Below are 72,089 nucleotides of genomic sequence, written 5' to 3'. Positions count from 1 at the left end.
CTTTCGGTCTCGCGTGTCTCAAGACATTTCCATTCACACATTGTTGAAACTCATCCAACAATGAAATTAAATTAAATAGAGCAACAATTAAATTAAATAGAGCACACTTGTGGAGAGAGAAAAAGAACTCATTCCGAACCCTTCGAATGAAAAATCTTGTTGCGTTGAGGCTCGTTTTTTCAGTATTTTTTACTAAGTTTCAAAAACAAAAGGGATTCATTCTGTGAACCTCGTTACGAGAGAATAACTAGAGTGCGGCGCTGGTAAGTTGAACTATGAAGACATTGGACAGAGTTTAGTTTACCTATTTTTCGGGAAAAGGGAAGGGTAACTGACGCTGAGTGCAGCTGTGGAACTTTCGTAGTAGTTTTGCAAATTCCAACTCAAATCCGGGCCAATAACACGCCTCCTTTTCAATGAACTCACCAAAAAGAGGTACGCATTTAAAGATCATGGCTCAACTAAACAGAGCTACACTACACTATTTATTGTTCAGCTTATTTTTCCCGTTTGCGTACAAGAGGGGTTGTCAACCTTTCAGGCTCTGTGCCCCCCTTTGAGCACTGACATAAGAAAGCGGTGTCCAGTTCCCCTAAGATCATTAGGGCGCACCCCCCTAAAATGTCGCGAAGACACCTCCAAGAGCAAGAGCACCCCCCCCCCCCAATTAGAAAACTGCACCTCAAACCCCACTCTTAAAAATTTCAATGGCGCAGTCTACGTCATGACCCCCCCCCCCCTTCGATGGGCACAACTGCATGAGGACACGCCCCCTCCTATACGTGGTTAATACAAGCAGTAAACTGGAACTGATTATGATAGCTAAAACTAGTTAATGAGTAAAAATCTAGATAATTTCAGACACACAATTTAACAAAATCACACAAAACTTTATTTTGAACATTATTATTACTAGAATATATGAAAGCTAAGACGCAAAGAAATAAATACGATTTTCTGAGGTAATTTATGTCTAAGGAGGGTTAATGAGAGGGCTGACACTTATTTAATATTAACATGTGACCACAAAACGAAATAAATCATAGTTTGTTTTATTTTTTATTTCGTCCTTTTCCTCTCATGCTTCCCCCTTGACATTCTGCCCCCCCCCCCCCCCAGTGGGCGCTCCTCACCAGTTGGGAACCGCTGACGCACAAGATTCTGCAGCCTATTTTAAGCTTAAAATCAAAGCCTTGAAAATTATTTTCATCCTGATAAATGCATTACACCGCCAAATGTTGGGGTTTTCATTGCAAAAATTAATTAAATGTCGAAACAGCTATTCGAGTTTATCCCTCTTCCCTAATAAGAGAAATGCGACCAATACTAAATCACCCGTCAGCAACCTTGAAGCATGCAAAGACCATGCAACTCAAAAAACAGCAAAGAAAAATGATAATGCACCAAAAAATAATCAGCAAAGAAATTGCATCGGCACACCAATGAGTGATCTCATACGAAGCGAAGTTGATTAAAAGCTAGATCTCGCCTACCGTTAAAATATAGATCAAGAAAACGCTATTACTGACTCATGATTTTGACGTGAATCATTGAAATGAAATGGCATTCAATAAAAATTAATAGAATTCTCAAAAAGCATTACAGTACATTTGCAGCATGCTGTTCAGACTTTCTTCACATTCAAATTAAAAAAGACTGCAAAAGACTATTTTCCGATATGAAATAGTCTAAAATTGCGTTTTAAGAGATTCTATATCAAAAACTTTTTAAGGACCGCCTGCGAATCCTGAACTTTTTCCTAATGCCTCTAAAGATAGCCTAAAATTGTGTTCATAAAACTTGTCTTTCGAAAGAATGATTTTAGGAAGGAACCTCTCACCCCGGACCCGAAATTCATCACAGATAGTTTAAGATTTCGAGTTCTGAAATTTTCCCCAAAAAGGTAACTTCATCATTCCGTGATCATTCGCAAACCCAAACACAGCTTAAATGTAAGAGCATATCACAACGTTAAATCGCACAAATTTGCAGATAATTGCATATACGTGTTTTGGGTTCGAAATTTCAAGGAACCCATTTATCAAAAAAAAAAAAAAATCCCTCCATGGAATATGTTTTCAATATCGGAAAATTTCCGGAAGGCATCCACGACTCATACACAACAGGAGCCCAATAAAAATTGATATTAACGTTTATATTTCAGGGAGGGGGGGGGGAGAAATTTGAAATCCTCCCTTCCTGCATGTTACCAAAAACTGTTGAATTTTTGACGTCAATTGTGAACATTTGACAACGGAGGACCCCGAACTCCCCCCTCGACCCTCTTCTCTTAACATCAAAGAAGATAACTAATATTTTATTAAAATTTTATCTAAAGATTTTGTAGGGATTCAATTTTAAAATTTTCTCGGGAATTTTTTCCCGATTCCGCCGTCTCCACCCTTCCTTTGACGTCATCCAAAGAAATCTAAAAATGGATGTTTAAAACTGTGAAAGACAGACCAATTTTCATTGGTGAAAAAAAAAAAAAAGGAAATCCATTATGCTTGCAGCACTTGTGAAGTAAATTGCGCAATATTTTCTCATCTTTTCAAGCCTAGAATATTCTTTTTCAAGTCACTTACCATTAATTTACAGAATGTGGATTAATAACTTTTCAAATCAATTGAGCTTAATTTTTAACTTTATACTGTGCATTGAAACAAATACTTAAAAATTTAAAAACTAATATTCTCTTTTTGTACTACTACTCCAACATAATTTACACTTAATTAGGGTTTAAAGCCAAAGGAGTCTCTCATAACTCAAGAATAACGAAGTTTCAATATTGAAACTTCGAACAACGGCACCCTATGATAGGAGCACTATTGCTTAGGCAACCCTATACAATCGGCTTTGTACTATTTTTACCAACTTTTTTTTATATAACTTAAGTGGAAACTCGATAAGAGTAAATTACTAATTTTGGGGCACCTTTTAGCCCCTGGCAACCCTAGGACCGGAAAAAGTTAGGCAACCTTACTTTGACGTTTTCTGTACAGCTTTTACTTTTCCCTTATCACAGCAATTTTTAGAAACTCTATTGTAAATTACTCATTTCGGGGCATCTTTTAGCCACTGGCAACATTGATTAGTTCACACGCAACAGGCAAGTAACCTTACTTTAATGTTTCCCTTACAGCTTATACTCTTCATTTATGGCAACAATTTCCAGAAGCGCAATGAGGGGTGAATTATCTCCCTCACTGAAAACCTTTTATCCCCTGACAACCCTGATTAAGGAGCCGAAAAAGGTAGGCAACCTTATGTGGAAAGATAGGCAACCTTATGTTTAGGACTATCTTTTACTCTTCATTTATGATAACGATTTTCGGAAAATCGATGAGGGTAAATTACTCATTTTTAACCACCTTTCAAACCCTGACTAATTCACGTGAAAGAGGTAGAAATTCTTACTTTCACATTTTAGTCCCAACTTTTACTCTTCATATATGCTAACAATTTTAGGAAACTCAGTTAGGGTAGGTCAAGCCTAGTGGGATCTTAAGACTATTAGGAGGGTATGCTAAATAAAGCCATGTAGATCAATAAAGTCCCCGCCCCTATTTTTTGCTTTGACATAATAAATGTTCGCTATATCGTGTCATCATCATCATAAAGCCTGACTGATGATTAAACCTTTTCAACAAGCAGTTTTTGATTACCAGGCAACAATGTAGCAAAAGTTATTACAGAAGACAGATGTCAAAACTATCTTACCTCATTTTACAGTAGGTTTCGTTCCTAAATGTTTAACTGTAATTTACTAGCATTAAAAAAAAATGTTTTAATTGTTCTTGAAGCCTAATTTATGTAGTTGACGAATATGAAGAGGAAAATGCCTTTGTGTACCGTCATTTTTTCCTATGATTTTATATCCTAGAAAAGTAGATTGTTGTCCAATAAAGCCATCTGATGAATATGCCGAACCTGGTGCCGATTCGATCATAAATGAGAGTGATTTTTGGTTATGAACATCAGGATGGCTTTGTTAAGCACAGTTACCTTATACAACAGAGATGGACTAGGGTGTCACGAGAAAATTCTATCTCGTCAAAAGGTGCATGAGTCGAAAAAGCTCGAGAACCCCTGTCATATGCCATTGACAGCCGCACCTTAATCGTGGCACATTAAAACGCTAGATGCCCTATCTGATATTGCACTAGGCTTGCAAAAGGCTGTATGGTTTAAGTAGCCCTTTTGAAAAGAAAAAAAAAACAGTATTTATTCTCATAAACTTATTACACAAGTATCCAAGCTCTCTTAATCTGTACAGCTGAGAGCCGGTCACTTCCCCTTGGCCTGCTCAACCAAATATAAGTTATATCCAGATAGTAGAATCTAGAGATGTGTCGTTCCTGAACAAACGAGTAAAAAAGAACGAATCCTTAAAAATGAACAGATCCGTTCGTTCACTTAAAAAATCAACGACCGTTCTTTTGAATGGAGTGCAGCTTCCAACCCTCTAGTGATGGGTTTGAAACTGCAAAAAATCACATGTTTTAAAAAAATTACATTCATCTTCAAATTTTTAAATCTCAATCAATCTCAAATTTCCTTTTTCTCAGTTCAGTACAATATATTCATTTCGAACCTTTTTACTTTCTGCTTTTTCATCTTTTTTCTTTAATCGCTAGTTCATTTGCAATTTTCCAATGTATCCATTAGTAATGTTTTGTGTAACTTGTTTGGGCTGCTAACAAAATGTTTGGGCTTTCAACAAAATACCCACTCTATGTTCCACGCAACTGCTAAGATCCTTCTCACACTTTCTGTCGCCAAAATTATTTCTAAAAAAATGCATTTTATCACTTTTCTGGCCATTTTTTTGTTTTCTTTAACATCCCATCAACTACCATCTATATTGATTTGGCTTTATTTTTAACTTGACAACTTCCAAGTGTCTTATTTTACATTCAATTATCCAGATTTTGAAAAGCATTATAGCTGTCTACTTTTTTTTCCAATTTAAAAAAAGTGTTAATTTTTTTTCTCATCGGTACTGTAGAATAATTTTGAAGTTCCCTAATAGATGAATCTTTTTTTTTATTATCTGGGACTGCAGCTGAGTTGCTGATGTATTTGTTGTTACTTTTTTCGCTTTACATCTGGGGTTCTCAAACTAATCTGACTCGCCGTACCCTTTGAAGAATTATAATTTTCTCAAGTTCCCCTATAATCCACCTTTTTTTTTTGAGATAAGAGTGTAAGTGTGATGAATAAGGTTTCCCCCTAAGGTTTAAAACCTAATATGTTGTTCCTTTATTATTGTATTGATCCAACTTTTCCATATTTATCAGTTTACTCCTAAAAACAAAAGGAAAAAAATTAAACCAAGTGCAAATTTAAGTTTCAATTATGTTTTTGAGCAGTTTCAGGAAAGAAAAGAGATCTGCACTTATATGGAATGTATGCAACAATAAGAAAACTCTGGGCAAAGATTACTTCACGCAGAATTGAAGACAAAATTGCCAAAAAGTACTATCAAACTAAAACAAATCAAAAGAGATTTTAATATCAGTATATATTAAGCCACATTTGATAAGCTCAAAAACATTATCAAAAATTCCATGTTTGCTTCCATAGAAAGGAGAAACGTCGATGGTCATATTCGAAGCAACTGATAAAATTTGTCATTTTTTGTTACTCCTGTGTGCATTTCGTGCATATGTGTGCAGCATATACATCATATGATCATCCCGTTACTCTGGTGTCATATTATAAAGACACCGGAGTGCTAAGAAGGCAAATTTAAGTCACTTCCAGGAGCTTCATCAGCAAGTTTAGCTTCTATCCAGGCCTTGCTGTTCAAAAGACTACTAAACTGATTAAATGGTTGTAGCTGTGTTTGTTCTCTTTTCGTTAAATTAAAAACCACCTTTTGATCTCAAAATAAAAATATTTATAACTGTTACATAACAGTTTAGCCATCCATCTAGCATTATGAATGACACCTGGTGCTCTCCAGTGATTTTTTTCAGGTTGGTTATGCAAAATGGCCAATGTCAACTCAACTACTTCTTTACTAGTTTCTCTAATAATTAGAGATTCATTTATAGATGAAAGAAAGGCTAAAGTTGAAACTTTAAATCTGTTAGTATTTTCTTGGAGCTCCATGCCCCAAAAGTTATATTGCTGAAATTATCGACAAACATTTTTGAACTTGTTAAAAAAGAGAATTTCTGGGGAACATGTTGGACCAAAGCGCGAAATAAACACATTTACCAAAATTAACTCCATCACATGGTGATGGCAGGCTAGCCACAACAGCTCATGTCCAATTGGTTTGTCCAACTGTATGCAGGCCCCTGAACACAACCTGTGTTCACACTTGTAGTATCAAAACTGTAGGTCTAAATTTTTGTTTCTACATTCCACCGTTTTAAAAGTGCTAAAACAGAATTTGCTATATTTTGAGCCATTCTCCCAGAACTCAGCTTTGCAACACCAAGAAGTTTTTAAAACCATCATATGAAACAGCACCCCATAACCTGAACACCGACTTCCACAGGTAGTCGATCCACTCTTTCTATATCCAAATCCTTCAGGCAGAAGTTTGCCATCCCAATAAATAACCAGAGGATAGTGTGGCTAGAATTCTGCTTTTGATTGTTTGAACATATTCTTTTTGAGGCTTTTTCCCTCAATATTTGAATTTTACTTCATGAAAGAGCAAGAAAGAGTAGAAGAATCATGTCCCACAGCTGCTACGACTGGAACTTTCAAGCGAAGTGCTTCTTAGACGTTTTGTAACGATTTAAGGAAGCAGTAACATGTGATATGAACAATTGTGTAGTTGACAATTATTTTCTTTTTTCGACATTACCACCAGGAATATTACTTTGATTTTCTGAGAAATATTCATCACCATCTGACTAAGAAGTAGAGTTTGTGGAATCACTGATTGAACAAGCAGCTGATGTTAAAGCAACTTCTCCTGTACATTTTATCTTTTCCTTTTTTTTTCCTTGCTGTTTTCTTTTAAAGATTCTCCTTTGCTTTTTAAATAGGTTTTTGTCTTCATTATCCATATACATCTTACGGTCTCTTCTTTGATCTATTAGAAAATTAATCTTCTTTGATTTTCATCAGATTTAAAGCATCAGAATGAACAATATTAAAAAGAGAACCTAATTCATTCTCAAACACAAACTCGTTTTTGTAGGGTTTCTGAGGAACGTCTTGCTTTTTTTTCCCCCAGTAAAAGTCATTTTCCATGAACTTTTTCAAGTTTTCTTACAAGATTAACAAGCATTGTAAAAATGAAAACTTTCTGCTATAGCTACATTACTTCTTGAATTGCTTTATGACTAGCATTTCTAACTGACCCGTTAAATGATGATGAAACTGATGGAGAACTTGCTTTACCGTTGGTAATTGTTTAATTAAAGATGCTTAAAGAGTTTTAACTCGTGGGTCCAATACTTAGTGTTGAAAAACCATAATAAATGAGAATAATTCTTTATGTGGGAGAAGTTTTCTCCTCAGTCTAAAACTTGAAAACAATGAAATGACAAAAAAAAAAAAAAAAACTGCAGAGAAGATGAAAAGTTGTTAAGCACTATCTTTTTGTAAGAGTAGAATGCTGAAATTTTAGGACAGTGATACGATGTCCAGACGTAAAAAAAGGAGGGATTGTTTTGGTCTTCATTCATTTTTTTTATTTTTTGAACCACCCTATCCAACAGATTAAAAACTGTTTCCTATTTCTTCAACTAATATTTATATGTTGAAAAATCAAACTGAAAAAAATCCATTTTGCAAGAAGATTTCTTTTCAATCTAAAATTCGAAAATTGTGAGAAATCCCGAAAAAGCTGAAAAATGAAGGGTGTTTGAGCACCATCTTTTCCATTAAGAGTAGAATGCTGAAATTTTAGGAGAGTGATCTTATACATCAATGCAAAAAATAAAAGGGGTGTCTTAGTCCATAGCATGAAAAAAAATTTTTTTTGAACCACCCTAAGCCAGATATGCTGTTGGGTATTAGATTTTAAAAATAACATTAAAGAGAAGTGATTGAATACGTTAACAGATTTATCCAAGATATTGCTCTAACAAAACCATCAGAAGAAATTGCTCCAGGGGTAGATTTCTTCATATAATGTCGTTAGGCCAGTGTTATAGATTATAAGAAATTTAATGAATCCCATTGCAGATATACTTTGTGTATTAATCTAAAAAGTTAGAAAGAAAAGCAGAAATGCAATCTAGTTGCAGCAGGGAGGAAAATAAAAAAGTAGTCAAGGACGGATACAAGGGAGGGGCGATCGCCCCCTCCTTGAGCCGAGAGACAGGAACTTTCTTCGCGTATATTTTCGATATTAAAGTTTCAAAAATGCAACTTTTACATAATATTCGATGGTGTTAGAAGAAAGGGAGCTCTTCTCCAGAATTCTTCCTGAATTGAAGTCTTGAAAGTACAATCGTAGCCCATCTCTTATTATTCTGGGGATAGGAACTGGAACTTTCTACAGGATTTTTTTCGAAATTGAAGTTCCAAAATCTCGATTTTTGACGATCTTAGATGATATTAGGGCTAGGTTCAAAGGCTCACCCTAGATATTTTTTGAAAGAAACACAACTGTAGGACACCTTTGATTATATAAGAATAAGCAGTGGGGTTCAGTATACTCCTTCGAATTTTTTTAGAAATTGAAGTTCCAAAGAGTAAAAAACAATCGCCCCCTCCTTGAACACTTTCTGGATCCGTCCTTGGGAGAGATAGGGCCTTGTGCCCGATACTATTAAAGCTAATGTCAATAGCTCACACAAGAAATTATTATTTTTTATTCAAAATAGCAGAAAATTGTATGAATTAAACAATTTCATAAAAATATACATTAGGAGGGGATACATACATACAGGAGCGTACATAGAAATTTATTTCAGGAGGGGCCCCTGAGTCAAACATTATAAGAAATTTCAGAACTTAAAAGATAGAAGATATTAAAATCCTTCTTCTAAATGAGTGGTTTCAAATTGATTTTTGGAGGAGCCCCTTCGACTCCCCCCCCCTCTTGTTGTGCATCAAAAGACATCAGTGATGTCTTTTGCAATAGTGTACTAACTACAAATAAATGCAAAAGTAATTGTTGATTTCAAAATATATTCATGTTATAAATTTAAAAAAAAAAAAAGGGTAGTAAGCTGTTAATCATTTGGTAAAGCTTACCTGCCAAAATGAAGAGGATGGAGCCTGAGGACTCTGTTGAGGAGTTAATTTTGAAGCCATAACAGATCATTGTTTGAGAAAATTAATCCCAAAGAGTGCAAAGTTTAATCACCACTAGGAAAAAGAATGAAAATCGTTAAAAAAAATTAATTAACTCAAAAATATGGGAAGTACAACATTTAAGTAATAATCATGCAAACTTTTTTGCATTTATATTCACAAGAACTGTACAGATGTATCACAAAAATAGTTCAATAGATGAGGGGTTCGAGTTATCCATTAACAAAAAGTAGGCGGCACACAGTAAGATTACAGGGAGATAGATTAATGATGACAGTTGCTATGCAAAACATTATTGTTTCTTTAATAAAAACCTCACATACGCATTAAATATGCCACTCCAATACTGCAATTTAAAGATGAGAGGGAAAATGCACTAACCTTTCTGAACAATATTGCAATGATTCGACTGCGGTTTAAAGAGCTGTAATCATTTACGCACTGACTTGAGAAATAAAAACACTTGAACGAACAATAAAAACAATCGTAATTCCACAACGAATAAGCACAATGCAATAAATTGATAGCTACCAAAGGACAACTAAAGAAAAAAAATCTACACTTCACTACATTACACTTGCAGAACACAGACAACACTCACTACGCTGTCACTGAAAAGCGACTGAGAACAAAAACTTGAAAATTTCTCATTGATACAGTTAACATCTATAGAGAAACATCGAGTAGCGATCGTAGCGCCAAAGAAAATGGGAACGAAAAGTAACTATAGGAGGCGCTAGAAATCGGATAAAAACAAAACCAGCTTATTCGCAACTCCAACGAACTGTAGGGGGCACTGAAGTCACTGTCTAATGGCGGAATTGAAAACTAAAACAAACGCACATGGTAACGAAGAAAATGCTAAAAGTGTTGTGATTTTTGTTCGTACGTATGATTTTTTCTCTTTATTCTTTTTAAATTAATTTTCAAAGTCTTGTGGATATTCTGGCCCACGTAGAAAGAAATGAGAATTCAAGAAGCATTACTAAACGTCAAAGATTAATGCAAACTACGTAGTTCGTAGTTCTAAGCAGCTATTTCCATGATGTTGAATTCGATATTTATCAATTCTTGATAAAACTAAATAATAATTGTGGCCTGACAAGAACAACAATTAATGCTAGAAAATTCAATATGACATTACAAATTATTATCGAAAGAAGATGATACTTCTTTGCCTTGCTTGGCTAGCGCTTATTTTTTTTCCATTTGTAGCTGAGTTATTTCTCTCGAATTTCCGAATCGGTTCATTTAAAAATTTTCTGTTTCGATTTTTCTAATTTCTGAGTTACGATTTAATTGTGTCATGTTATGCAAATCATCAACAAAATTCTCACGGATATATGGTGGTAGTTTTCTTTTCAGTTGATTGACCATTATTTCTTTTCACTTATCGAATTCTGTAATCTTACTACCATTTTATTCCACTCATGATAAAAATTAAAAATGGTTTAACTAAAAACGCGAAATCTCGCCAAGGCTACTTTGCTCGCACAATACCAAAATTATAACCCTAAACAAATTTGGCGAAACCTTTCAGCTGAGAATAAAAAGAATAAAGTAAATTCTTTCTGGGTTAAACATTTTTCATTTTGTTCTACGATAATAAATCCAAGAAAATATTTTGCATACTGTCCATCCAACTAAATGCTGCTGTAAAATATGATTAGTTAAATTAATTTAAGATTAAAAAAAACTCATATTCTTACAAATTCATACAATAAAAATTTTTACCTGGTATAACGTTATCCAATTTTGTTAATCCAGAGTTTTCTTGTTTACGCGTCCACCATTTAATACTTTTTTGAAAGAAATAAGGAAAACTAACATTATTTTGAGAAGCTCGAGAATACTCTTAGGGGATGAATTAATTTCTGTAGCTGAAAGCAAACTAAGACACATCGATTGCGTTAATAAATACTCAGAACAAACTGCCTGTGTTTACGTCAACAGACACACATGGAACTAAAACGTGGCAATGTTTTAGTTCCATCGGCAGTTTTGTAAATCACCGCAAGGTAGCGTATTCGAGCGCTGGAGTTCCGAATATGCTACAATGTTCTGCATGATAATTTCTTTTGATATCCAATCATATAGTCATAGAAATAAATTATCAAGTGTTAAATGTTACTCTTGACAGTCTGTCACGTATGTGCACTATGTGACAAAAATGTCAACAAATGCCGGAAATGTCACAAAAATGTCAGCAAATGCCGAAAATGTCACGAAACTGGACATAATATGTACTAATGTTTAGAAAAAACGGTACAAAATGAAAATGTTGTTCGAAGCAAACCAAAAATTTATGAATTCCGAATTCAATAACGTGAAAATGGCTGCTTCAGAACAACTTACTGTGTGTTCTGCATTAATTTTTTACTTTGGTAAAAATTTTTGAATTCGAATCTCTTTCTACATGGGTCAGAATAATCAAGAGACTTTGAAAAATCTTTTCAAATGAATAAAGAACAAAAAATCATACATGTGAACAAAAATTTCTGTCATTTCCTAAGTTTAGAAGCAATTTATACGTTACAGCGTGCGTTTGTTTGTTTTAGTTTTTTCATCCGCCATTAAACAGTGACTGCAGCGCCTCCTATAGTTTGTTGGAGTTGCGAATTATTGCCTACTATCTTCCCTTTGTCACTGTAGGTGTTTAGTTCTACACAGGAAGATTGCCTTCGCGCAACTCCAGAGCTCGAACCGCTATCTTGTGGTGATTAACAATACTACAGAAAAAGATAAAACATTCCATTCCACGTGTTTTCTTTGGGGTAAATTACAGGCTTCAGACAGTTTGTGATGTAATGTAATTTCAGTAGAATAGAAAAGAAAGCTTCCCACAAACACGATGAAAAAGTACTGTCATTCACTAAGCGTCAAAGCAAGTTATAAGTTACGGCATTTGTTTGTTTTACCTTTTTCAACCGCCATTAGACAGTGGCAGCAGCGACCCCTATACCCAGGTAGCACAAACCATCGGATTTACGTTGGAGAAAGGTTGAAAATGCATCGCAACGGTTGGAAATATGTTTTGGTTAGATATTGGTTTTTTTCATACGCTCATCCGATCGTTCGAAGCATCGGAGGATGGTTTAAAACCAACCTATATCCGACTAAACGCATTCCCAACTTATTTCTAACCTTCAAACCTGTTTCACATTTACGCCCATTTATTGCAAGTTCGTTGCTGATTTGCACGTTCAGCGAAGCGTGCGTAATGCGTTCCATAAGCCCCCCCCCCCTGCAGTTTGGTAAAGACCCCAGGACTTGAAAGGGGTGAGGGAGGGGTGCGCCGGAGCATAGTCATTTTCTTCTTCATTCCAGGGTCTCATACACATTCACACGTGTCGTACTTGCTAACGGCGAGTGTTGAATCCTCGCAAGTACTCGAGTCTTTCAAAGTAAATCAATTCATTTTTCCAACTATTTTTCTTTCTTCCAATAAATTTAAAACTAAGATAAAACATTGTGTTTTGTGTGTGTTTGTGTGTGTGTGTGTGTGATTATTAAATGTATTCTACATTTATTTGTTTTCCAAGCACGACAAATCATTGTGGGTGTGCAGGCCCAGATTTTTTCGTTTTAAACTACTTGAATTTTTTCTACAAATTCGTTTCGGCAGGGGTTTTTAGGGGGAGGTTGTTTCTAGGGGTATTTTCTCTTTTTCGGGGAGGGGGTCTCCGATGAATCAAAATTCTTAAAATTTTTGCGCATATTCAAACTGTTTTTTTTTTTTTTTTGATAGATGCTGTAACTAGTTTTCTGTAGAATTTTGTGAAAGCTTTGAATTCGTTTCAGAATTTCGTGTTATTCTTTGTTTATCTTCGGTAATTTTAAACGCATAATATTTAAAAATAGTTTCCTCATCATACAAATTACATGTGCAATTTACCATAGAAATAAAATTATGTCTTTGAATGAGCTTTTCTCGTTGATGGATAAAATACATTAAAATTCCTTCCCTAATAATTAAAAAAAAAAAAATCAGTGAACATGAACTTTTGAATGAAATGGGAGAGTATAATAGTTCGGCAAAACAATAAAATAAGTACTTTTCATAATATTCAAGTTTCACATACGTCATTTTAATTGCTATATGAAGATTTACTAACTAAATGTTTACGCGTATGCTTTTTTTTTTTTTTTAATTTTTATCCTTATTTCAGGTCAAAGCAAAATTGAACCTTCAAACAAGCTAGGTTATTTTGCATGGCAGAATTTTAAAGTCAAAAATTTTATTCTGTCTTAAGAATAACCTTGCTGGTAATTAATATTTCCTGAAAAAGAAAAAAAGAAACTAATGTATGCTTATGAAGATAATTTTGGAGTAATTATTCAGAAAAATAAAAGGTAAGAATGATCAATATCTTAATTTTTGTTCATATTTTATTGAAACGTTTGTAAATGATAGGGAAATGATAAATTGTATTAAATTCAGCCATTTTATCATTTTATGTTAATATGACTGAAAATTATTCTTTACACTCGTTCTTCTAAGAGCACCTCGTAATACTTATTTTATTAATGAAATGCTACAGTTAAAGTAGATAACATTCGAAGATAGTTGGTTTAGCGTTGAAATTCATAGTGGAATAACGTTAGAAAATGTAGGTTAAGCGTTGTTTTTTTTACATCGAAATTACGTTTGGAAAATGTTAATTTACTGTTGTGTTTTACATTGGAACAACATTAGAAAATGTTGGTTAAGTGTTGCTTTTTACATCGAAATTACGTTTTTAAATGGTTAGTTTACTGCTGTATTTTACATTGGAATAACATTGGTTGAACGTTGTATTTTACATCGAAATTACGTTTGTAAATGGTTAGTTTACAGTTGTACTTTACATTAGAATAACGTTGGAAACTAACCAATAACCAACCGTTGGATAACCGTTTTCCGACGTACCGTTTTAAGGTACGTTCCGACGTAAGATGCCGACGCTGGTCCAATGTAATATGATAACGTTGGACCAATGTTCGTGTGCTAGCTGGGTAGTTTATTGGAGTTGCGAATTATTAATTGCACTGATTGATCTATTTGTTTTCGTGCCGATAAATACGAAGTTTCCGTTATAAATGTAGCTAGAACTTACTTGTATTGTAGCAGATCGCTATTTTAGCAATATATACTACTCATCAGGGTCGATTTTCCGAGTGGTTTGCGTTGCAAAATATTTTTGTATCTCACATTGTCACACTTGGATGACTAGGATGAGTAATATGAGTGACGATAAGAAGACAAGTTTTCTTAAGAGACTTTTTTCAGATTTATCAGAAAGATTAACGATTAAACAGGAGTTTCTACAACCAGGGACGTAACTAGAGGGGAGCAGACAAGGCTTGCGCCCCGGGCGCCAGATTTTAGGGGCGCTAAACTGACAAAGTAAATGCTTAAATTAATTTTTGTAAAAAAAATATGTTAGAAGTCAAAAAAAAAAAAAAAAAAAAAACTCAGTGCGGGCGCATGCAGAAAGTTTGCATGGTAATGTGGATAAAGAGTGGTAAAGATAGACCGAAAGAGAGCGAGCAGGGCGCAGTAAACAACATGAAAGTATTTTCTTACAGTGACTAGTACTTGTTTTACCTTATTTAAAGAACCTGCCTTTCGGAGGAGGAATAAAAAAGAACAAAGCTATGAAAAGTACAAAACAGCGGAAATGCTCATTTTTCTGCAATTAAACGTCATAAAAGCTGCCAACATGATGTATTCCTCTCATTTACAATGACGAGAGCTTGTCAACCCTACTGGCCTAAGGGAAAATCGTTACACTGTTCCATTGGTCTAGTTAAGTTTACAATTTTTCTCATTCTTGGTGAAAAATCTCGCAATATAAAAATAGAGATTCAATTTAAAGTGCGAGAGGCTGCCCAATTCTTCTTTAGAAAATATGCTACGGTATTTAGAGATAAATTCAGCTAAAATGAGAAATTTTAGACTTAGTTTCGACACGTTTTTTCCACCCACACAATATTTTAAATATGCTTATATCATCTACTTCAAATAATGTGTTAGAAATCAACTATTTTTTACCCCTCTCAAATTTTGCTTTGGTACTTTTGATGCATATTTATATTTACAGTAGAAACTCATTTATCTGGCTCCCGTTTATCCAGACTTCCGGCTTATCCGAATCAAATTTGTAGAGTTATGAAATATATTCACTAAAAGGATAATTCTAAATTAATTGCAGTAAGAACGGAACTATAAATGTGCCAAATATTCGCTTAATTTGATTGAATACACAACTGCTATATATAAGTCGTGCAATAAATTATAATCATCTAATGAATTACGTGACGTATTTGGAGTGTCAGTCTGATACCTCTGCAGCTGAACTATTAATAACCAAGTATTTGCGAGTAACAATCCTATGAAATTTTGCTGCAAAAGATCATTTTTCGCTGCAAATAAAAGATAAGTCTTATTATTTGCGAATTAATTACTGCTTATTATTCGTACTATCCGGATTTCTGTTTATTCAAATTGCCTTCGGTTCCAGTCAGTCCAGATAAATAAGGTTGTAGAGGGGACCGGGGTAAGATGACGAATGCCTTTTTTTTCGTTTTCCACTATGTGTAAGTAAGCTACGTTATAGATACAGATAAGATTTCTCGTGTCTCTTCAGTATTTATGACTAACTTAGTTTAAATACTACCTATTACCATGAATAAATGTCAACTAATTGCCTTCCTTTATGCCAATGGAGACACATCCGTTCAAGCAGGCAATACGGGGCACGATGACGGGCCGAAACGCGGGTCATGATGACGAGCTCGTCATCTTGCCCCGTGTTTCGGAATTTATTAAACTATGTTGTCCGTTCTATTAAATCCAGTAAACGCTTATTTGTCTGTTTGCGTGTCTACGAGACCTTACGCTTCTATCTCCTCTGTGGCTATAGAGGGCGTTAAATCAAGGGAGGTGCGTTCAAATGCGGGTGACCAGAAGTAAAATAAAAACTAGTTGACCAAATGACTAGTTGACTGAATAAAACCAAGAAAAGAGTCTCCTGCTCTATTGATTATTAACAATCATAATTCTCACATAACTTTGCTGACTATCTCATATTGCAGTGAAAAAAAGACATTATCATATGGTTGGGTTGCCGTCCCACACATTGTGTCGTCTGTAGCTTCTGATAATCATTTTTCTGCCCATTAAAAACCTACTTTTGCCAAGCATGTAACATTTTTATGGTCATTCATCTAGGAAAAACTATCACAGACAAAATTATTGGTGAGCTTTTAAGCACCGCTTACTTCGAAGCAGCTATGCCGGTAAAGGGTTTAAAGAATGTGGGATCGAGACTCATAATTCTCTTGACTTTAGCGGACTATGATATTGTTGGCGATGAAACTGAGAATAATAGTGGCAAATCCTCAGACCTTGGTAGTAGAAAACCAACATATAAACCCTCTAGACGAAGCAGAACTTATTATGGAAAATGCTGATTCCGATGCACCAAAGAAGCCTGTTAGTGTTTGTGTTTCTGATTTCAATGCATTGAAATCAACACAAAGTGAGAACAAAAAAAAATGCAGAAAACTGAGCTCAAGCGTTCTTATAAGCACACCCATCAAAGAAATGTCGGAACAAGGAGCAAAGCGGAAGGGAAAAAAAAAGGATTATTAAAAAAAAAAAAACAGACAGGGAAAATAAGCTTGTGAAGCTAAAAAGGGAGAAATAAAAACTCAAGCTAATTTTCTGTTGGCCTAAGTCTATACAATTCAAGCTAAGCAACCCAGTTGCATCAACTTCAAAGGATGGTGTTATTATATGCCCTTCCTGTCAAGAGGAATATTGTGACCACCTAACAGAAGAATGGATCCAGTGCTGTAAATGTAAAGAGTGGTGGCATGAGGAATGTTGCAATTTTGAAAATGGCATTTTTATTTGTGTCTATTGTTAGCTGCACAATTTAATACTTCAGCATTACGCTACAATGTATTACGCTTAATTTAATACTTTGTAAGATGCAAAAACGCAGTTATCATTTGTTAAACTAAGTAACACATTCAAAACATAAAATGTGTTCAACTTTTTACAGTGTTGTCATCTTGCCCCAAAGTCAAAGTCATCTTACCCCACACTGTAAAAACGATTCAGAAACGTTCCTGGAAAATAATAGGCAGCTGATGTGCCCAATCAATGCCAGTAACATTCCTCGCAAAACCCAGTAACGTTTTCTGTTAAAACTCAGTAACTTTCCTGAAAAATCCTGAAATCTTCCCGTTTAAAGCCAGTCGTGCCGTTGGAACTTCAGAGTAATCTTAAGTAGGGATAACATAAAAGCTTGGAACCTTCCTGATTTATCAAGACAGTTCCAAAAACATGGCAAAAGCTAAGCCAGAATTGCATATAGGTATCAAGTGCCACACTTGAATGCAATTCTTGCAAAGCTACGTAGTCCATACTTATTCACTCCCTTTGGGAGTTTAATCAGCATGGACAAGCCGTACTCGAACCAAAGCCGGTACACCTTATAAATACTCTCAGTGATTCTTTAAACTGGGAGCTAAAAATATTTTTTACAACAGAGAAAAGTCTGAATTCGGACAATTTGTAGCAATTCAGGAAACTTTTTGACAATGATACTTGATATTTGCAGGAAGTGGGTAAAAACCATTGAAATCCTGAAACGTTACATGGAAATAGTCAGTAACGTCTCGGAATTTTTTTACAGTGCAGTACTGGGGCAAGATGACGATTTGTTAAGTTTATGAAAAAATAAAAATATCCTTCATTATTTTTATATGAAAAATTAAATGGTAATATATTTAATACTACAAAAGATTACTTTAATAGCTCATGTAAAATTAATTTTGCTATCCTTAAAAATAAATTGATAAATAACGAAAATTGTTAACATAGTCATCTTGCCCCGGTCTCCCCTACTGTAAATGGAAAAAACTTGAAAAGAAACTCACTGAAAACATGTAATGTTAATATGTTTAAGATTTGTGTTTTTTTAAAAAAGGTTACTAGAAAGAGTTTTGATATCAAGCATATTAGGTATTTGTTTTTCTAAAAAATGTTTTTCAGATGTATACTAAATACTAGTGGTGGGGAACGTGCGTCCTTTATAAAAATTAGCTCTTTTAATAATTAATATTTAACTACACAGATTGAGACTATTTAAAATGTGTTGAATATAAAATTTTCAAGATAAGTAAGACAATCTGTTTGATTCGAGCTATTGTAAGTTGTCGGATTAAAGTCTATATACTAAGTATTAGCAATATTCAATTAATTTCACGTGAGAAACAAAAACAAATAGCCCACTAAATTTTTCATCGGAGTTGAAATTATTTCACACGTTATTGCGACATATTGTTGAATACTGTTCTTTTTCTTACAAATTTCGTCATAGTAGTATAATATAAATACTTAAAAATAAATAATTGAAAACATTTCTGTTTTATTGTTTCATTCGAAGTGGTAATTTTAAATTCGCATCTCGATACATTAAAAAAAAAAAAAAAACCGTCAAAGAAATTGTGAAAAGATGCCTGTGGCGGGCCTGCGTCTAGGAGACCTCAGAGCACCTACAGCCTTAAAATTTTGAAAAAAATTACGTCGAGCCCCAAGAATTTTAACCTGAGGTTGTTTACTTTAAATTTCTATTTTTTTTTTTTTTTGTAATTTTTTTTAGCTAAAATTTCACATAAATTGCCTTTAAAGAGATGAAAAATTTCTCACATCCCTTAATATTTCATGTTGTTCTAAAAAGATTTTTTCGGCATCAAATAGAGTTTGTAACAATTTTGTCAATAAATTAGAACAGCAGGTATAAGGAATTCTATGTAAGCAAAAAGTCCTATGCTTAGTCCAGAGCTAAAGAGCAAAATGTATTACTACAGACCACGAACTTAAAAGCAGTTTTTCAAACGTACAAAAGTACAAACGTTCGTCAGGAGCCCCTTTAGCACCAGCACCTATAGCTGTGCAAGTTGGTTCAAGTTAGTTTGGAACAACGGAAAATGCTCTTCAAAGCGATATTTTTTCTTTTCAAATATCACCTCATTTATGCATATTTCTATCAAATTATTTTTATATTTTCGGGTAGGAGTGGGATTGTGTTCAAAAATTAGCTCTTCACTTAAACTCTATTTTCTATGGGAGGGAAAGGAGAATTTTCACTTAGTTCGAAACGGAACTCGTAACGTGTTCCTTAATCTGATTCTTTCTGAGAGACGATTTAAATCTTCACGAATCAAATAAGGTTGCGAAGCAATCTTCGGGGGTTGGTATGCGTCAGCGAGCAGGGGACAGAGCCACCTTATAAAAAAATAATGCAACAAGTTGTTAATTACTCCCTTGTGGAAATACAAAATAGTTTTCCTTGAAAAACTTCGTATATAAAATAATAAATAAAACTAGTCGACCCGTGCGGAACTCCGCACTGTGCTTCGAATCGTTTCATAAGGCATTTCGCTCTTTAAAAATTTCAAAGGAAGAACATTATGAAGAACCGAAAAAAAGTAAACGGAAAAAAGTAAGCGCACAAGAGAAGGAATGTAATTTGAAGACATCAGTAACAAACAAAACCTCGTTAAATACCATGTTGTGATAATGTGATCATCGCTCACCTTTTGGTTGTACGTATTTTCAATGCAAACATAACTTTAAAAATGGTAACTTTAAATATCATTAAAAGTGCGGCTGAGTGACTCGTGAAAAAGCAGTAATTGTGCATGTGAAAAAACAGGTTGTGGCAAATACAGTCCTGCCCATGTGAGCATCTGATGGGAAAAAAAGAAACGTTAAAGAGATATTTGTTGGCACGGATTCGAATTGGCGCCATTCTGATTAACAGTCCGACACCCCAACAAACCTAGCAATTGCGCCTTCCTTTTCGAATGCTATTCATTGAAGGAATGCATAGTAAAAAGCAGCAAAAAAGCTTTTTGCCAAAATAATAATAATAAGATCATGCGTCTATGTTTTGTCATTAGCCAGCATGATACGATTTAAAATTATTCGTAAAGCATAGAATTTGATTAAAGAATGTGAAACATCTCACGTAGCGATTGAAACAAACATTCTAGAGAAGTAATAAATTAGATTAAAAATAAGTGTTTTTATTTTTGAATATTGCAATATTTTTTTTATAGCAGGCTGCTTTAACCGTTACGGCTTAAATGCCCGCACATGTTTCTCTTTTAATCGAACACTTAAAATTCAAAACCAAAACCAATTGAACTGAGTCCGTTTTTTAAATGTAATTTTTCGAACGTAGACAAAATGTTTTTTTTTTTCATTTCAGCAGAAAGCAGAGGGGTAGAAAATGATTTCTTACTAATGAAGTTGATAAAAATTTTAATGTTTTATATCGTATTCGCGCGAATAAAAAATTAAAGGTTTACTGGGTGAAACTCGTAGTTTCAATTTGGCGTAGTATTTTTTCATTTGTACAGAAGGTCGAACACTGCTATTAGAAAAATCTACATTTTAGCATACAATGAAAATGTTTTTCTGCACAAAAAGGATTCCCTTGAGGTAAGTCTAATACTTTTTTATGCTTACATTATGCTTACTGGTCTGGATGGAGTCAAAGCTTTAAAAAAAGGAAGAATACCCTTCGATTAACAGTCAACTTATCCGAATGATAACTGTAGCCCGCATAAAGAAGTCGAAACACCAAGTAGCATTCCCATTGCATTTATTTTATTACGTGTGTTATCTGCTGCATGTTATGAGTACATGTAATGTGTAATCTATATATATATAAATGGAGTTTGGTAAATTTGTTCCCTAAGATCTCAGAAACTACCCGGCGGATTTGGCTGAAACTTTCACCGTTTGTTCAGTTTGGTACTGGGAAGGTTTATAGACCAGTTCGAAAAAAATCCGATTGATAGTTCCATTTTTATTCCAATTTTAGTACCAATTTTCGCATAAATGCCCCAATATGGGGGTGGAAAAAAACGTGCACATATTAACATTATATGTCCATCGAAAGCGCCAATTTTTCTGGTGAAGATAGCATCTGTTCGAAGTTTCTAAGTTGTATAAAAAACGAGTTATGAGCTTTTTTCTTCACTGTTCGAAGGCTTTCATCAACCCAAGTCATTATTTAGTGTGTCATTTCAACTCCCAAGAATTGTTGTATTGTTGAATATTTTTGCATTTCGTCTGACTTTTTGAGGCTTTTCTCAAGTCAAATCTTAAAGTAACGTTTTTCCACAAGATTGGCTAAAAATAAATGGATTTGGCTGATCATTTCACTTTTAAACGGAACTTATGTAATTAATGGTTTATTATTATTATTTATGTTGATTGGACACTTGCTAACTCTATCCAACCAACAAGCAGAAATATCGCCAGAATTTTTTCAGAAAGATTTCAGTAGCTGATGCATTTGGCAGTTTTTTCCACTGTCGCCCAAAGACTACGTAATAATGTTTCTCAGCTTTCACCATATAAACAAAATATCGTCAATCAAAGATACTTAAAAAAAAATACTGTGTAAAATAATTCAACAACTAAATTAGGCAAATCCATAAACCGCACAAAACCTTCCATTAATTTTTCTTTTTGCACGATTTCAAACAATCGCCAAATTTTCCTACTTATTTTGGAAACATTTCGGATGAAACCGTTTAGCGCCCTTTTATTTGATCAAAAGTATCTCAGCATCTGGCAACAATATTTCTATCATAAAAATTAGTAAGGAGGGGAAGTATTATCGAAAGTGTTCCAAAATGATTCTCGCAAACTTAATAAGATTTTAAACCGCACCAAGTGTTCACAAAAATTGAAATTTCCCAAAATAATTAAAGCAAGTGTAAGGGGAACACGGGAGGCTACATTTTTTAAAACAGTTCGTACATCAATAACCATACAGAGAAGGTTTTAGATTTAAAAAAAAAGTACTAACAGATAAATCTTTTTAAGCATGTAAAGTTTAATTTCATATTTCGGAAATTCTTCAAATTTGTATATGTTTAAATGTCGTGCTTTCGTTTCTAATTGAATACTATTTTGTTCTTTATACTTATTGCTATTTTAGTTTAATGAGTAAGGAAGAAGCTCGATTTTTAATCACATCAAAAAGGTTTGTTTTAAATTCTTTCGCTTAAAACAGAAAACAAGGGCAAGTAACGATTGTTTCTCATAATTATTACTGACCCAGGCAACGCCGGGTATTTTTGCTAGTATTAATCTAAATTTGCTATTATGTCGGACAGCTCGAGCTTGCCCGAAGTTCAGTTAGTTTACATCCGAACGCTCTACCGAAAAAAAATTATCAATTTAACCGAACAACTAAGTCCAGTGCTTTTAAGCTTTATTAAAAAAAAAAAGGAAAGCAAAAAGAAAAACACAACCACACAGGTTAATTTTTTTTTCTTTCCGAAAGCGACGTAAAAAAATTGGAAATTGTATTAGAACTTTGCTGTTTAAAAAATCTGCATCAGAACTTCAGGCTGCATCAAGGTTTTGCAACAGCAAGGGGCGTTTCCGAAAACTTGTATTTTCGACCGTAAGTCTATTTTTCGTTATTAGCCGGCCTGATAATTTTTAAAATGAGAGGGGAATAATATATAAAATAAGATGTTGAAGGGAAATGTTTTTATTTTTGAAAATTTTTACAATTTGTTACCGCAGGCTGCTTGAACCGTTATGACTTAGATGGCGCACGTGTTCATCATTTAACAGCATGGTTAAAATACAAAATAATTTGAACAAGGCTCTTTTTTAAGCGTAGCTCTTCGAATGTAGTTAAAATGTGATAGGCTATTTGTGTTTTACAAAATGAAGCAAAAACATGTTGTTTACCCTTCAAATTGAGATAGTAATTTTTTTATTCGTACAAAGAGTCAAAAACTCATTAAAAGAATCTATGTTTCAATATACGATTTATTAATTTTTTCTGAACAAAAAACATTTCCATTGTAGTCAGAAATCTTAAACTTGATACTTACATTTTCGCTTACATTATGCTTTAACTTTCTTACTAGTGCCAAAGCTTTAAAAAAAAAAAAAAAAGCCTTACTGTTCAGAAGTAAATTAGCACGATGTTCCATCAAGTTTTCATAATAGCAAGGAGCGTTTCCTTCTCATTTACTCTATTCCCTCATATTTGTTATTCATTTTCTTAAGTGTTCATATAAAGCGCGAAGTTTCTCTAATTTTTTGATGCAGACAGTCCGGACGTGGGCCCGAACACTCATTCTCCTAGTTACCAGTCGAACGCTCTGCCGATCAAGCTATTCAGCTCTGTGCAAGGTCATAGTGCAAGATAAAGTTATAAATTTCACCGAAAACCTCATTCTGTTTCTTTAAAACAGGTTTTTTGGCAGATAACAACAATTTTTAGACAGTGGGTCTATTTTTCGTCAGTAGCCTGCACGATAAGCTTTAAAATAAGATGTAAATCAAAGAAATCGATCAAGAATTAAGGAAGATCTGGCGTAGAAACCAAAAACAGGCTACAGAAATAATATATAAGGATGTTTAATTATTTTTACCCACTATCGAAATTTTAAAAAATGCAATCTAGTGATAAAACTGCATAAAACTTATAACTACGCTAAAGTCGCCATTTATAGGCTTATCAACACATGCGGCCTCCTTATCACTGCCTAATTTTAATTTATATTTTTGAAATAATATTTTTTTGCTATTTATTTTTTTATGGGGGTAGGGGGCGCCGAAACGAGGTCTTGCCCCTGCTCGAAAATGACCTAGTTACGTCCCTGTCTACAACTATAACAACTTGAGAGCTATTCACACATTTTCGTTCAATAAGTTAAAATACTCGAATACTCATATTTTGATGCAACTAAAGTAGTTAAGTGGCATCTTTTGTAATTTACTAAATTTTATCTTTAAGGTACTTCCAGGCAGAACCTAAATATTTGAGAGGGTGTAAATTTTCAAATTGCCGAATGGAACTCCAAATTTTGCCGAATTGTAAGTATTTTGCAGAATGGAACTTCAAAGTTCGTCGAATTATGATAATTTTGCCAAATGGCATATGGGAAACGAAGAACTTATGTTTCAAGATCAGGCAGAAAATTAAAAAAAGAGGGCATTAGGGCGTAGTGCCCTGTCAAAATTCGGTACAGTGGATGTTTGAATAGAAACCGGTTGCACCTAATTTGATGACGTCATGGTTAGTGCTGTGAGTATTCATTTCATTCACTGGGGCAAGAAAAACGGAAAAAGTGCCCTGGGCATGAAACCGCGCAAGTCGTGCACTATATTGAACAGTTGATTTTGGATGGCGTCGTTCGAAATGGGAAAATTCATCACCGGAAATACTAGGCGACTAGTTTTTGTGCGTAGAGACCTTTGGACATCGAAATTTTGTTGAAATGTTAAATACTGGGTACTGGGTTTCAAGACAGCGGACTTCTTCAAAATGCAAAATTTTATATCTATTTTACAAAAATTTCTCCGTTGGTTTCTTCCCCGGAACCCCTTACTTTGAAGATATTCTAGACCAGCGATTCCCAAAGTGTGTTCCACGGAACCTGTGGGTTCCGCCGCGAATTGCATAATTTTAACATTTTCCACAGTAATTTCAGAAAAAGAGAAGCTTTCGGGGATAAAAAATACTGCTCTAAAAAGTAGTAGGCGTCATTGTATCATCGTACGGCAGCGATTAAAAAAAAAAAAAAAACACACACACACACACACCATCTGGTTTAAAGAAAGTTCTTGATGAAGCTTCAGAAGTAATTATTATTATTATTATTATTATTTATTTATTTTTTTTTTTTTTTCAAATCTCGTTGCCTTCGGCCAACACTATTGGGCAAGATTTATAAAGATATGAGTAATCATCACAAACCACTACTTTTTCGTACGAAACGCGTTTTTTAGAGCTAAATATTCAAAAAATCCTTATTATTCCTCGAAGTCTAACACGAACATAATAATGTTAAGAGTTCGTGATACAACTTCAAACTTTCTTGAGAATACGAAACAGTTCTTGAGAAAACACAGGAGATTTATTTACAGCTATGTGCAGGAAGCGTAGTTACAACTGTTAAATCAATCATCAGAAATTAAGCAAACATCAATTAACACCGTAAACTCAACGGTTACACACGTATTTACATCCAAATGCGTAAAAATATAGCCCAAAGGCTTCGCAAAACAGAGCTAATACACGCTCTCCAGCGTACCGCTAAGACGATTCACAAGCAAAAACTAACTCGAGACTGACTCCCACCGTTGGCCGTGGTTATTTATAAATCTCGAAAGAGAAGTTTCCACAAAATTCGAAATGTTCTCGATTTTCTTTTTTTTTTTTATTCATTCACGAATCTTATCAATGAAAAATAGGAGGACCGTATACTTCAGTCGTATGTTAAGGGGTTGTATGTACATTACAAAGAAACTATTTACAGATTGCGTTACTACAATAATTTTAGATGAAAGATAATGGAATAAACGCCCAATTTAGCCGGATTCCAACAAATTAATTATAAAAATAATTACTATTTACAGAATTTGTAACAATAACAATGCCGAGGAGTCATAAACCCACATGGAGGAAGCTTCAATTAATTTTTTAAAATCCTCTTTTCTAGCTTAAATTGAAAAAAATCGAATCATATTTTTTTTTATTTCACAGAGGACCTCCGAATCTTTTCAAACCCTAACCTTACCAAAAATAGTCTAAAATGCGTTTTAAAGTCTATAAATTAGAAAATTTTCCTGGGATGGGCCTTTAAATCTCTCCTTCCCTTAACAACAGCCTTTTTAAAGCTGCAATTTCTCAATTTCATAGGGAGTGCTCCAACCCCCTTTCGCCTACCATTACCAAAGATAACACTGGGGATTAGCAATTTCGTTGTCTTAAATCTGTGACTTGATTTCAACTTACTTTTGGCCTCTGGGTCCAAAAATATTCGCAGTTTTTGTCTATCACGTCATGTTTTCAACCTACAGGATACCTTCAAAAGTCATACAAATTGTGCATATAAAGGAAAATAAAAGTAAAAACTTGTGAAATGCACTGTTTACAATCAACAATTTTATTCATACAAAGGCTATAATAGTTACCGCAAGTAAAATTGTGTATTTATACATATTAAGGTAAAAATTTTCGCTTATAGCTTTTTCTGGAGTGTTTAATCTGTGGACATTCTCGCTTGATGCTCCAACAATAGTCAGCCATCATATGTACATCCCATCTACCTTGATATCGTGTCTCCATGACCTTCAAATCTTAGTGGAATCGCTCGCCCTGTTCATCACTGACTGCACCAAGATTTTTCGGGAAGTTAGCAAGATGGCTATGTAAAAAATGCAATTTGATGCTGATGTGGCAACCAAGCATTTTGAAGCTCTCCAAGAGTTGCTGGACAATTTCGGCGTAATTCTGGGCTCGTGTATTTCCAAGAAAGTCTTTAACAATGTTTTTGAATGCCAACCAAGCATTCTTTTGAATTTCTGACATTGTTCCTATGAACGTTTCATCTTTCACAAGCTGCCGAATCTGTGGACCATCAAAAACACCGGCCTTTATCTTTTCAAATGACAGGCTAGGAAATGCTGAAATGAGATATTTGAAACAGTCTCCTTCAATTGGTAAAGCTTTTGCGAATTGCTTCATGAGACCCAATTTTATATGCAGAGGTGGAAATATAATTTTCTTTCTGTCGACAAGTGGATGATGTAGAATGTTTGGATCACCAGGTTTCAGGTCAGATCTTGGCGGCCAGTTCGTCTGCATCCAATGTTTCTCACGAGCTCTGCTGTCCCACATACACAAAAAGCAGGGATACTTAGTATATCCGCGTTGCTGGCCAAGAAGAAAGCAGACCATTTTAAGGTCAACGCAAATGATCCATTGGTGCATTTGATATTGCAACAAATTAATGACTCTCTTTATGTCTTCGTATTCTTCCCTCAAATGAACTGAATGGCCTATCGGGACTGAACCAAATAAATTTCCATTGTGAAGAAGAACACACTTCAAGCTCCGCTTTGAGCTATCGATAAACAGTCGCCATTCAGTTGCGTTATAGGCTGAAATTCCCAACTCTTCCATTAAACCATGTACGTTATCGCAATACACAAATCCATCATCACTTCGAAAGTACTGCAGAAACGCGCTTTCTCTTGATCGAAAATATGATACCTTAGCTCCCTTTTCAAGCAAGTTTTTCTCATGCAGTCTTGATGCTAAGAGCTCTGAAGCTTTTTTGGATAATCCCAAATCTCGTACCAAATCATTCAACTCATGTTGCTCAAATCCCTTACGAACGGAATCACATTCAATTTCAAAATCTTTATCGTTGGGTTCACTTCGATCTTCATCAGACTCGTATTCCTGTATTTCCAAACAGGGTAATTCATTGAAAACTGACACTGGGATTTCAGCTGAATGAGGCACTGGGCGTATAGCTGATGGTAAACTAGGATACTCTATTTTACATTTGTTTTTCTTATTATATCCTGACGTTTTCACTATACAAAAGTAACAGTCACTTGAATGATCTCTGGGCTCTCGCCAAATCATAGGGATACCAAATGGAAATTTACCACGTGTTCCCTTTGTCCACATCCGTAAACTCTCAACACACTGCTTACACACTTTGTGTGGAGCCCAAGATTTGTCTTGATCTCCAATTTTCACTTTAAAATAGGCATAATAGACTTGCCTGACAAATGTACTGATGTTTGTCCTTTGACTGGGAATGGTAAAACTGCCACATATATAACAAAACGAATCGGGGCTGTTTAAGCACTTACGACGTGAACTAGCCATAAGGAAAAGTTTCAGTTGATGTATAAATGAAAACTAAACGCTCAAAAACAAGAACAAGAAGAGTATAACAAGAACTCAAACTCCACGTTGGAATGTGATTCACTACTTCAGAGTAACATACAACCTCTCACTACAGTATCTCAGGCGTAATTGAACAACCCCAGACCAGTATAAACCTGTCGCTGTGCTCCCATGCGTCATTTACCCGGCGCCAATCGGAGAAGGTTAGTGCCAGCCAGCCAATGATTCATGCTCGATTCCGCGGGGAGTAGTCACATTCTCATAAGGTGTAGAGAAAAAACTTGACGTGGTAGAATAAAACTAACTACAGTTTTGAAACCAGCATGCCTAATTAACTATAAAACAGCTCAAAAACCTAACTCAACAGAAATTGTTTTACAAATTGTTCCCCAGTGTAATTAGAATGCATCTTTAAAACTGTAATTGTAATTTAAGAAAAATTCTTGGTGTGAGCCCTCGAATCTCCCCTCCACGTATCATCACAAAAAGATCGTACTAAACTGCGTTTTTAGCTCTACAATTTCAAAAAAATCTACCGGAGAACCCCCGAACCAACGCCGTATCCAGAAATTTTTTTCGGGAGGGGCCCGGATTAGCACATTGCCCTAACACACACACACAGTGGCGTAGCCATGGGGGGATAGGGGGGTGAGAACCCCCCCCCCCCCCATCCCCCATGATCCCCAAATAATCCTTTAGCTTTTATGACGGTAAAAAGCTTATGTCTTTCTGTTTTTCGCAACATTTTTTCTGTTGGAGACAGGGCTTTCCTTCTTATGACGGCAGTATTGATCAAGGTATTTTCAAAGAAGAGATTGGTTTATAATGTCCTTTGTTGTTTAATTGATAAAGTGTTTTATATATATATATATATATATATATATATATATATATATATACTTTAAACTTCAGAAAAAATTAACTCCCCCTAAGGATTTTTTCTCGCTCGCCACTGCACACACACACGCACACACACACATAGTATATATAGACACACCAAACGCATAAAAATGTTAACATAAAAGACTTTTTGTCTCTATTTTTAATGATTCCACTGCTTGGACTGTTGTTATTTTAATTTCATATTATTTTTCTTATTCACCTTGTAGTGGTAAGGATAACAGGAGAGTGTCCCTTTAAGTCGGATGTAGAAGATCCATAATTTCAGGGGGTCCGGGGGTTTCCCCCCCCCCCCCGAGAAATTTTCGAAAAAAAAATCTGTATTTTGAGGCCTTATATTAGGTAATTGAGACTACAACAATATGAAAAAAAAAAGAAAAAAAAAGTCTTTTAAAAGTTATACATTCTTTTCCAAATCAAGATCAAACAAAATAAAAATTGCTTGCTCGACAAATAATGGAACTTAATGGACAGAGAGGAACAAGAAGTTCCGTCTAGAACTAGACGAGCCTACTTTCCCGTATACCCATACTACTGTCTTGTACCTGATCAATATTCTCAAAAATAGCTAAAATCGCAATTTTTTTCAAACATATTTTTTTTAATATTTTAAGCTCATTTCTAGGAATAAAATATTCCTTATTTTTCTTCAAAAAACGAACAAATAAAATAGCAGCACCTTTTAAACAAAGCAGCTAATATACTTCTTTCCATTAAAAATTTTTTTTTAACAGCTTTCAAAACGAAAAAATAATAATAATAAGTTCATTAAAATAAATACATCATATAAAAAAAATCGTTTCTTTTTCCTCTGTTGCCAAAAATAATTTTTTAAACGAATTAATGCACTTACCAAAATAAAAAAAAAACAATAAAATGTCAACTTAAAGAAATAATTTTCATTGTCAAAAAAAAAAAAAAAAAAAAAAAAAAAAAAATCGTCTGCGCATATTTTTCGAGTTTATTCACCGAAAAATAAATACCTAAATTAAAACTTTAGCGTGAAAATAAAAACAAATCATATCAACAATAATTATTTCACAGTTAAAATCACAGCAGCGGAGTCGGAGTCAATCTCATTTTGGGATAAAAGAGTCGGAGTCGAATATCCAAGAATCGGAGTCAGTCATTTGTCCTCCGTGTATAAATGTTTGCCAAAGCTACGAAGTCAGAGTCGAAGTCGGGGAGTCGGAGTCCGATTAATTGTCGGGAACAGGAGTCAGAGTCGGTGTCAGGTGCCCCTAAATTCTCGGAGTCGGAGTCGGGAGTAGGTCGTCAAGAGCTATTTCCAACAAAGTTTGTTTGAAGTAAATCCGCCTTTAAGTTCGGAATCGATATTGACTTTCAGTTTCCCCTTAGGCGCTAATGTTAAGAGATTTGAACTGTTCAAAATTGAACGAAAACGTGTTCAAATCAAAAAGATATTTTCGATACATGTTTTTTATGAAAAGTTTTTCCCTACAAAGTTTATTTGAAGCCACTTCGCTTCTAAGTTCAAGATTTATTTTTGATTTGAATTTCCCCGTAGGCGCTAATGTTAAGTTTTTTTGAACTGTTCAAAATTGAACGAAAAATTGGTTAAATCAAAAAATGAATTATGGGAATGAGATGTCCTCGCCGAGATCTTTCTAACAAAAAAAAAATTTGTTCGAATCGGACTATTCATTCAAAAGTTATTAGGGGGGGGGGGACAGACAGACAGACAGACAGATATTTTTCCCCATCTCAATACCCTACTTTCCAATTTTTAATTTTTCAATATTTATCTAACTATTTTATTTATTTTTGACTTTTTTTTTTCGGGATATTTTTAAGATGTATTAAGCCTTCTTTCATGCTTTTTTCTTCTTTCTCTGATTTTTACTGGGAAAGTAGGCTAAAAACGAGAGAGGAGAAAAAGAGAAGCACTTCGTCATCTGCTCATATCGGCTTTTAGTGAAGTTTGTTTTTGATCACTCTCCCTACCCCCGATTTTTTTTTTTTTTCATTAAATGCCCTACAGTATGAAAATCGTACAAAATAGTTTAAAAGAAATGGTGTAGACATTCAGAAAATAAGAACGGAAGAGTAATATTCTGGCCATTTGGACAATTCATACTTTATTTTCTTGATAAGATACAAAATTGAAGAACTTTTCAAGGAATTTCAAAACTTAAATAATTTTCAAAGACTCTCGAACAGTTGAAATTATTTGAAGCTCTTTATTTACACTTTTCAGAAGTTGATTGCACAGTCTTACAAAATGATTATAACTTTGTAAGACACACCCGTTTTAAGTTAAAAATATAAGCAACGAAATATTTCTCGAAACAACCTTTTTTTTTTCAATCACAAGTAGTGCAGAAAATGAAAGAGAGTAGAGTAAGTGTTTTTTTTTCTCATACTAAAGGTATTAACAGTAAGCAGTAGAAGTAAGAAAAAAAAAAAAAAAAAAAACAAGCAATAACAAAAGAACTTCGATGATACTGAATTCGGCATTAAATAAATGCAAGACAAAAAACATATCAGTCACAAAAATGATCTTGAAAATTATGCTACAAAAACGCGAGAATCGTGATTTTTGCATTTTTTACTCAGGATGTATCAAGGAGCTGAATTTGGCACATCTTGGTAACAAGATACTCGCCTGATCGGAAACTAGGGGCGCAGCCTTTGGGGAGTCCCCGGCTCGAAATCAGTACAGTGTAAGTTTTATAAGAGTTTTAGGGGGAGGAGGGCAGGGTCGTGCACAGAGGGGAGAAGGGACACCTGTTGGCCCGGGCCCGAGCTTAAATGAAGCCCAATATCTTTAAACCTAGGGTTGAAAATATAGATAAACAATATGGAGGGGGCCCAAAAAAAGCATTTGTGACAGCCCCAAAATTTCTGTGCACGCCCCTGGAGGAGGAAGTGCACAGAAGTCAGTTTGGTAGACTTGAAAAGTCTACCGAAGTGACAAAGGGCCTGCCTTAACACTAGACTGCCCTGAATTGAATTGGGAAAGAAAGCCTAATTAAAGGTCTAAATTTCAAGTGTGCCTTGCAGCTAATGAGAACTGGAACTGCTTTTTCTGTATTTCTTCAAAATATTATAAATTTTGAATAGTAGCAAAATTAAGAATAAAAAAAACTTTGTCATTTTCCTTTTCTGACATTAAGAATTTAAAAAAAAAAAAAAAAAAAAAAAAAAAAAACTTTCTTCTGTTTTACGGTACAAAACATTTCGGGTTTCGGGGGGGGGGAAGCCGGGCCCGTCAGCCCCCCCCCCTCTGGATACGGCCCTGCCCCGAACCTTCCTCTTCTTAACATTATTGGAGATAATGTTTGCGTTTTTAAAGTTTCAATTCGAAAAATGGGCCGGGGGGATGGAGTCGCACTCGAGTCCTTAATATTACGAAAGACAGTTTAAATGAATTTCTAAGAAAGTTTTTTTTAAACATTTTGTTCAAAATTGTTTTAATTTGTTTACTATTTGTTGAAAACAGAGTACTTTCAACTTATTTCAGCGTTTCTTTGATGTCACGCGTAATATTATAGCGTTTTGCTGTAGTTCTGCAGCAACCTTTTAGCATCCACTTTTGGTTTACAATACTTCTTTTCATTTTCTTATCAGTAGGTTACACAAAACATATTGAGCAAAATGCAAAGCTAAATTTCAGTATAAATATGATCAACTTGTTGCATCAATCGGCATACCATGTAATGCATAGTAACATCCGCCGATCATAGGCCAATGCCAATAATCTTTTTTTTTTTTTCACACATTAAAGGACGCTTACATTAAAATTTCAAATTTTCTTTTACAGAAAGTAATAGTTAATTTTCAAAAAGTCATAACTTTTTGCACATTTAATGTTATTTTCAATATTACACATTGATATAAACATCCAATTCTGTTTCTGGAAGTTTAAGTCTACTCCCATTGTGCAAACGATCAAATCTGGCGACAAAGTGAAAAATTTAAAATAATAAGTAGATTTTTGGATTTGTAGTATAAAAGTAGTAATAAATAATTAATAATCCTTAAAAAACTACAATAAAAGCACAATAGTCAGTATTTAGCACATATGAGAGTCTAAATCAATTAAAACAAAAAAAAATGTTATGAAGATTAAATTTTGCATTTTTCCAGAAAATAATTACAAATTATCCGGAAAAAAAGGGCACAATTTGTGTTGTTTTCAATAGTTTGCATTGCAATTAACATACAATACCGTTTTCGGGAACTTAGGCACTTAAAAAGTCTTGTGTACTTCCATCTTGGGAATGACCAAATATGGCAGCTATGCCCAAAAATAAATAACTTTTTTAATTTGTCGCATGAAGACAATTAAAAAATAATAAATCTTCATGAAAGTACAATTCATTGAATAGTTTTTATCACATTTGCGTCCGAGGCAGTGAGGATAAGATTAAGTTTTAAGAACAAAATTTTTCATTTCTCAAGAAAATTATTTTTAATAATAATAGAAAAACAATTTGCAGACCATTTTTTGTTATTTTAATCAGTTTTCAATTAAAGAAAACATCCAATTCTGCTTTGTTTTTAGAAACTTAAGCATTTTAGGATCGTATCTACTTCTATCTTGTGAATGACCAAAGATGGCGACTACGTTTCACACGTAGCTGAAATGATTTTCGGATCCAAAAAAAAAAAAAAAACGATTTTCCCCGATCGACCCTCCCATCTACAGGTTGTGCTTCCAAAGCAGTAAATTGTCTTCTCTCCTGTTGAGTTTGTGCATAATTCCTGTTCACCTGGATTTTTTTCCCTTGGGAACTACTGAGAGCCAAAAATGGCGGCTGCTGAAGATTTTTTTGGGTCGCCACTTTTTTCATTACTTAAAAATGATGATTAGATCTCATAAAACAAAATTCCCTGGGAAAAAATTGGGAAAAGAAAAATTTTGGGGACACATTTGGAAAATTCCCTGACATTTTTGATTATGTCATTTTCCCTGATAATTCCAGGTTTTCCCGGAGCGTACGACCCCTGAGCCGAACAGAATGTTGTGGCAACCCATCTAAAACTTTAGGCAGTAGAAAGAAATGCGTTCCCCTCACTGACTCCATGCAAGAAATTTTCGCTCTTTTGGCGCATTTTTCGTTGTGAAAAAAAAAAAAAAAACGTTCATTTTTCGATCGCAGTTTTTAAGTGCCAGCGTCGGTTTAGATAAAAATTTACAATTTTTTCGTGAAATCACAATAAAAACAAAGACTAGATCTCATGGTACTTAATTCCTTGGGAAAAAAAATTTTTGGAGGACAAAATTTGAAAACTCCCTGACTTTTCCCTGACATTTTTGACAGTGTCATTTTCCCTGACAATTCCCGGAGCGTACGAACCCTGTGCATTATTAGAGCTACAATTTCGAAAAATAGACAGGGGAGCGCCACCAAATCTCTTCTCCCCTAACATTACCAAAGATCGTCTAAAATACGTTTTTGAGGCTACAAATTCCGAAACTTTCCGGGAGGAAAACCCCCGGACCCCTTTTACTTCGGAACTAATATTGTACTTGCGGTTTGTTCATATGGGCTTCCTCTTAAATCAGAAGTCTTACAGTCGCATCGGAACAAACAGTACGGATTACAGGAATAGCACTATGAGGCAACGATATATGCACACGAGAGAAAGAGGAAAAATATTGGAAGATTACAGCTTTTATGTTTAAACTTGCGTCGCCTTGTGAAAATTCCTTAAAAAATGCTCTAGTTAAAAGGTGGGGCATATTGATATATGTAAAATTCAAAAATTTCGAAAGCATCATATTTTTCCAAATGCCCCCCCCCCCCCCGAGAATTCTGTCTGGATCCGCCCCTGCCCCCTGAAATCCTCCACTGCACGATTGGATTACACAAGCCGGGGAGCAATGGCAGATCAATTGAGACTTCACAGCTCTAGTCCAATCTTTGGACAAGCATAAAAATATTTAAAATTTGAGCAAACTGCTGATAATAAACCGAGTTGTTTTTTCAAAGATTCTAAAAAAAAAATCTTTTAAAAATAAACAGGAAAATAAAAATTTATTTTTGTTTCCATTTTCATCTGATAATTTCTTAACAAGGAACGAATTTTCTACATTTTTCAGTAAAAGATTTTCAACCATGAAAATTAACTGATGCTTATTTTAGTTAGTAAATAAAAATGAAAGGATGTGAAATTCAAATATAACACTTTTATTGCATAGGTTGGATACAGTTTTTTTGGCTTAAAAGAATAAATAAACTAATATTTATAATTTAAAACATAAGACTGGGGATAAAAAGAGAATTTGAATATTAGCATACATTCATGTGTTTATAAAGCATACTTATTTTATTGCAGGGTGGCGACAGGAACTGTGAAAAAAAGTTCCCTGACTTTTCCCTGATTAAGTTCACCAAATTTCCCTGATTTACGTTACCAATGATAATGGTTTTCTTTCTTTGCTCTACTTGAAATTCATTGTATGTTTGTATAAAATGCAGTATTTTAAACGTTTTAAGTTGTGTAACTAAAGATATATTTTAAAAAGATGCTACATTTTTAATAAAATGGTTAAAAAAAAACATATCAAGTCAATTTTTTTGGGAGAAAAAAACCTACAAAACAGTATATTAAATTTTTCTACAATGGAAATATTGTAGAAATTTTTTAAAAAAAATACTTTGCTTCCAGAAACACACTTAGCATAAGATTTTTAAGAAACTATTAAAATCTCTTAAAAACATATGTGTATTTATGATATTACTAAAAAGTAATTGAAATTATTTTGAACTAAGTTCTCAAACAGTATAATAATTGTTGCAAGAATAACAAGTAATAATGAAAGAATAGAAGTACTGTAGTTATTCTTACATAACTGACATATTTATGCAAAACAGATGAAACCATTTGACATCCATTCATAGGGAGCTTTTCTCTAATTAAAAACATAGGTTTTAATGAATGAATACAGCATTTTAACAATAAAAAAATATATTTATTTAAGTACACAAGTTAACTCTACTTCAAATGATTTCAGTATGTAACAAAAAAAAATCTTAGATTGCTTTTGTAACAAACAACTTTGAACTGCAAGAAGAAAAAAAAAAGCAATTAGTTAATTTCAAAATATATAAAAGAAGCATACAACTTGGTTATAAAATTAAAGAATCACTTAAGTCTGAAGAAAAGAAAACCTTTATAATCTGCGGTGACAACAAATAGTATAACGGCAAGTTTTTTTTTTTTAATTGAAAGTTCAATTTTAGCAATTTAATTTAAAACGCGAAGAAGTAATAACTTTTAAGCTTTTATAGTATTAATTCAAAAACCGAAGATTTCTTCTTGAAATCATGATTGCAATACGCTAATTACTTCGAGACAATGAAATAAAGGCAAAGGAACTAAGGCATTAATGAAGGCTTCCTCTTTGCCTGTATGGTTGTTTATTTTACATAGCATTGAAAGCGTAAAAGGAAATTTCAAGCTAGGTAAAATAAACAACCTAAAAGACACAGAAGCAATCTTAGGAAGTACAAATATACGACAGTGTATAATCGCACCTCATTAATTTTACTTTCTTTTTGAACAGATAATTGGCGGAAAATGCATAGGAAATTAGAGTACTTAATTTTGTAAAGCAAAAAAAAAAAAAAAAATTCTTCATAAAATCAATTTTCCCTGATTTTTTGTTATTTTTTCAAAATTCCCCGACTTTTCCCTGATTAATAAAGTTCCCTGACTTTTCCCTGATTTGTCGCCACCCTGTATTTTTTCATACACTTTTTGATTTTGTATGGAAAATTTTAAATTTTGAAAGTAAATAAAGAACTTTTATTCATTAATCTCGACTTGTAGCCAATATAAATAGACTTGGACAGAATAAAATATTTTAAATACACTTTACAGGTTAATGAGCATACTGATAGAACACTTTTCTGAAAACAACAGGAAGGAAACTACATAAATAAATAATACATGAATGCTTAATAAACTTTAGCAAATTCATTATTCATATATTGCACAGCATAATAATTTTCATATAAATACCTTTTAGAATCATCATTTTTTGTTTATTCATTTGTTTATTTATTGAGATAGTATTGTTGGAATTGTGACAAAAATGTCATAATAGGAAAGAAAATACAGTCGAATCTTGATAACTCGAATATTCCTTTATCTCGAAGTTTTCATCGGGTTCTTAACTCGAGACTGTTGTTGAAACTTCCCTTAACTGGAACATTTCAGCCGGTCCCTTGAGTTATTGAGAGTTGACTGTACATAATTGAAATAGCACTAGTAAGCGAAAAACTTAAACTTAACATCATCGTCAAATATATAATAGCCAATGATCGAGTAATGCCTGTGACGTCATCAACAATAAAACTTGTGCCACTGCATGATAATATGATGTTTTGGTAATGTTTAACATGCAGGAAAAGGCTCTATTGTACCAAGGCTGAATTTGATCCAGTAACTTGTTTTACTGGTAAGACTGTGTCGTTTCAGGGGAATGAAGAAACGAAAAAATAGTCAACAATGAACGCTACCTCGTAGAGTTTAGGATTCATCCACTGGAGTTATGGTTACCATTTCAACTATCAAAATATCACCAGACAGGCAATGGCTTCATTCAAATGTAGAAGAGTAGAAGCAATTTTCACCCGTCATACCTTGACGGGCGACTTTCTAGTGTTATAATAATCATACCAAGTTATATATTTGCAATATATTTTATTAGCTATAAACATATATTACCATATTTTATGAATACTACATTAAATTCATTCATTTATGGGGTTTCAGAATTCAATAACTTTACAAAACATGCCACACTGCTAAATGTCAAAATATTTCACAAGCAAATTCACGTTGGAATCAAAGACCCAACAAAATTTCAATTGAAAGAAAGTCCTGTAACCAAGGAGAATATATTTTTAAAAATATTTTCTAGCATTTATTTTATAAACTAAAATGCTGTTTCTCTTATTGGAGTAATTATTTCAAAGAACTAATGCAGATGTAAATTTGCAACAATATTAGCAACAAATTTTCCTTTTACCACGTCTTTAAAAATCTCTTTTTACAAAATACAATATTGAAAATGAAGTGATTAAATTGAGAAATGTTAGTACAGAACAAATGAAACCCTCATGAAAAGATATTTGCAGTATAAGTATACAACAATACAATAATAATTAGAAGAAAAGCAAATATACTTAATTTTATAAATACATATTTCTCAAAATATTCAGAAGACTTTTTTTTTTGAAATATGTGTCAGTTCTATTTGCAAAGTGTGCAAAATTGAAAATTAACAAAACAATGTCATCTTTCAAAAAGTCAACTTCTGACATCTTTCTTCTTGGGCAAGACACCAAGAAATCTTCCTCTAGTCATTTCCTTTGCTAAATAAAATATATCACAGCAAGTTACAAAAAAATACATAAATTCAATAATAATGATTACATGAAAGACAAAGTGCCTCATGGAAAGACTTTAACGTCCTAAAGGATGAAAACATCTGTCCTTACTAACAAATCATTAAATTGTTATTAGAATGAATAAAAATTACTCGACATTAAATGATGAGTCGAACATTTAGCAAGGCAATAGTAAAATTTTAACATATTTATCACTTACTAATTTGATAAACATGTAATCCAGAATTTGAAAATGATTCACATACTGTAAACCAAATGTATATTCAGTTGCCACATGTTGAGATCATTTGTTAATCCAAAATACAACTGTACATAGGAAAGAGTGAAAAGATGAGACTTCTTTTTCTTCGATTTGTGACAAATTTTACAATATTTGAAAGCAATCGTGCCAAACCTTTTTCTTACCTGAGGGTCACACTTCATATTGTAATAATTTCCGCAGGTCAGAACAAATACAAAATTAAAAATGTTTAAAATTTTCTAAATAACATGAGAGAACGTGGAAAAGGAAAGAAAATTACAATTTAAGAAGTGTTGCTAGCATTACTTAATACTTATTTTAATAATTACATCATACCTGCCAACCTCCGAGGAAAAAAATCCGGAAGTTTTTTTAAATATTTATCCACAAGATTTTAACGCAAAATAAAATCAAACAGGACCCCTATCCTCTTAACATTTAACAAAAAATTAGTTATGAATTTCATATCAATTGAAATTACTTTCGTTTAGTAAATATTACTTTTATTGCTTTCTTTAAAAGTTTGGAAATAACATTTGGTACTCATTTAAAAAAAGAACGAAACAAAAACAGCTCGCGCAAACTGAGAAAACGAGAAGATAATCAGCGCCAAAATTGTGCCCCTAGTTGCCCGTCGCGACGCTTGCTTTGATTGGATCCCGATGAAGTCATGCGCTGTATCACTCAGTGACGTCATAATCTTGCCTCGCTTCTCGTGCCATTCTGTTACAGCAACCTTGCTTTGGCTACTTGGCCTAAAACGCGGTGCCGCGTTCCACAAAAGAATCCTTAGCGCCAAAATTGGCGAGATACAATTGTTTTCCTACAAAACATGAAAAATCTGGAAGATTTTGCTCATAACCCGAAAAGGACATAAAAATCCGTTAAACTACCGGGAAATCCGGAAGTGTTGGCAGGTATGATTACATCTGTTTCAGAAGTCAACTACTGAATATTTTCTCCTAAATTTGTAACATTGTGACTAATTATGGTTTTCAATTTGTAACAATAAAAAAAATAATGAGCCACACTGGTTTGTTTCATAGGCCCATGTGGTCCATAGGTTGGGCACCACAAGAAATGAGAAGAGGATACAAAGCATAGAGATGCTGAAGTGGCAGCCTTCCGAGCTTTTGTGAGTGGTCTGGTAAAAGCAGGTAAAAAACTTTACTAACTGTGGTGCAAAGTTACTTTCTTTAATAGGTACTTTTTATTCCTTTTCATGAGCAATTTCAGTTTGTTCCGAAGTTACAATGGAGCCTCTTCATCAGTGCAAAAATGCTCAAAACACAACAAAAAAGTGATGAGAGATCACAACCTCAGCCAAGTGGACACTGGTATATATAACTAATGAGTTGATATGAATGTTTTGAAATATCATATCAAACACCAGTTTTTGACGTTAAAAAACCAACCCTGATTTGAAGTATTCTAATTATGAGAAATTTAGATAATAAATAGTTTTACTTATTATATTTCCTTTTACAAAAACAGGAAGTAATGTATTCGCGAAAATTTTTTCACTCAAATATCGGCCTTAATTTCCATTTTACTCACCCCCCGAATAAATGTTGATTTTTTTTTTGACTTGACCACAAGTGGCCTAAGTACGTATAGACACACGAAATATACATTTTGACGATTCCCGAGTTAATTACAACGAGTTTTCTCGTGACGGCTGTATGTCGCATAACTCAAGAACGGTATGTCCTAAAAAGTTGAAATTTGGTAGGTAGACTCCTAGTGGGGTCTAGTTGTGCGCCTTCCCTTTTGGTTGCATTTGAGTGTTTCTAAAGGAGTCTTTTGCTGCTTTTTGGGGGAAATCATTGCTAATTTCGATGCAAACTCAAGTGGTGTTAAAATTTGGCCAACTTTGCGACAAATTTGGCATTTTTTTTAATTTTTAAATCTGGTTTCAATTTGGCCATTGTTGGTGATATTTAGAGAGTAAACTATTGAATCACATTAAAAATGCCATTAATGGGGAAATGACATTAAATTGGGGTAAAAGGAAGTCATGTGATGCGCACACATCAGCTCGTTTTTTATGCATTATTCTCAAAGTGAGATTTTCAGATATTTTTAAAGATGTAGTGTATTTTACACACACTTTTCAATAGCAATATTTAATACATTATAATATATTTTTTTTAAATCTATGATCATTAAATTATGCAAGACAGGAACAAAATAACAAAATTTTTGGAAATGTCACCAAACATTCAAGAAAAATAGCGTAATTTAAAATCCATACCTTCTTCTAAACCGAGTTGATATGCCAAGTTTTGAAGATCTCTTACTTTTTCAAGAAGTGCAGCAGCAGTTAGACTTCCAAATCCTTAAAAAGAAATAAAAAATTAAATATGTACAATTTCTTCTCGGGAAATATCATTAAATTAAACAGCCCAAAATTATTTTTAAAAATTTAACATATGACTAGGAATTATTATGAATATAAATAAAAATGTTAAAAGAAATATGGATTTTTTTTTTTTTTGCTGGAATATTAGCAAAATTTTGGTATTGTTCAATTATATTTTTTATGATTATATTTAAAACCTTATCACATTAACAGATGATATAAAACTTATAGATGCATGTCTTAGCATTTCAGGGGGTAAAACTGTTTGGAGGGTCAAAAATACTGACTTTACTGACCAAAATTTATAAAATACTGACCATATACTGACAAAAATTTAAAAAATTAACAAACTTTGGTGTAACAATCATTCTTAGTGAAATAGATACTTGCTTAGTTTCTAATATGCAGCAACGTAATATACAGCTAATTTGGTAAATTTCGACTAAAAGTTTAGTTTAATTCATATATTTATTGTATAGTAAATAAAATTTTTCTGAAACTTGGAAAATAAATAAAAAGATCGAGCAACTGTTTAAAATATAACTAATTGATTGAGAGCAGTTTCTCATTCACATATTGCTTTTCTTTTAAAGCTGAGTGGAAAACAACTTTAAGAAAAATTCTGAAATTAGGAAATAAAAAATGGAAAATATATACTTATTCCTGTTAATTTTTAGTTAAAAACATCTTTTAATAAAACTCAATACACATTCAGAATATTGAAACACAATTCACAGGAAAATACGAATGGAAGGATTTATATCATGTGTGTATAATGATAATCAGTACTTGAAACACAAGTTAAGGTAATTTACTTTAAAAGCACCAGTTGTTGAATTGATTAAGAAAACTAGAAAATAGGGTAAATGAAAAATTATCATATAAGCTTTGTGCTACAATATGATTAAGGTGAAAAAACAACGTAAATAAAGCACAAATATTCGAGAAAATGCAGCATATAGCTATTTCAGGGCTACAATGGAGCCTCTTCATCAGTGCAAAAAGCTCACCAACACAACCAGAAGTTGCGAGAGAACTGACAAAAAACCAGGTGGACACCGGTATTTATACCAAAGAGAGCCAACTAATAAGAATACAGGAACATGACAACAAACAACCAATCAGCGAACAGCATGTACGCTCCGGGCTCAAAGCAAGGCAAAAGACAACCAATCAGAAGCCAGGAGACAAAAAGAGTGCGAGACACCAAAGATACAGGAAAGGCAATTATAGAAATTGCTTCCAAATATCATGAAAAAATGGAGTGCTGGAAAAATCATTGACAAGAGAATGAGAATTTTTCCAAATATGGTAAGCTTCCCAGAAATCGAGGTCATAAACCGAAGAACATTTACAAATAATCTTTGCAGATGAAAAATCAAAACAGTGACCAGAAGTCCAGCAATGCTGAGCGATGGAAGAACGAGCAAGTTCTTTATGCTTAACATAGTTTTCGTGCTCTTTCAGACGGTGCTTGAGAGCACGTTTAGTCTGTCCAACGCAGCCAAGTCCACACTTGCAGGAGATGCTATAAATGCCCCAGTTGCTATGGCAATCAATGGGGTCCTTTAAGTTTGTAAATTTTATCTTATTAACTGGAGAAAAAGCTGTATCGAAACCAAATTTCTTCAAAATCTTTGCAACTTGATGACTAACTTTTGGATAATAAGGCAAAACAATAGTGCATATAAATGTCACTTAAAATAGGACTCAAAGGATTACCCATTGCTAAACCTTCAGACATTCGAAAGTAAGTACCATTGAACACAAAAGTATTCTGTTCAAGACAAACACGAGGAAGTGAAACGAGTTCCTCAATCTCAAAACTAGAAAAATGATGCTCTTGGAGTCTCAATTTAAAACAATCCAATGCCCCAATAACCGGTACATTAGTGAAAAGTGATTTCACGTCAAAAGAAGCCATCGTTAAACCATGAGGCTTAAAATAACGTAACTTCTGAACAAAATGAACAGAATTTCCGACAGTAAAAGATTTGCTAACCAAAAGAGAAGAGAAGATAGAAACTAAATACTTAGCAAGTTTATATGAAGCAGTACCAATGTTTGAAACAATAGGTCTAAGCGGAATGTCGGGTTTATGGACCTTTGGTAGAGCATAAAATCTGGCACAATGTGCAACAGAAGGAGTTAAAGACCTTTCTTATCTTAAAGCAGTGGCTTTCGATCGTGGTTATTCTCCTAGCATCATTGATTCAATTTATAATAAGTTAATTAAGCCCTCTGATTCTGAAAAGGTTTCTGCTTCTAGTGCTTCGTATACTATTGTTTTGCCTTATTATCCAAAAGTTAGTCATCAAGTTGCAAAGATTTTGAAGAAATTTGGTTTCGATACAGCTTTTTCTCCAGTTAATAAGATAAAATTTACAAACTTAAAGGACCCCATTGATTGCCATAGCAACTGGGGCATTTATAGCATCTCCTGCAAGTGTGGACTTGGCTACGTTGGACAGACTAAACGTGCTCTCAAGCACCGTCTGAAAGAGCACGAAAACTATGTTAAGCATAAAGAACTTGCTCGTTCTTCCATCGCTCAGCATTGCTGGACTTCTGGTCACTGTTTTGATTTTTCATCTGCAAAGATTATTTGTAAATGTTCTTCGGTTTATGACCTCGATTTCTGGGAAGCTTACCATATTTGGAAAAATTCTCATTCTCTTGTCAATGATTTTTCCAGCACTCCATTTTTTCATGATATTTGGAAGCAATTTCTATAATTGCCTTTCCTGTTTCTTTGGTGTCTCGCACTCTTTTTGTCTCCTGGCTTCTGATTGGTTGTCTCTTGCCTTGCTTTGAGCCCGGAGCGTACATGCTGTTCGCTGATTGGTTGTTTGTTGTCATGTTCCTGTATTCTTATTGGTTGGCTCTCTTTGGTATAAATACCGGTGTCCACCTGGTTTTTTGTCAGTTCTCTCGCAACTTCTGGTTGTGTTGGTGAGCTTTTTGCACTGATGAAGAGGCTCCATTGTAGCCTTGAAATAGCTATATGCTGCATTTTCTCGAATATTTGTGCTTTATTTACGTTGTTTTTTCACCTTAGAAAATAGGGTGTCCCATAATTACAAACACTTATTAATTTATGAATTTTTTTTAAGGTTGAGAAACACACTTACAAATGAAAATATCAAATTGTGTTTTCATTACCTCTAGTTACTTCAGACATATGGTTTTCCATCTTAAGTATCAAGTTATTCCTGGGTCAAAAAAATTTGCTTCCAGTTTCATATAATTTTGGTGCCTGATGTTGCTCAAGGGTGGATCTAGAAATTTAGCACAAAGCAGGTGATCGTTTTTATTTATTTATTTATTTTTATTTTTACCATTACCTTTCTAACATCTACATCTACTCTAAAATTGCATTTTATCAATTCAATTTCATAATAATTCGGAGGAAATGTTATGGATTCCCCTCCTCCTAACATCATTGAAGGCGGTCTAAAATTGTGCCTTTTGGAACTTTAGATTTGCAAAATTACCAGAGGAACCCATTCCCCATGAACCCATTCCTTCCCCTAACACTACCCGAGATATATACAATCCCGTCCTTCAAGACTTAAATTTTGAAAAATGCCTGGAGGAAGGCCTCCAAACATCACTAAAGATCGAGAAATAACCCTGCGCAGAGAAATAACTGGAGAAAACCAATGTAATTGAAGCACAAATATACAATTTGTATAACTGCTATAATTATGTTGGTTTTCTCCAGATATCACCAAAGACCTTTTACAATTGTCCTTTTGAAATTTTCTTCCAAAAAAGTTGCTGGGAGGGAGATTTGAACCATTTTCCTTGCCTTTAAAGTCATACCAAAGATAGCAGCCTAAACTATCATTTTTGTACCTCAATTCGGAGAAATTACCGGTGCAGGGTTCCTCAAAGGAGGGGCGACCGCCCCGTCTTTGATGTTGCCACACGTTTAACATTGGATTTTTTAAGTTTGGGCTAACCGATGGCCATTCCATATTATTCATGTTGAACTACTGATTTGTTGAGTTGAATGCATCAGTAGGCACTTTGTCTCACTGAATTACAGTTTGGTCTGCTCAGCAAATCCTGTATTGGAATAAGATGGTCCTCTAATACTCGCTAATAGTAGAGAAAGCTCATTTTCTTGTTACAAATTGCCAAATAAATGGACTTTTTTATGTTAATTCAAAAGAATGCAATGAATTGGAAGGGGGAAGTTTACGGTTTCCAATAGTCCTGATTTTTGAGGCCACATTCCGTACTTTTATATTTTAATCAATGAAGGAATGCTAACATCTAAAAATATAGCCTAACTAGCAAAAATACCCGGCGTTGCCTGGGTCAGTAATAATTATTAGAAAAAATCGTTACTTGCATTTGTTTTCTGTTTTAAGTGAAAGAATTTAAAACACATCTTTTTGACGTGATTAAAAATCGAGTTTCTTCCTTACCCATAAAACTAAAATAGCAATAAGTATAAAGAACAAAGTAGTATTGATTTAGAACCGAAAGCACTATATTTAAGCATATACAAATTTAAAAAACATGAAATTAATCTTCTCATGTTTAAAAAGATTAATCTGTTGATACTTTTTTTTTAACATGGAGTCTAAAACCTTCTCTGTATGGCTAATGAAGTACGATGTGATTAAAAAAAAGTAGCTGCGCTCGTAATCCCCTTATACTTGCTTTAGTTATTTCGGGAAATTTCAATCATTGTGGCTCTTGGTGCGATTTTATCGAATTTGCGAAAGTCGTTTCGGGATACCTTCGATGATGCTTCCCCATTCTTTCCTTACTTTGTAAAACGATATGATATTAATTTTCGTTACAGAGATATCGTCGCCAGATGCTGAGATATTTTTGGTCACCATAAAATGGCGCTAAACAGTTTCATCCGAAATGTTACCAAAATAAGTAATAAAATTTGGTGATTGTTTGAAATTGTGCAAAAAGGAAAACTAATGGAAGTTTTTGTGCTGTTTATGGATTTGCTTAATTTAGTTGCTGGTTTATTTAACACAGTAAAAAAAGTCTTTTGAAAATTCTTTGATTGGCGATATTTTGTTTACATGGTGATAGCTGAGAAACATTATGGCGTAGTCTTCGGCTTCAAAAACAGCAACGTTGAAAAAACTGCCAAATGCATCAGCTACGGAAATCTTTCTGCAAAAATTTTGGCGATCTGCTGGTTGTTTGGATAATGAGTAAGTGTTCAATCAGCATAAATAATAATAAAAACCAATAATTACATTAAAGTTCCGTTTAAATGGAAAATCATCAGCCAAATCATGTATTATTTGCCAATCTTGTGCAAAAATCTTATTTCAAGATTTGACTTGAGAAAAGCCTTGAACAATCACGAAAAGCAAAGAAAGTCAACAATACAACAATTGTCGCTATCGACAGGGAGTTGAGATGATACACTAAATACTGTATTGAGTTGAGGAAAGCCTTCGAACATGGATCTAAAAAGCTCATAACTCGTTTTTTATTCTACTTAGAAATTTCGAGCAGGGGCCATCTTCACCAGAAAAATCAGAGCTTTCGATGGACATATAATGTAAGTATGTGCAAGTATTTTTTCATCCCAATATTAGAGAATTTATACAAAAATTGTGTTTTATTGCCCCCCTAAGGGGGTTTTGCCCCCCATAACGGGACGAAAACTACCCTATATGTTATTCTGATGCATAAGCTATATTATTGTAAAGTTTTATCAAAATCCGTTCAGTAGTTTTTGCGTGAAAGAGTAACAAACATCCATCCATACAGACAAACTTTCGCATATATAATATTAGTAAGATTTTACAAAAAAAAAACAAAAAAGCTTCAGGGCTGTCGCCCACTTACAGCCCCCATTTCTGACTCCCCCCCCTTTTTGCTCACCACTTGCCCTAGAGAAAGTGTCAAAATTATGGGATACCCAAAAGACCTCCCTCCCCCCGAAAGAGGGGGAAAACACCCCCCACAACAAACCTCCCTAAAACTTTCAATGTCGCACCCTGTGCCATGATCCACCCCCCCCCCCGCCCCCCCAGGTGGGCAGCCATGTATGATGTTTTTTCTAATAAATTAACCTTATCTTGTGGTTTACGTACTGTTTTTAATCAGAAAACAAATGAAATTAAACATCCTACCATTCATATTTTTACTGTGAATTGTATTTTAAGTTTATGTCTAAATTTTTGGGACAGGGTGTAAGTTCACTTATACTGCAAGAACTTATGATGAAAGGAAAATGCAACAAATTAAAATAAGAATTTAAACATAACAAATTTTTACCAATCTCAATATTGTACACAAATGTAGCTGTCATGTATAAACTATTGCTCGAAAAAATCTTCCTCTTACCTTGCACTTAGGGCAAAAACAGGAAAATATTTCAAAGAATAAACTTAATATCAAAGAGGGGGAGCTAGGTTTTTCATAAAACTAAAAGAATAGCAAAGATTTTTATCAAGTAAAACAGACTACCAGGTTGGCGAAATTGGGCTGCTATATTAGCAATTGATTGCTTTTTTGGCATTTTAAAAAGTTTACCAGAAAATGAAAACAAAATTGTCAGTGAATATTATCTTAAAATTAATTTTTTAGTAAATTTGCAAAAATAAACCGACTATACTGACTAAATTCTGTAAATACTGACTAATACTGACCAATTTTTAAAATACTGACTTTAACTGATCAGTTTTATGCACTGCATTTCAAACATTTCAAATTATGAAAAGACAAAACAAAATATCCTGGATTTAAAAAAGTCATAATTGTGAGGAGTATTTATTTAATTCCTTTAGTTTGGTAATTATTTGTGCCTATTTGCTTCGCCAATTTTACTCACTACATCTGCCTACTTAAAAAGCACACTGAATAGTAAAAGTAGCTTTTAATTTAAATTTGCTTTCTCTGTTTATGGAGTAATATTATATAGAGAGCACTTTTTAACATCTTTTCCAAATTAACAAAAGCATTGACAAATTCTTAAATGGCATTGGATGCACTGTGTACGTAATTCAAGGAAACAAGAAAAATATCATTGTGGGTCAATTCAGGTTATTTTGGGGTCCGTATTTGTGAGTAAGAGAAACATTTTTGTTAAATTTCCTCTACTTTTTTGGATGCCTTCATACAAAGACTTAGGCACCAAATGTTCTGTTTTCAAGCGAGTTTATTAAGCTTAAAATTATGAAAGAGTTACATACAATATACTGAAAGCCCTGTTATGCAAGCCAGAGACTGTAGTTTTGTCCTTGTTATGCACATCAGTCTGGAACAGAAAATAACCAAACTGGAAAAAAATGTCATCTTATTGAAGCTGAGGAGGCAAAAAACTGATAGCTTAAGTTAGGGGTAACTTACTGCTTGATTATGAAAGAACTGTTTTCACAAACAAAACTTTGTACAAGAACTGAATTTTATGAAGAGGTTGTTTATATTATAAAAAGTTTCATGACAGGGTAGTAAAACTCCATGTGTGTCTGGTTTGACTATTGGTTGTGATGTTGGTAAAATAATATGTAGCTATTTGAGTTTTTTCACATCCATACTGAATAAGTATTAGAACTTAAAAAGCCTTATCATGACATTGAACAAAAATTTGTTGTCTTAGTCTAACACTAGTTTAGATTTCTACCTGTTCTGTCATGTGTTTAACAAAAGGTCTACATAGGATCCAAGGAGTGAAATCTCCAGGGTCAGACACCCTGAGAAAAGGGGCTTTTCGGTAGAGGGCTCAGATGTCAGTATTTTGCTTAGGGCCTGAAGTTAAGCTCTTAGTAGCATTTGATATCGGCAAAAACAATTTTATTTTCTAGGAAAATCTTCCAGAAATTTAAATTTCAATTTTTGAGGATACAAAAATATTTTGGCTTTGTTAACTAAAAATGTTTTATTAATCTTCTCAGCCTTATTTTTGAAAAGTTCATTTCATAAACTAACTAAAACTTTTTCATTTTTGCAGCAGGATATAGCAAAGATTAAGTCAGGTCAGATTTTACACATACATTTTTTCCCAGTACACTAAACTCCCGATTATCCGCGAGCGGATTATCTGTTGGGTGGATTATCTGCGAGTCAATCAACAACCAGGAATATGTACTTTTGTAACGAAAAGCAAGCACAAATGACTTTTTTTTTCAAAAAATTGCAAATTTAAACTCAGTAGTCTATGTTTTATTTATTTATTTATTTTGTACTTTCTTCATTGCACATAAACTTGTTCGATTTTGATGTTAAGTTCTGTTGTGCAGAAATACAAAACATTTTACTGTACTGTATAAATTTTCACAGTTTGTAGAAAGTATTCATCAATATAGCTAAGTTTTTGAGGAAGGACCATTTTTACCTTATTTGTCCCTCATTTTATTCTTTTTGCGGTTTATCCGCGATTTTTATTATCCGCGGCAATTGTGCCATCCAATCCCGCGGATAATTGGGAGTTGACTGTATCTCTTCTAATTAAAATCGTACCTTACCTTGTAATATACTTATATCTTCATGATCTAAATCTTTAAGCCACTCAGCTTGTGATGGTTTATCTGCACAACTTCCCTGAAGGAGATCAAGTTCAATAGGATGAGAAAGCAAAATACAATGTTTTATACTATGTTATAGGTATGTTTTATACTACTTTATATCAACAATATACAAAATGCTTTAAAACCGACTATAACTGTAAGTTTTGGGGTATGGTACAAAATATAAGTGTTTTTGTTAGATTTTTGTTTCTTTCAAAACATAGATTTTATGAAATTAATGTGGAAATGTTTTCAAGGCAAAGTTTTTCTGGTTAAACAAGCGTAATTCATAAAAGAAAGCATTTTAAGTTTGACCATTAACTAAATTAGAAAAAAGTATTTCTTAAAAATCAATATCCCTCCCCCCAGAAAATGCACACAATCCTAATATTTAAGTAAAACATTGAAATAATACAAAAAAAGGTTTTTTAATTCTAAAAACTAATTCTATAAGCTTGATTCTCACTAAAAAGTATGAAATCAACTAAGTATATGATTTCTTGATTACAACTCAAATTTTTAATTTAAGTTTTATTGGCTGCTTTTGAATTACCTGCAATCAAGAAATAATATTACTTATTTTATTTCATACTTTTTGGTGAAAACCGAGCTTATTGAAATAGTATTTATAATTCAAAACATTTTCGGGTTGAAATTTGTTTGGGGTGAAACTTTTGCAAATTGGAGAGGGAAAAAGCAAGTTGCAGGAAATACATTCATGTATTTCTGCCTTAGCCCTGGCTATAGGGCAGTAACTTACTGAATATACCTGCCTTGCCTGCAATATTCGAGTCGAACCTAACCATTGTTTCGGTCACTCGTCTGGTCAGTGCTAATTCTATATTAGCTACCAGTTTGTTTGGCACTCTTGGCTTCCTTAAGAGGTTTTCTACCTCCAGCTCGGTTAGTCCTATGCCGGGATGATGAGTGCTAATAAGCACGAAACTGCAGTCCTCGGCTGGAATTGACTGAGCTGGCGGTGTATTTCATGTATGAAAGACATAGTTTCCAAATGATGTTTCTGGTGAAATTGAACTTTATGACAGCATGTCACGTTTAAAGTTGGGAGGGAAAAAATTGGAAGAAAAAGAAAAAGTTGCACGAGAAAAATAAGTGGAAAAAATAACCTCCAACTTTTTATATGAGGCCTATTTGCAATGAAACTAAAAGCATACAATCAGTATTAGTTGTATGTTGAGCTGTCTAATCTGCAGCCTATTGAATCTTTTGAAAGTAGTTGAAAATCCACATGACCATGTAGTATTCTTTGATAATTTTTTGCGTCTCATAATCTACTATGTGATGTGTCCAGTATGAAATTTTGTGTAACAGGAACAATTAGGGAAAATAGAACTGGAAATTGCCCTATAGTATATCTAAAAGCTATGTAGAAAAATGAATGAGAAACATATGGCACGGCTTTTGGTGACAAAAAATGCTAGCAGTGTATAATCGAACCTCAATAATTTTACCTTTTTTCAGCAAATAATTAGTGGAAAATGCGTAAGGAATTGAGGTACTTATTTTTACAAGGCAAAAAATTCTTTTTTTCATTTTATCAATTTTATCTGGTTTTTTGTTATTTTTTCGAAATTCCCTGACATTTCCCCTAATTAATAAAGTTCCCTGACTTTTCCCTGATCAAGCTACTCTGCTCTACTCAGAGCAGCACATTAACACTAGAATTCGGGAGGGTCATTTTGACACCAAGCAAACATTTTTTGCTAACTACTCATCTGTATTTTCATAAAAAGCGTAGGGTAACGGCACCAGTAACAGACAATGGTCCAGTAACAGACAGTCCTAAGTTTGGACTTAAATAATAAGAATTTTAGGTGGGTAAAACTGATGTTGCTGCGACCCATGAATACGGTGCAACCATCTAGTGATAACAGAGTGAGTTTTATGATCCAGTTGGTATTTACAAGGCAGTGGTGGAATGTTATGAACAGTCACTATGAGGTGTACCAGTGTTTTATGTTCATTTGAACTTAATAAGGTTTTAAATCTAAAAATAAAGAACTTTTGCACATTTTAAAGAGGGAGAATTCTGTTCATTACTCATCATCAGAATTGTGGGTGTCTGTAACCGTGGGTCGGACCTTTTTTGTAAATTGAGCAAATAAAAATGGAATTCAAACATTCAGAGGATCCAGAAGCAGCCAAACGTTAGATGAGATGTAGTTGCATGAGAGAAAAATAGTTTTCAAATTCTAAATACATTAAAAGGCTCAAAAAATCGAGTTAACCTGAGGGCAGGGTCTTAAGCATGTCTGTTACTGGTGCCATTACATTAATCCTTCCTCGACTTTTCCTAAATCATCGCGCTGTGAAAGAATATAAAGCTTTCAAGAATATTGATTTTTTTTTTTGAAATCCAAACTAAAAGTGTGGGCAGGTGTCATTTTGACCCTATTGAGGGAAAAAAAAAAGAAATGCAAACACATTTACTGATGCTGAAACAGAGCAGAAACTCAAAAATGCCTCTTACAACATAGCATCTATAATATTTTTTGTACATAAAAGAAAGCATCAGTTGTTAGTTTTTAAAATGCAACTGCAACAGCGCTGGTTGCTTTAAGGGTATTTTAAACTTTATTTTAAATGCTTAATAATACATCCTTAAAACATATGCATAACTTAAATAAACTGCATTTTTTCTTAATATGTCTATTTTTAACTAACTTTTACAAATATACAACATTATGTAGGGAACTACGAATGCAGATTACTTCTCAGGGGTCAAAATGAAACCCGGTGTATTTCTAAGTATAAAAAGATTGTCCTAATTGTAGTGTTAATTTGACAATGAAGCTATGTAGTTCAGTGGAGTGCTGTTACTGTGACAGCACAGTGCAGTGCAAAATATTTTGTGGTTGTTGCAGCCTGTGTTGAATCAGATTAATGTTTTAAGCAAAATAGAAGTAAAAACTTACCAGTGACAAAGAAACAAATTTTGAAACACCAGGGACTGTGAATGTGGAAAAGACAAAAGTTAAAATGAAATCAGGTATGATTATAATCACATAAATTTGTATGTTTCATACATGTATAAGCAAAAAAGAAGCATAAAGTAGTACAGAAAATAGCAATGTCTAAATGTATTAGAGTTGTAAGATAACAATAAACATTGTAAAAAATGGTTCACCCCCTTTTTTTTAGTGAAATAATGTACACACTCAGATGTTAAATTTAAATTTTGTTGCTTTTGAATTTCTCTTATATCTTATGACAGATTACCAGGGCAACAAACATGTGACAGCCCTTTTGACTTGCAGAACCGAAAAATGCGCTCAATCGCCAAGGACGGAGCCAGAAATGTTCAAGGGAGGTGCAATTGTTTTTTACTGTGTGTACTGGTTTAAAAATTATTGGTCACAAAGATTTTGGACTTTAGTTCCGAAACAGTTCCGAAATAGGGTCCCAAGCACAAACCTCCCTTCACCCAATTCCAATGAAACTGGCCTAAATTTGCATTTTGCAAACTTAATTTCTGAAAAAATACTGATGAAGGCTTTCAAGGGAGGGGCGATCGCACCCCCCCCCCCCCCTTGTATCTGTCCCTCCCCAATCGCACATCTTTTTGTCATTGCCGAGGCGCCTATCCCCCCGGAAAAATGGCATACGACCTTAAAAAAAACTAATGCCCCCCCCCAAAAACAATAAACAAGAAGTTCTGTCTAGAACTAGACGAGCCTACTTTCCCGTATACCCATACTACTTTCTAGTACCTGATCAATATTCTCAAAAAATAGCTAAAATCGCAAATTTTTTCAAACATATTTTAAAAATACTTTAAGCTGATTTTTAGGAATAAAATAAACAAAGCAGCTAATACACTTTTTTCCATTAAAAAAATCTTTCACAGTTTTCAAAATGAAACAACAATAATTAAAACTAATAAGCTCATTAAAATATATACATCATATTAAAAAAAAAAAATCGTTTCTGTTTCCTTGTTGCCAAAAACAATTTTTTAAATGAATTAAGGCACTTAACAAAATAAATAAAAACAATAAAATGTCAACTTAAAGAAATAATTTTTATTGTCAAAAAAAAAAATCCTCTGCGCATATCTTTATGTAGAAACATCAATGACTTCGAGTTTATTCGCCGAAAACTGAATACCTAAATTAAAACTTGAGCGTAAAAATAAAAACAAGTCAGATCAACAATAATTATTTCAGTCAAAACCATAGCTGCGGAGTCGGAGTTGGAGTCAATCTCATTTTGGGGTAAAATAGTCGGAGTCGAATATCTAAGAATCGGAGTCAGTCATTTGTCCTCGGAGTATAAATTTTTGCCAAAGCTACGAAGTCAGGGAGTCGGAGTTCGATTAATTGTCGGGCACAGGAGTGGGAGTCAAGAGCCCCTAAATTCTTGGAGTTGAAGTCTGGAGTTTGGCGTAAAGAGCTATTTCCAACAAAACTTGTTTGAAGTAAATCCGCCTTCAAGTACAGAATCTACATTGACTTTCAGTTTCCCCGTAGGCGCTAATGTTAAGGGATTTGAACTGTTCAAAATTGAACGGAAAATTGTTCAAATCAAAAAGATATTTTACATACAAGTTTTTCATTAAACGGTTTTTCCTGCAAAGCTTGTTTGAAGCAAATTCGCCTCACAGTTCGGAATTGCCTTGAACTTCCCCGTAGGAGCTAATGTTAAGTTTTTATGAACTGTTCAAAATTGAACAAAAAATAGTTCAAATCAAAAAGTGAAATATGGGAATGAGATGTCCTTGCCGAGATCTTTTGAACAAAAAAAAGTTTGTTCGAATCGGACTATTCATTCAAAAGTTATTGGGGGGGGGGGGGGGACAGACAGACATTTTCCCCCATTTCAATACCCTACTTTCCAATTTTTAATTTTTCAATATTTATTTAATTTATTTTTGCCTTTTTTTTGTTTTTTGCGATATTTTTAAGATGCATTAAGCCTTCTTTCATGCTTTTTTCTTCTTTTTCTGACTTTTGCTGGGAAAGTACGCTAAAAAAGTGGTGCAATCTGCACCATTGATTTTTTTTAGGTTGACCCCATTGACATATTCCAGGCTATAGGCTGTAGTATACCAAGGGTGTAAATTATATATGTTTTGATAATGTTACTGTAACGCATTGGTAATTTGGAACTTACATAAATAAACAATAATAAAAGATTCAAACATCATCAAATATTGTAAATCAATAGGAACAAAATAAATGCCTATTTAAGCAGTATAATAGTTTGCTCCGTACTAACATGGAGTGACATCTGAGTGGTTTCATTCTACGCTAGATGTCACTCCAGATAGTTTTCTCACTCCATGGAACAGAGTTAGTTTGATGCTGAACTCATTGAACATAGTGCAAAACAAATGCAAACATTCATTTCGAAAAAAATAAAATAAAATTATCATTTTAGGGGGCCCCAAAGCCTGTCCTTCTCAGGCTTACACTTAAATCAGGCAATGTAGATTACCAATGTTTCACTTACTATTACAAACTCATTTTAATACAACACAGTAGGGTCATTATACAAAAAACATAGTTTTTTGAAGTTGGAATTCATGGAAAAAAAAATTCTTCAATTTTTTTAAAGTTAAATTTACATTGTTCCTTTTAGGCACCTTTTTACTCTCACATAGTTAGTCACATTCTTTATTGGTTATTTTGTAATTTTCTTTTGTAGTTAAAATTTTGGATGTGAACGGAGGGTAACGGATAGTAAATGTATATTTTAAACGTTATTTTAAAACTTTTCATTTAAATAAACTTGCATCTTGTATGAGGAACACGATTTGAACTGATTAAAATGTACACATCTTCCTTAAAATGGATTTTTAAAAAAGTTGTATACTCCATTTCTGATTGTATACCCTCCATTACATCTATAGCTATACTGTAACGGAGGATACAAATACTTATGTTTTGCTATGCACATTGTGTTGATTTAGGGTTAACGCAACATGTTATTTAGAATTTACTAAAAAAAAAGTGATTCAATTTTAACTATAAAAATTTTTTTGAACACGAACAATTCTTTCCCTTTTTTATTCAAGAATGGAGTGGATACACAAGTTAAGGACCTATTTGAAATCAAAGAGAATAATGCTGAAATTCTTTCACACTAAGTTTTTTAGCATCGTTATAAAGACCCAGAGTTGAAAAGAGTTAACTTGTGATTCTAAACCTATAATGAGCTGCCAGTACTGCCATCTATAGGAAATTCTATTACTTAATTAAATCCTGAACGGAGGATACAAGAAATACTGCGACAGTGATTCAAAAGATTATGAATGCTATATATTTTTTTTATTTTATAACATAATTCTTTTAACCTATTAGAAAAACATCAAATGATTCAAATTTCACTATTAAATCTGTTTATTTTTTTGTATTGCGTAAATAAATGAAAAAGGACATGGCAGGAAATGTGTTGGGACATGTAATGGAGGCATACAAGTATCCCTCCGTTCAATGAAAATTTAAAAAAAAAAATATTATAACATTATTAATTTGTATTGATCATTTTCAAAATTTGTTATACTTTTCTAAATCTCATAAAAAAGTGTTTAAAAATAAATATTTTTGAACCTAACCACCCTGAACCTAAAAAAGCGGGTTTTTTGTAGAATGACAAAGTAACCAGAAAAAGAAAAAAAACTTCATGACGTTAACACTAGAAAGACGGAGGGGCCTGTGTGGCCCCTCGCATAGTTTGTTGTTTAATAACTCAGATAATGTCTAACACAACGTAATGTAACTTCCTAACTTTTCATTATATAATACTATTTAAATGCTTGTTTAATCATTTAATCATTCGCCTCATAGTACTGTAAATATTGATCTTTATACCTAGAAAGACAGGAGGGGCCACAGTGGCCCGTAAGCTTTTTTACAATTAAAAAAATTATTTTTTTCCTTTCTCCTAATTGTTCTAGCATAAAAAAGGCCATTCACTCTAGTTTAACCTGTAACTTCCGCTTTATACAGCCAGTGGATATCCAAATGCTATAAACAGTACCGACTGCTTACCAGCCTAACTGTAGCCATTGCTCTTGGAAAGAAAAACTTATCCAACTTTTTGGCCAGTATAAAGAGAAACACTACAAATAATTGCATACTAAGTTTTCATTTAGTCATGAAAAAAGGTGCATCAGGCATGTGTACTCACTCAGGGAGAATTTTTAAAATAATTCACCCCAAAAATGTGTAGGGGCCACACTGGCCCCTTCAGTCTTTCTAGGTATACAGAAAATGCCAGTCGTTCTAGTGTTAAGCAGTAACAAATATATAATAAAGTCAATTTATTACTAAACATTTACTACTTTTTTATTTATTTATTTATTTTCATAAAAAACACAACTAAGAAAAAGTAAATTTTTTTGGGTATTAAATTTTGCAGTACTTTAATTTCTAAAGTTTTACACAACATGAAATATTAACTTCTGTTAAAAAACAACCTAATTAAAATTAATCATTGCAATCAAAGTTTAATAATCCTTTGCAATGCTTGAATTTTATTCTTCATTTTTAAAAAATGACACAATAATTTATCAGTTACCGAAAACCACTTGAACCAGTTACAGAAAACCATTTGAATACTTTGTACTAATATTTTGAGCAACTAGGTTTGTATTGGTATGTAAGATAAATGAAAGGTTCTTTATTTATGATATAGCATATTTTACTACGATTATAAGTTATTAAATTATTTCTCGAGAAAGAAATTATTTATCTATTTACGCAAACTTTCGAACAAACATAAATCAAATTATTATATTTACTACATCAATTGATATTTGCTTTTGAAAGTATTTACATTAAATTAACAACTGTACATAATGTAGATAAAATTTTGACGTTAAATGAAAAAGTATTGATACTTCTTAAAATAGATTAATATTTTCTATTTTAAATTGGCATAAAATCCAAATATTAGTTCTAAAAAAATAAATAAAACAAGTATTCAGTATTTGGCAGTATAATTCGGTTTGCATTTTAACCGAATATTCGGTATTTGGTGCATCTCTAATATTAACCAAATATTTGGTAATTGAAGGAATGGTATTTTGTGTATCTTCATGAAAAATTATCCACAACTGCTTTAATTAAAAAAAAAGAAGAAAACATAAAAAAAAAAATCACTGAAGGAGGGGGGGGGGGGAGAGACTGAGACGGAAAAGTGGGAGTCAAATGATGAAAGATTTAAAGACTTACTTTGTTCAGGCCAAAGCTCAGGTGATGATCTATCTAAGTTTTCAGAACTCAATAGATCCATGTTAGAATCATCTGTAAATACACAATATTTTAATGTGGTTTGAAACAGTAATACATAACATTTTTTCAACATAATATTCTTGCAGTTATAGGTTTAATTGTTTTACATATAGTGGTGAATAGTAGTTAGAAAAATAAGCAATTCAAATTAAAAATAAGCTATTAAATTATTCATTTAACTGACGACTTCTAGTTTATTATCTCAGGGTTTATCATGAGCCTTTGTAAGACATCGACAAATACATTGAACAATTCCCTTCAATATGAATTCAATATTTAGAAACAGTAAAAGTAACACTGATTGTATGCCTGAAATATGTTAAAAGTGATAATAAAACAAAATTTAGTGTTTTGACCAGATAAAAAATGGGGGAAGGGGGGGGACAAGGTGCTTTGCGCTAAAAGAGAAGTTTAATTTAAATAAAAAGGTGCTTTCTCAATTTTATTTTGTTGCAGATAAGACGCTTTTATTTATTTATTTTGTAGATTCTATATTTCATATTCTATTGTGAACTATTTCATTTTTTGTAATGAAATAATTAGAGACGTACCGAGTAGCACTTTGGCCGAGTAGCCGAGTACTCGGCCGAGTACAGAGTTACCGAGTATTCGGCCGAGTTACCAAGTACCAATTATATTTTAAGAAGAACCACCGACACACATGTGATGAATTTTGAACTTATTGGAATAGTAGTATAGACCTCCTGGTCCATATAATAGTTTTAAAACTAAATTCCTGCTGAAATTTAATTACGCATTATATAAACAATTTTGTTTGTGCCAAAAACTTTACAAAAAAATTACTGTTTAAAATGAGAAATAAATAAATAAAAGGCATGATTAATCAAGTTGGAATTAAAACAAATTACACTAAAATCCCTCTAATGCAGATACTAACAGGGCAAATTTTTTTTTGTCAGCAATAAAGAAGTGTCCGCAGGATAGAGGTTTAATAATGTTATTTGCTTTGGAACTGGGGAATTAAAAATTGTCCGCATAAGAGAGGTGTCCGTTTGGAGCCGGGTTTCACTGTATACCAATCAATTACAGTTCTAGTCAGCCAAACATAAATAATTTTTAAATGCAGATAAAACAAATGTACAGGAACGCTGCAGACACGTGTTTCTGCCCCCCCCCCCCCCCCCCCGCCGTTCCAAGGGACGTCTTTTTCAGTGCAGTTTTGTGTGAGCTAAAGAATGTAAAGATATTCGACAAAAAAATTCGACTTTTGTCGGATGCCTTTAAACCCACGAGCTCCCATTTTGTGCATTGAAAAAGGAATTCCTTGTAACGCCAAAACACGTGTCTGCACTGTTCCTGCACTGTGCTTTTAACTTTGTTTTATTTCCTTTTATTTTTAAGCAAAGGAATTTTTTTATATTTTTTATAACTAATTTTTGTTTATAGGAAAAACCCATTTTTAATATAAAAATTCCATATTTTCTATATTTACCTTTTTTGCATAATGTTTAATAAATCAGTTTTATTAACTTTGGGGACATTAACCGTTTACCCGCCAATGTTCCAAAAATGGAACATCATATTTAAGTGAAAATTTTCCCAAGAAATAACGTTAAAATAAACAAGTTTTTTTTAACACAGTTTAGTCTTATTTCAAAGTATTTTTTGATTTCCTGCTTGATTGTTTATATGTTTTCAATTATTTATTGCGATTTTTCAAAGATGAGTGTTTTTTTAGCTTTTTGCAACTTTTTCTTATAAAATTTACCAAAAATTGGTTTTTCCAGAAAATGTGATGATATTTATTATAGTTGTGAAAAATACTTCAATATATGATTTTAAAATGCTTGTAGAAATGTACAATGATATTTCCGAAAGGTGTACCCCTTCAAAATAGCATGTTCCAATTTTGGAACATTGGCGCTTTTAGGGAGTCAAATTTCCAAGAAGTAAATCGTTCGACTTCCAAGGGGAAATTTCATTTTTCGTAATATATGTTTCGTTTTTTTTTTTCTCATTTTGAATGTACTCTGATGTAGATGTTGGCAAAACCAAGTAAGTTTATATTTTGAAAGAATATGACGTTTCTTTAGCAAAGAAAATAATGACAGTCTTCTGTTTGACGGACTATATGGCTCCGAATCCACACCTGCTCAGACAGCTGCATTGTCACGTAATAATAAAAAATAATATTAGTGAGAGTTTTATTCTTCATATTTTAAATGCAGTTCAATAATTCGCTAGTTTTGTTTTCGGGCGAAAGGAAATTCTGTTTGACGTATACCAACTGTTCATAAATGTTAAAAAATGTCTACAAGATTTCTTACTGTAGAACAAGCTGTGGCTTATTTAGAGACATTGTCAGATTCGGATTTGTCAGATGTAGATATATGCCAATTACCCCCTGATGAACTAGGCAATATCACTGAGGAGGAATAGATGTTGACAGAGATGAAATCCTACAATTTTTTGGTTTGTTGCTATTGAGTGGGTACCATTCTCTTCCTTCTGAAGATATGTATTGGAGCAGTGCAGAAGATACATCTGTGCCAATTGTACTAACAATTATGCCTCAAAATCGTTTTCGAAAAATAAAAAAGAACTTTCATTTGATGGACAACCATGAATTAAAACAAAATGACAAATTAAGAAAAGTTTTCCTTATTTACGAAGAATTGTGTAAAAACCCTCAACAATTTGGTGTATTTCATGAAAAATTAAGCATAGATGAATCTGTGGTTCCCTACTACGGTCGGCATTCATGTAAAATGTTTATTAGATGAAAACCAATAAGATTCGGCTTCAAAATTTGGATGCTGTGCTCTTCAAGTGGATACCCATATTCCATGGAGATTTATTCAGGCAAAAAAGAAGGATCCCCTGATGTGCAATTAGGATCCAGAGTTGTAAATGATCTATTATCAGTTTTGACTGACACGTCTAAGCATGAAGTATACTTTGATAACTTTTTTACATCATATGGCTTAATTTCTCAGCTATCAAAAAAAAAAGTGTACGAGCAACAGGAACAATTCGTGAAAACCGAACTGGCCATTGTCCACGGAAATCCAAAAAAGCTCTTTCTAAAGAAGATCGCGGAAATTTTGACTATCGATCTGATGGATCAGTGTACATGTGCAGCTGGAAAGATAATGCAGTGGTTACAGTAGCATCTAATTGTTATACACATGAGCCACTTGCATCTGTAAAATGTTACTCAAATGCGCAGAAATGCAAGATAGATGTGCCACAACCTCATCTTATCAAGAGATACAATGAAGAAATGGGGGGTGTGAACGTCTTGGATAAACTTTTAGGGAGCTACAGACCTCATTTGAGGAGTAAAAAATGGTGGTGGAATCTTTTTAGTAATGCGCTGAATATTTCAGTTGTAGCTAGTTGGTTACTTCATTGTGATTTACACGAAGTCAAGATGAAGCATTTAGAGTTCCGAAGAGAAATAACAACTCACCTCCTAAGAAGAAAAGTACGAGTGGAAAGTCCTCCAGGGCCTCGTTGTCATTTACATAAACGGTCAAGAATGTCTGACGGACATTATATTGTATCTGCATCCCAAGGACGTTGCGCGGTGTGCAAAAAAATACGGCTAAGAAATGTTTCCATTGCGACAAACGACTTCACCAGCAACGCTTCCTTTCATATGATGGGCATTAGATATTTCTGTATTGGATTTTCTGTATTGGATATGTACACAAATGCAATTTCTAATATTATTTTTTCCGCAATAAAGTATGCTAAGATAAAAACCGCATTCAAAACCTCTTAGTTTAAAAAAATTCTCTGAAAAAAAAAACTTCATGCAAAACGCCAATGTTCCAAAAATGGAACACACTGAAAATCATAGTAAAAAAATTTTTTCTGGAAATTTTATTTTATTTCTGTATTTACTAGACATAAATAGACATAATTTCAAAAAATTACTCAAATTTGATCATCCGTCAATAGTTCGGCGGTTAAACGGTTAAAATAAAGATTTATTACATTGAAGCATTACAAACTTCATTATTCTCAAAATTTAAATTTGACTTATAAATTTTAATTGTAAATGATTGCAGAATATAATGCTTGCTCTTTTTTTTAAAATAAATTTTAGTATCTGTCTTGGACAATATTCAATTTTTTGCAACTACTCAGTATTGGCCGAGTATCTGATCAGAATTTGGCCCAGTACCGAGTACTCGGCAAATTGGCCGAGTACCGAGTAGTTACCGAGTACTCGGTACGTCTCTAGAAATAATGGCTATAATGAAATTTGTATTTGGTCCCTTCAAATTGGTTACAAGCAGGCACAATTATAAATCCCACATGTTTTTTCCTTAGTCATTATCAAATGATAAAAACTTTTTAATACTTGCTTTGAAAAAGTATATCAAAACAAAAATGCAGAAAAGGAAAGAAAATTACAAACTGTTATAAGGAATATTGTGCTAAAAATTAAAACAATCAATTACCCAACGTTTAACGTTGGATAATTGATTATATTAAAGAACTGTTGTGAATTGCTATATGCACTTTTTATTGATATGAAGTTTCCATCTGTTTTTTTTTTTTTTTTTTTTTTAAATTTCTAACTATTTAGCTCCAAATTTCCAATAATCATTCGTCATACTGAATAGAGACCATCTGTTGTTTTGGAAGTTGCATAAATAATTTTCGATTCGTAATATTGAACCTAACAACAGGTCACATTAATCGGCTCTGTGGGGCCACATTTGGCCATAGGTTGGGCCCCACTGAACTAAAGGAACTACAAACTTGACGAGCAATAGATATTGCTCAATGCAGAAATTTGTTTAAAAAATATCAATATTTAGAAAATTTTCTGCACACACTAAACAGTGTTTGTGTGTTTATCTATATTAACTACAAGGGTGCCCACCGGAAGGGGGGAGGGGTCATGGAGCAAACACTGCAGCATTGAAATTTTCTAGGGGGCAGGGGTTTGAGGGACATTTTTCCAATTGGGGGTGGGGTGGCGCCGCTGTGAACTAGGTCTGAGAGTGGGTATGAAATGTCAAAAATATGTGGGACTTTGATCCCTGGAAAATCAAAGATCATTTTTTATTGAATGAATTCTTGCTTTTGAATGTTTATAAGGTTATAAAAAAATTTCAAGGCAACATTTCATTGTTATAAATTCAATAACAGCAACCATAGGTAATAAAAGCAATAAATCACAAAGATTGTAATCACAAAACCAATACTTTTGGGTCATTTCACGGTAGTTTTGACATTTATGTAGAGTTCATAAAGTAACCACTTTTTGCCATAACTTTTTAATTTACTGTTTGATTAGGACATTATTTTGTTTTGAGCTTTTCCTGCCAACACACCAACTCATATTCAAATAGTTTGCAAATCAAACAGTAAAATAAAAAGTTATGGCGAAAAAAGGTCACGTTACAGATTCTACATAAATGTCAAAAATAACGTGAAATGACCCTTTTACAAAATAAATGTATATTTCTGAAAAATGCAGCAAAATGTTTTCTATTTTCTCGAAAAGTAGGAGAACTTACAAAAAAGAACTAAAGAGTTACACTTCAAGGTCATGCTTGCTTGAATTCCTTCTTGTCAGCTTTTAACAGAATCAAGTAACTTTCAAGAGAAAATATAAGTATGTTCCCTGTTTATGAAAGTTGACTATTTTTGTACCAAAATTCCTTGACACCAATAATAAATTACAGAAAAAGAAGACCCATTAAACAGATTTTTAGGGTATGTTCAAATAGAGCAACCAGTTAAGTGGTGACTAACCAGGCATGCTCTGATAATGCAAACCGTTAGACGATTACAATTGAAAACACATTATGAGCAATCACCTCTGATGTCATCAAATTAACCAACTGGTTAACCAGTTGCTCCATTCAAACATACCCTTAGTGACAGAAAATGTAAAATGAAACTACTACCACGGGCACCCACGTACGAGAGGGGGTGGGGGGCTTTGGAAATTAGAACTTCTATGCTTTTAGTATTTTTTCTTTGCAAAAGAGTAAACACATTTCTCCAGTCATTAACGAACAAGTTATTTAAAATGTCAAATTTCAATAACTCTATAATCTGTTCCGAAATCCGTTGCTATGGCGAAAATAACTGAGCACTCCTTTAAGATTTTGCATGTGGGTGCCCATGGCAACTACTTCCCTCTTTCTAGCTAAAAATAGTAATAATAAAAATGCACAGAAAAGTGTCAAATGAGTTCTGAAAATGTTTCACATTCTAAATATCAACCATGAAGAGGTTAAAAAATAACTTTATATAATATCTGAAGGCTGATATTCTTTAATTTTCAAACAATAAAGTTGAAAATTAAGCACCAACTCTCGAAAAAGACACATCATTATTATATCTCTTGTGTTACTTGTGTATGATTCTTAAGTTCAAGTGTTGTGATTCATACACATAACTGGCACAGTATAGCCTACTAAAGGCCACGGCGCCAAAAAAAAAAAAAAAAAAAAGTCCCTATCAAACCAAACCAAAACTGGTTAAAATCTTCGCATAATTTGTCCTAATAAGTTTCAACAAACTAAATACTACGTTCTGTGCTTTTTTTCTACATTAATTCTCTTATTTCCCGACAGATTTTTTTTTTAATATCATCAATTTTTAAATGTTATTGAAGAATTTCATTCCCATTTTGAAATTTCAACATCTGCTGAGAAATTCGATGAAATGCAAAACGTCAAAAATTGCACATTTCGAATAGTACTTAATACAAATATGACTATTATTTCTAACACATAACGAAATACCAAATAAAATTGGAGATTGTGGAGGTGTAGATCCAATTCTTTCATCAGGAAACTTCTTTAATTTGTCATCTTCGTTTACCGCCATTATTGAAAAGAGAACAACAAACGGTAAAAATATGTTGCCAACAGCTTATGCATTATTCCTGAAGAGGAATAGTCGTGAAGAGGCTACGGAAGAGTAGAGTCCCTATATGAAAACGTAGTTTTCAGAGTTGCGACAACAGCTACGCTCGGAAAGCGCTACCGGTTACAGGGGGAAAATAGGGTTGCCGCCGAGCTGCAAGATTGGCTCCTTGTTCGCTTTCGAGTTTAATTTAAAAAAATAGTCGCAAACGGAAGCGGAAAGAGTGGCTGAAACGGGTTCTGAAGGATGTAAACACGCGGATTCGAAAATGCATGCTGTTCAATAAGTGAAACGCTCGATTTTGATTCAAACATTAAAAAAAGACAAAATGGCCCTGTGTTAGCAGAATTAAGAGCAGATTTTTTTTTTCTTAAATCTTATTCCCTTTAATACGATCAATTTTAAAGTAATCAAAAGATTCCGAGACAACGAAAATTATATAATAATTTTAATTGATTCAAAATGAATGAAAGAATAAAAACTGATTAAGAAAATTAAAATAAATAAATAAGCAACAAATAACGAACATAAAAAATTGCTTGTTTTTGCTACATTAAATTAAGCTTTATAAAGATTTTCGAACATAGAAATATTTCTTAGATTGATATCAAAAGCATTACTTATTTTTTTCTATAAAAGGAAAAATATACAATTTTCTGATTTAAATGGAACAAAGTTTAGCATTAGCTTTAAAATTCCCAAAGGAAATATATGCCTGGGATGCCCACATACGAAGGGGGGGGGGGGGTGCTGTTAGGGGTGTGGCACCCATGTATATGCAAAGGAACGTTTGAAAGCGTAATACTAGAAATATGTAGAAGCTTAAAATACGGGGGGGGGGGGGAGTGCTGTTAGGGGTGTGGCACCCACGTATATGCAAAGGAAAGTTTGAAAGAGTAATACTAGAAATGTAAAAGCTTAAAACAAGGTATCCTCTCCAGGCCAGGATCTATACATTTTAGGCCTCCAGCAACAAAATCTGTATAGCTCCTCCCCAGAGGCCATCAGTGTATATTTGTAACGTTAAATAAGTCTTAGTGCTAGGTTTTTTCAATTTTTTTTTTAATTTCAGAGGCCGTTGAACCCCTTAAGACGTGGGGCACCCTGCACTGCGGGTATCCTATCTCGCCCCAACCCACTCCAAAAAAAAAAAGAGATTAAGAACCTCTGAATATTTTAATGGTTTAGCGGGTACACCTAGTTAATAGATTAATTTGTATAAAGTTGAAAACTGAAATTATATTAATCAGAGGTCATTTTTATTTGAAACTAGATGCAGATAGAAATATTCAGAAATAAATTGGGAAGTTAAGGAGGGGGGGGGGGGGTGTATTTTGACACATTATATTTTTTCAACATTCTTATATGCATAAGAAACAGATGTCTCTATTATTTTATATTTATTTCTTGAAAGTACACTATCTATTATTTAAAAATTTCAACATTTTTATACCAAAACAATGCAATGAAAGGTAGTTAGATGGTAGACATTTTTTTAATGAAACGAAATTAAAACAATTCAGAGCACCAAAAAAGGACTTGTACTTATTTTGAATTTTTATGACAAAGCAAAAATTAAAAATTGAAAACAATTTAGCATGAGGAAAACTCATTTATTTCATGCTAAGTTTTCAGATCAATAGCATGATCTTATTGTTGTAATCTTGTTGTTGTTGTAAATAACATATATCTCTGTTGTTCAATTTACGTTTTGGTGTTATTGTATCTATAAACTTTATTTAAAACACAAAATTTTAAGCATTTTTATACGAAAAAGAAAACATCAGTTTAATTAAAAACTTCAGTCACTAATGGGCTAATCTTCAAAAAGTGCAACTTTGCTGTCACATGCCTTTTACAGTTAAAACTAAGGAATAATTTATTATTTTTTAATTTCAGCAAAAATATATCCATTTAAATCTGCCGACAGTTTTTTTTTTTTTTTGTAATAAATTTCTCTCTTTTTTTTTTGGTTCGCAGCATGTGAATTCTCATCTCCATGTGTTAGAATTTAATTGATTCAAAATAAAGAAAGAGATAAAAAAAAGGTAAGAAAATAAATAAATGAACGGAAAGACAAACATTGTAAAGAGTTTTAAATCTAAAAATATTTCCTGTAACCATCTAAAAAGCAATATCACTAATTAAAATGGTTTTCTATTTAAAAAAAATGCTAATTAAAATTGCATGTTTAAGTTTACCCTGTACAATTTTCTGATTTAAATGTGATTAAGTTAAAGATTAAATTAAAAATTTGAAAGATAAATATGCAAAGGAAAATTTGAAAGTTCAATACTAGAAATAGGAAGATGGTCAAAACGAGGTAAGCCCCCCCCCCCCCCCCCCCAAAAAAAAAAGAAAGAATACCAAGACCCTCTAAACATCTTAGTGGTTCAGTAGGCAGTCTTGGTTAAAATATTAATTTGAATAAAGTTGAATATTATACCTTAATTTGATGTAGATAGAAATACACAGGAATAAATTGAGGAGTTGAGGGGGTGTAATTTGAAACATTACTTAACTCATATGAATAAGAAACAAATGTATCTATTGTTATTTATTTATTTCTCTGCATCACATCATGCATCTATTACTTACATTTTGAACAATATTTTCAAATCAAAACAATATTATAAAGAAAAGAAAGTAGACACTTTCTTAATGAAACAAAGAAAAAAATCATTCCCAGCACCAGTAGTGGACTTGTTACTTATTTTCAATGTTCGTGGAAAAACAATGTTTACATTTAATTTTGACAGAGATTTTAAATACAACTTAGCATGAAGAAAACTCATTCATTCCATACTAACAGTTCAGGTCATTACCACATAAAGATTACAACAAAAGTCTCCAATGTTCAATTTATTTTTTGGTGTTGTTACATCTGTAAACTTTATTTCAAACATGGAATTTCTAACATTTTTACACACACACAAAAAAAAGAGAGAGAGAGAGAGAAAACAAAGACATTTTTCTCAATGAGACAATTAAAATCAAATTCAGGGTACCAAAACAGAATTTGTAGTTTTTATAGATTTTGGGGTAAACTATTATTGTCAATAACTGCTTAAGTAACAAAATAAGCAAAGATTAATCTTTGTGTTTTCTGAAATGCAACGTAACTTTAAAATATTCACATGTTCAAAATGTGGTTATTACTATCAAATTTTTAAAAATTCTTTACTCCAAAGTATCATTTCCTAAAAATAATAACTATGGACAAAACACAAGTTTAATCAAAAATTTCAGTCACTTATAAGCATAAAGAAAATAAATTTTGTTATAGGCTTTACTCCCATCTACTCAATTAGGGAGTTTCGATTAGACAGGGCAAAATATACTGATGCTTGTAATTTATTTTCTTTTACACTATTTGTAAAGTGAATGTTTGTGGAAAAAAAAAAAAAAACCCTTGATTGAAATAAATTGAATTTTTTGTTCAGATTTTTTCATATAGATTGCAATTCCATTCATTACCCTGTATCATGGATGGATGAACATGACCTATATTCCAACATCCTGAAAAATGCTTCCAGAATTTAGTCAGAAACAGAGAAGGTGCATTGACAGTCGGAAGTATACTAAGATAACAGTTGCTACCTATTCCTTCCAAAATTGGAGTTATTTGCAGTTATTCAAATCCTGTCCTGTAGTTTAAGTGGGGAGAAAAATCTCTTCTTGAAAGGGGGGGGGGGGATTTCTGGATAACTACATAAAGAGAATAAGCATCAATGAACTGTTCATTTAATGCTGAAATAAACAAACCTAAATATATCTTTCATAATTTTATGTATACCTAAATTTTTTAGCCTTGCATTGAATACCGAAATATTTATTAAAAATCTAAATTGAAAACAATATTTTTACATGACAAACAAGCATAAACCTTACAAGCATTTGATTTACAAAACAAATTCAAAACTCTAAATTTAGAGAATCAAAACAGAATTCCAGCTATTTCTCAATTTCTGTTGCAAAATTATTTTGTTTTTACCTCTTTACATTTCAATATTATTATACAAATGAATGATAATAAATATGATACTAAGCGTGACAAATCAGAAATACAGCACTGTTTGTATGAAGAAGATCAAAATTTCATTTAATTACACTATTTAGCATTTAAACACAGAATTTTTGTTGGTTTGTATGTCATTGTTGAAAGTCCAAAGACCATTTCGGCAACAAATTTCCTGAAGTCATCAGCATAATAAGAAGCATAAGAAACATGAATGGCATTTTATGTATGGAAGTTTATTATTTTTTTAAACAACTTCATTAGTTTTGATAAAGCTGTCAAGCTAAGAAAACTTGGAAAATGATTTCTGGACATCCTTGTAAACTAAATATTGGAGATCATTCTATTATACAATTCTTTAAGCGAACAGTACAATATTATCATGAGTTTTCTAGAACATCTGCATCAGGGCTATAAATTCAGCTAGTAGTTGAGCTCTCTTCAAGTTGCAGAATATCTGGAAGAAACTTAAAAAACATTAAGGGCAAATAAATTTAAAAGCAGAAGTAAAACTCTTCAAATGTGCTAAATCATCAATACGGCTGAACACAATTGGCAGGAATGTTTTTTTAAACTAGTTCATAAAATTATAAATGGAAAATATATAAACACACTTTAATCGAAATAGAGCTGTATTTCAACTACTTTGCATTAAGTGTGTTGTAAAATTTAATTTCAAATAACAGGGTGTGTTTTAAAAACACTTGAAAAAGTAAAACACATATTACAGGGGAATATTTTACCTAATTTATCAATCTCTTTTGACTAGCATAGATTGTTTTTCATTTAATTATGTACATATTTGTTACTGTGCATCATCTTTGCTCTTAAGAAGAGAAATCATCAGTTTATGATGACTAAAATAAGTAATGAACGTTCGTGATTCTAAATTTTTTAGGAACCGTGAGAAAACTTGCTTGTTATTTCTGCACCTCACTTAGGACAGAGTGGCGACAGGAACTGGAAAAAAAAGTTCCCTGATTTTTCCCTGATTAATTCACCAAATTTCCCTGATTTATGTTACCAATGGTTTTCTTTATTTGCCCTACCTGAAAAGCATTGCGTATTAAAAAAAATGCAGCGTTTATAACGGTATCAGCTGTTAATTAAAAATATAATTTGAAAAGATGATCCTTTTTTTTTTTTTTGGAAAAAATTGTATATTAAATTATTGACAGAAATATTATAAGAAATTTGAAACAAATACTTTACTTTCAGGAACCAGTTAACATAAGAATTCTAAGAAATATATTAAAACCATTCTTAAAGACATATCTAATCATGATAAAATTAAAAAATTTAAATGGAAATAATTTTGAACTGAATTTTTAAGCAATATAATTGTTGCTGTAAGAATAACAAGTGATAGTTAAAGTAAAGAAGTAATGTAGTTTTACTTACGTAAATAATGCTACTGTATGTAGGTAAACGGCAGTATCTGCAGAAATTAGTTTTCGATATATTTGAAGAAATGTGTGGTGGACTCAGTATTAACAATAGGAAAATGTTGGAATTAGACGTCTTTGTTGCACCTCTTTTTCAGCGGGAACCAAATAAGCGAGTATGTACAATAAAGATAACGTACAACAACTGACAAAAATGCAAAAAAAAAAAAAAAATCTTGCAGTTACTGCCCTTTACTTGCACACAGCAGAATAGACATATTTATGTAAAACAATTTGAAATCTTTCAACAACCAGTCATATTGAGCTATTCTCTAATCAAGAACATAGGTTTTAATGAATAAATACAGCATTTTAACTATTAATAAATAATAAAAATATTTACTTATGTACACAACTCAATTTCAAATAATTTCATTAGTTGTCGAAAGATATCTTAGATTACTTTAGTAACAAACAACATTGAATTGCAAAAAACAATTATTAATTTCAAAATATATATGTATATGGTTTTAAAATAAAAGTTTTAAAGTCTGAAAAAAAGAAAAAAAAAACCTTTCGTGTAATCTGAACTGACAGCGAATAATACCAGGGCAAAAACCAAATTTGATTTTCAGTCAAAATTCAATTTTAGCAATTAAATTAAAAATGCCAAGTGATAAATTTTAAGATTTTATCAGCATTAATTTAAAAAACAAGATTTTTTCTTGAAATAGTGATAACAGTATGCCAATTACTTCAAGACAATGAGTGCAAAGTAAATGAGATTAATGACGGCTTCCTCTTTGTTTGCAGGGTTGCTTATTTTATGTAGCATGGAATGCATGGAAGGAAAATGCAAACTAGCTAAAATAAACAACTTTACAGACACAGAAGCAATCTTCGGAAGCTCATCCTAAGATTGAATACTTTGACCTTGAGGAAATAAGATGCACAAATATGCGGCACTGTATAATTGCACCTTTAATTTTACTTTTTTATAACAAATAATTGGCAAAAAACTCGCAGAGAATTATAGTACTTCATTTTGCAAAGAAAAAAAAATTTTTTTTCTTCATTTGATCAATTTTCCCTGAATTTTTGTTATTTTTTCAAAATTCCCTGATATTTCCCTGAGTGATAAAGTTCCCTGATTTTTCTCTGATCTCCCTGATCTGTCGCCACCCTGTAGGAATATCCACAACAAAATTGTAGGGGGAGGTGGAGCACGTTGTACAGTGGGGGATGTTGTACGGGTTCCAATTATTTGAATAATATTAATATTTTTTATTTTATTTTTTGACCAACAAATAGCTCCTATGGTCCTACAAATCCTATAATGAAATCACATGGTACAGTTATATTGAACAAATTTTATTCCAGAAAGTGTTATTTCAGCAGTCCTGAGTACTTTTCAGAAAACTATGAATTAATTTTTTTAATGGTTTTAGTCAAGATTGTGGGGAAAAAATTTAACTCCTGTCTTAAACTTTTACGTGAATGCCACTACCTCATCAAAGCGCTTACTTGTGATTGTGATTGAAAAAATGTGAGTGCATACTAAAGAAATTAATTATAAACTGTTTTTGTTTGTTTTTAATATATAAATTTTAAGTGAAGTAAAAATATAGAGAATGCAATATACTGATGCTTGAATTTAAATTCTTTAAAATAAAGCCACATTTTTTAGTAAATTCATTTATCTATACCTGACATTTCAGCTGGCCACATGAATCAGTTTTGAAAGCCGTATGTTGGGCACCACTGTTTTAGAGCATTTTGAATTCCCCTTTATTTCAATGTTCTATTTCTTGACAAAAGTATTGATTTTCTAAAGACTTCAACAAATTAAGATAAGCTCTGATAAATTGAATATTTATTTATTTATGTATTTATTTTTATGAGTGGTTGAAATGAACTCGGATGCAATTGAATTACTTTTTGAGTGGGTGAGGCAAAGTCACGAACATGTAATAAATGAATATAAATAATGAAAGAAAAATTACTTTTAAAGTTGATTCATTATAATAATAATAATATAAGAAAATAAATAACTCTGATTTAAGGAAGCAGTTACTAAACACTTTATTTTGCATTGGTTGAAAACATCGGATAAATATCAAAATATCCAATATACAGTCGACTCCCGCTACAAAGCGATCCGACTTACGAGCAATGGCTTTAA

General features: G+C 33.0%; 1 protein-coding gene across 1 annotated transcript; it reads right to left on the bottom strand.

The window, feature by feature from the left end:
- Nucleotides 1-35,026: 35,026 nt before the first annotated feature.
- LOC129220047 (protein lin-52 homolog) lies at nucleotides 35,027-64,504 on the bottom strand. The gene is made up of 6 exons (XM_054854387.1): nucleotides 64,381-64,504; nucleotides 57,581-57,652; nucleotides 52,319-52,353; nucleotides 49,341-49,416; nucleotides 40,774-40,857; nucleotides 35,027-38,242 (listed from the first exon to the last, which is right to left on the bottom strand). The coding sequence occupies exons 1-6, from the start codon at nucleotides 64,463-64,465 to the stop codon at nucleotides 38,178-38,180; spliced, it is 417 nt and encodes a 138-aa protein (XP_054710362.1). The 5' UTR covers nucleotides 64,466-64,504; the 3' UTR covers nucleotides 35,027-38,177.
- Nucleotides 64,505-72,089: the final 7,585 nt, after the last annotated feature.

The sequence above is a fragment of the Uloborus diversus genome, chromosome 4, assembly GCF_026930045.1.
Source record: "Uloborus diversus isolate 005 chromosome 4, Udiv.v.3.1, whole genome shotgun sequence".
NCBI lineage: Eukaryota > Metazoa > Arthropoda > Arachnida > Araneae > Uloboridae > Uloborus > Uloborus diversus.
This window is presented reverse-complemented; position numbering and strand designations above follow the sequence as displayed.

Coding starts and splice junctions, on each gene's coding strand:
- LOC129220047 (XM_054854387.1), bottom strand. CDS start 64,465: ATGGCGGTAAACGAAGATGACAAATTAAAGAAGTTTCCTGATGAAAGA. Junction 52,354..57,580: donor TGAGCTTTGGCCTGAACAAA/GTAAGTCTTTAA, acceptor CCACATTCACAG/TCCCTGGTGTTTCAAAATTT. Junction 38,243..40,773: donor TCAACTCGGTTTAGAAGAAG/GTATGGATTTTA, acceptor TATTTTATTTAG/CAAAGGAAATGACTAGAGGA.